Source organism: Gekko japonicus, unplaced genomic scaffold (genome assembly GCF_001447785.1).
Source record: "Gekko japonicus isolate JY-2015 unplaced genomic scaffold, Gekko_japonicus_V1.1 scaffold1291, whole genome shotgun sequence".
Taxonomy (NCBI): domain Eukaryota; kingdom Metazoa; phylum Chordata; class Lepidosauria; order Squamata; family Gekkonidae; genus Gekko; species Gekko japonicus.
In genome coordinates, this window is record NW_015172043.1 from 263,732 (window position 1) to 326,244 (window position 62,513).

The 62,513-nt window shown below is 41.7% G+C and overlaps 1 protein-coding gene across 1 annotated transcript; it reads right to left on the reverse strand.

Moving 5' to 3' along the window:
* Nucleotides 1-2,864: 2,864 nt before the first annotated feature.
* On the reverse strand, nt 2,865-60,229 carry UBN2 (ubinuclein 2). The gene is made up of 17 exons (XM_015420692.1): nt 59,741-60,229; nt 55,078-55,170; nt 45,797-45,898; nt 44,034-44,171; nt 41,599-41,711; nt 40,654-41,143; nt 39,292-39,362; nt 38,453-38,582; nt 35,792-35,910; nt 34,902-35,015; nt 32,813-32,956; nt 21,922-21,972; nt 20,427-20,469; nt 12,364-13,902; nt 6,095-6,341; nt 5,503-5,592; nt 2,865-4,127 (listed from the first exon to the last, which is right to left on the reverse strand). The coding sequence occupies exons 1-17, from the start codon at nt 60,227-60,229 to the stop codon at nt 4,078-4,080; spliced, it is 4,023 nt and encodes a 1,340-aa protein (XP_015276178.1). The 3' UTR covers nt 2,865-4,077.
* Between the last annotated feature and the right edge of the window lie 2,284 nt (nt 60,230-62,513).

Consider the following 62,513-nt stretch of genomic DNA (forward strand, 5'->3'; position numbering starts at 1 on the left):
AAACTAGAATTAAATTTACTCATAAATATAGCCATAAACTCTTTTCATGAATGTAGCAGCAAACATGATAAGATAGTTGGGAGTCCTAAGAGATTAATCCTTCAGAGGATAATGGTTCAACATAACTGATGGTAGCTTGGGAGTTGCAGAATCTCTTTCATGTCAGCTGCTTTGGACCAAATGGGGAGGCCATGTGAAGGTTGGATCACTCAGCTGAGAAGAGGAGCGAGCACACCTTGGTTGCCTCTGCCTCACTCACAGCCTACAAGGAAAGCTACAAGTTTCTTCTGATTTCATGGAAACAGATGTCAAACCCACAGCACCCACACCTGGGACTTATGACTCCGCATCTCCCATCCATCTTCTTGGAGACAAGCTGATATAGAAGGCTGAGCAACAAGGAATGATTCAGGCCACCGACTTATATTTTGCAGGTGAAGGAGGGGAAAGTATAGTTAAGACAAAAATGCCTACATCTATTCTTTATGGTTTGTAAAGATCCCAGATAACTTAGTAACTCTTACTTTGTCCCCTGTATGGTTACACACACATAGAAAGCATAATTTTAAGGATATCTAACTTCAAAACCTGTATTTGAAATTATTGCTTGTCATTGAGACTCAGAGTGAGCTTGGCATTTTGGCTCACTGTCCTCAAAATAAGTTCAGGTCAGCTGTCCACAATGACAGCTTTGACTCTTATTGCTTGTGAATACTCAGGGAGTCTGTACAAAAGAGTAGTTTAAAAGAAATCAGGCTCTTCAAAAAGTAGCCTAAATGAGGCGTTACTCAGCAGGAAGTCCACAAAATTAAAATTTGTAGTGAACTGTTGCTTCCCTCTCACCCACATCAAGCGTCCTGGCTAGCTCTGCCTCTGACGTTTCTGTGCCCCACCCCTTCAAAAAGTTGACACTAGGAATCATAATGGTGCCAGCATTACTCCAGTGTCAAGGTTACTGTTTTACTCACTATGCAGGAAAAGTCGGCACCTATCATTATTTTACCAGTTCTAGACAATGTCCCCAGATACCTCCAACTGGCTGTTGGTAAAAAGGGAGCAAAATGTTCATCATATGACTGGATTATTCCAATGTAGCTACTTTACAAAAAAGACCCAAGTTAATCTTCTATTGTGGTCCAATTCTTCCTTTCATTCATGTACTTAATATCTGCACAATATGCATGAACTACAGTAGACAGCAGAGAGAAGGCAACTTGTGCTATTCTGTTCCAAAGTCTCATTCTTCAGTACTTTAAACAGTGAAATTTTTGCATCAGCACTAACAAAAAAGGCTTAAAGATATGGAAGAGCTGGAAAAAAAAGTTTACCAAAGATAGTATGGAGCTCTCTGGGGAAAGAAGAGATTTTCCCCAATAGTGCTTTTAAGTGGCTTTTATTTACTCTCTCCGTGCTCCAACTTTATTTTTAGAAGTGAAATGTTCAGAAGCAAAAGCTAAGGCTCTGCCAGAAACTGTTTGCCCTCTCCATGACTTCCTCTGTAACAAGGAACAGAAGGAAGAAAAACTGGATATTAACCAGCTAAGACTTAGCTTCTGTAAGGCAAATAGGAACATCAGACACCATTTGCCAGATTCTCACAATATTCCTGGTATAATCAGCTATAACCTCAATTTTTTTAGCCATTTCTTGCAATTACAGTTTGCAAATACACTCCTGAACCTCAGATATATCTATATTTATGATTTTATTGTATTAAAGTAAACATTAGCTGTTCTCTTGTGACAGCCAATAGCTTTTACTGTAAATTAAAAGTATATATTTAAATTTATGGCCATCTTGAAGGTGTTAATACAGCAGCAGCAAAAAAATCTAAGAAATGAAGAATTTGTCAGTTTATGCATGGTAGAAATGTTTGTGGGGAATGGGAACTTCCAGGTAGGCAAACTGAATCAAAGCAGGAAATAAAGCAATTACTGTTTTGCAGAGCCTAAGGCTTTGGATAATGTACCAACTAAAAAGCCAGAATATTTTGAATTGACTAACTATGTAGCTTCTTCTAACCAAACTACACGATGTTTTTCAAAAAGCCCTTAACATACCTTTGAAAAGAGGTAAAAATTCAAGATTTAATAGAGCTTATTTTTCATCCACAGTTCTGTGCAAAATTCTTTATTTAAGGGCTTAACCCAACATTCAGTTACTGCTTTTATATTATATATTATTTAAATATATGTATGCTTTTACATATACAATTACTGAGGCATCTAAGTGTAAAGATAAGTAATCTGCCTTTCCAAGATGAAAGAACACATCTTACAAAAATGAAAACAAATTTGTCCAACAAAGGGAAAGTAAAACGTCATCTTGGTTTTTATAAAAAGCTAAATGCTCCCAGCCATAGATCTCTGACATTTCCACTGTAACTACACAAGTGGCAAGTTGCTTTTTCAGTTTAAAATATGTCTTGCCTTTTCTGTAATTAGTATAGCTACAATGCAAACTTCACGGACACTTTCAGTTGTACATATTCCCTCCTTTAAGTGCATATTCTTATGATGAATCATGAACTTCATGTTCACAAATGGAAGAAAACTGAACGTTTCTAGTTCGAGAAAATCTAGTAAGATTTTATTCTTGGGAGACATCAGATTTAAGTGAGAAAATGCTTCAGATCAGGGATGCTAGTTTCTGGATCAGAAGATCATAAAATATTTCATAGCAAAATGTGTTATGCCTTTCTGATTTTTTTCTCACAGAAAAACATGCCTCAGTTATATTTTGACATCAATCTTTTTCTGTACTGTTTTATGAAGTAAATTCCAAGATGAAATGTCCTAATTAGCTTGCCAAATATCTAACATATTGCTATAAAAACTGAAAGTTAGCCTAGAAGTTCTGTGTTGTTGTGCAGCAAAGAGATCAGGTTTTTACACCTACTAGCTATGCAAATATTAGGAATGCTGAGATATGAACTTTAAGTCTAGGCAGAAGGCACCTCAACCACTCTTTGGAGAAAGCTTTGAACAGTACTGAGAAAAGGAGAAAAGACTGCACAGAAGCAAGCTATATGTATTTCTTGCTAGCTGGGAGGTCAATACAGTGCTTGACTTTTCAGAGCTATCAGGAGAAGGAGATTGCCAGAGACAAAAATATCTTCATGAAAATAAAAACTGAATGTTTCTTGATTTTGTTTAATCTTTTTTTTTTAAACCACAAGGCAACTCTGTAGTAGTACAGCACATCTAAGGGCAGAAAGAAAATCTTCCTTCAGAAGATAGTGAAAATATGATCTGCTCTGATGAAGCCAAATTAGTCCCCATTTTATATATAACTATCTGAAGTTAGAATATCCCATTTAAGCTCCACTCAGATGAAGTATAAACAGGTTACAGAACACACCACCTTTTTCCTTTCTTGTTTTGATTATTAGTGAAGGGGGTGGGGAATAATAAGAATGAACTTTATCCTTGTCTATAACGCTACCTATGGCTACAATCTCCACAGAACAAGAAAACCATAATCTTGAGCTCTTCAAATAGAAACAGGGAACAAGTGGCCTTGGCTTTGTAGGAGAAAGCATTTTCTTCCTTTCAGTTTCTAAACAATCTCTTTTTCTGCTCTGCATTCCATGTTACTCAGAGCTGTATGTAATGTTCCTAACTGGTATGTACTGTAGACATTCCTGTGACCTCCCGTTTGCCAACAGGATGGGATGGCCTCACTTGCACGATGGATGGAGAAGTCTATTTCAGCTTCCTTTCACAGATCCTCTTTTTCAGATATCAGCCTGAAAGAAGATTTTTGTGCTGCTGTAGGTTTGACAACTGAACCTTTCTGGCCAACCCTTTCTGAGCCACTCAGAAAGGATAAAGGCTTTGGGAGTTCTTTAGGAGAGATCAAACTATGAGTAGTTTTTACATGAACACCTTTCCTCCTTTTCCTTCTCTCTGATCAAGTATTTTTTTCTTTTTCTTCTTCCTCTCACCACAGTGCTTGGGATCAGAATATGTAAACATTGACAGAAACAGCAGCTCCGTGTCCACTTAAGCACGTTCCCAACTGGTCAGCCTCCATCAGCAAAGCAGAACCACTCTAACTCCCTGGCTCCTCTGGATCTCACTGGGTTTTCCTTTGTAACTTAGTGTCCCCTTTACTTTGGCCTCCATCTGTAGTTTAAATAGGAAAAAGAAAACACACAAAAAATGGCATTTTAATTATGGTATTACAGTATTTTAACCATACAGGTTATATTCATGAGCTGCACATTGTAGGATACTGAGCGGTATTTCCACCAGGCAGCCTTCAGAACAAAAATTATTTCATACAATGATTTTTTTTTAAACTCATTGCAGCATTTATGGAACCAAAAGCATAAACTAGATTCAAAGTCAAAGTACACTAGAGTTTGGTCAGAATACATAGATGAGATCTCTTACATGTAAGACAGCCCAGATCCTTACTATCAGAAGCTGGAACATGATATAAATGGACATTGGCCCCGGTCACACGGGCAGGAAAATGCGGCGGGGGGGGGGGGAGCGTGGCTGTTTGCCCCAGAGCAAAATAATGTGCGGTTGCACGATCAGACGTCCCGTCGAGGTCCTGTTGAGGTCCCGTGTTTAGGGGGGAGGTGCCGATCACATGACCATCCTGCAGCACGGCAAAGAAGCAGCGCGGCGCGATCACACCAGCAATCGCTAGGCGCCGCTTCCATGGCAAACGGGATAGATTTTTTAAAAAACTGACGTTTGTACATACGCATGAGTGAGCAATCGTATCTGCACATCCGAAGGCGGGTGGTGGGCTTACCGGAGAGGGCGACAGACGCTTCCGGACCCCAACAGAGCTCCGAGGCATAGCCAATGGAGAGGGAGGTGGGCCCCCTCGTCAAAGCCGCTCTAACCGCCTGTGCGACAGTGGCCATAGTGACCCTCCAGAGGCGGCAAGCCTGGCTGCAGTGGGAGGGGGCCTCTTTGTGCACATGCGCCGTTGGGCGCTTGTGCGCATTCTGTAGAGACTGGGGGGGGGGGGGCCTGTGCCCGCGATGGGGTGTTGCTGGAGCGGGGGGGGGGGGGGACCTGTTCGCGACGGGACATGGGCGGGCGCCGTATGCCACGGGATTCCACCGGAAACGCGATTAGGCGCCCGCCCTTGCCCCACGGTTTTCGGAAACTAGTACCTCGGAGGTACTAGTTTTTTACCCCTCATCTTTGGCGGGAAGCCTCGGGTTCGGCACAGGAGCGCTACGCTTCCCAGATGTGGTGGTGTGATCGTGCCCGGAAAATCCGCCTATCTTCCATCTCTGTAGCGTGGCTAATGTTCTGTGTGACCGCAGCCATTGTTTTGTTTCCCTGTTTCTGACCTTTAGTTCTTTCTAGGAAAGGCCCAAGACTGCAGATGATAAAATAACACAGCTCAACAAAAGTCTGAGAAATCACTTTTTCTCTTCTGTCTTCAAGTGTGAACAACATGCAATTCAACTCTCACCTGAACTGGTCTTTCAATTTAAAAAAACCAAGACTGACAAAATCATTTCCATACCTGTATATGTTTGTTGCAAGTGAGCAGGCAGAGGTGTGTGAGACAGTGTGGCTGCATGCTGAGCTCCTGGCTGTAAACCCTTCAGTAAATCTGAAGTAGCGCAGACAGAAGGGAAAAATCAACAAGATGCAAGTACCAATGGAAACAACTATAGCAGCTTCACTCATTTTTGTTCAATACAAAAGGCGCCCGATTAGCAATCTGTAGAGTATGGCTACCAATTCATTTATTCTTAAAACTATACTAACAAAACACAATCCATTCAACATTACCTGTAGTATTAAAAATAAAGTTTTCTGAATAAGTTTTCTGAGATGAGTACCAGATATTTATCCAGCCTTTGTTAATGAACAGTGTTTCATATCAAAATTAGCATAGCACTAAATTACCATCCAAAAAAGGAAAGTATGCCTATATATGTACAAAACATCTATTCACAAATGTGTCTTGAGGAAGTTTGGTAGTTATGAAAAAATCATTATTCATGAATTTTGAAGTATTATATCTATATTTACTTGTCATTTTTCTTCAAAATATTCATTAAAGGGAAGTTTTGTATTACGGTAGCAACAAAAAAACTAGCCTCACTTACTTTGAGTCAGGCTGTGATGGAAAGTTGCTGAGGTAGATCCCGAGGTGGTTGTCACTCCAGCTGTGTCTGTTCCGAAGCCAAGTAGTTCCAATGGGAACTGAAAGGGCATGGTCACAGGAACAAGGCTACCCAGCATCCCAAAAGGCGTCAATGGAGCCGATGTCACATTCTGATTGGTTACAGACAGGGGTGATGCCATGAGAGTCAAAGGTGAAGCATTTGCCAGCAATGATGCACCTGTTGTTGACTGTATAGAGACAGGTATTATTTATAAATTTGTTATTATAGCCTGAAGGACATCAAAAGTAAGTGCAACCATGAGCAAATGCATACCTGCACACTAAACAATGCGCAGGGAGCTCCTGCATTTATTACTTATCGTAAGATCTCTTATGTTCTATTTCCTAATAAAGGACTCACAACAGCTAGTGTGTGGGCTGCAGAAACTTTATGGATTATTAGTCAACATTTCAAGTGTTAATCCACATGTCAATTATCAGCAATGTCAAGCCATATGTTTTCAGTCATGCAAACAGGCTTTTTTATACTGGCTCTTTGTTGACCACTTGTTCTAGATTTTGATGTAATTTGGCTATTAAATTATAAAAAAAGGATATTGATCCCTGGGCTACAAATTTCACTGGATTTCAATGCGAGTTAAAATACACCTACATTCTCCTGGATGCATCCATGGTCCATGCCTGTTCAAAAAGCCAACTGATAACACAAGCTCAGTCCATTATTATTGTCTGCTATGAAATCCTAACATCTTACCATTATTATATTTAGGAATCAGCAAAATAATAGTTTCACAGTTTATCAAGAGGGGAGGAAAGATGTGTGGCAGAATGACTCGAGAATAATCAATAGTGAACTAAATGGAGATGTACCGCTTTAGAGCTTCCAATAAATCAGCAAAATTAGCATGGTGTCAGGAAAAACTAGTACTGGTTTAAGTGAAAATAATACTGTTACTACAACTGTACTAATGTCTGTTCATAAAGCCACAATTCCATCATACTGTTTTAAGTGGACCAAGGAAAACTGTTTTAAGTGGACCACTCAGAGGCATCATAAGAACATAAGAAGAGCACTGCTGAATCAGACCAATGGTCCATCTAGTCCAGCGTTCTGTCTCACACAGTGGCCAACCAATTCCTGTGAATGGCAAACAACAGGGCACAGAAGCTGAGGTCTCTATGTCAACTCTCTCCACGCCATGCATACTTTTATAAACTTCTATCATGTTCCCCCTTAGTCATCTCTTTTCTAAATGGAAAACTCCCAGACTCTTCAGCCTTTCCTCATAGGGAAGGTGCTTCAACCCCATAATCATCTTGGGCGCCCTCCTCTGTACTTTTTCCAGCTCTGCAATGTCTTTTTTGAGATCCAGTGACCAGAACTGTACACAGTATTCCAAATGAGGCCACACCATAGATCTAATACAGGGCATATAGATATATATTTATATAGCCCCACTAAACAGCTAGAATTTCTGGCCAGCCATAATGTGGAGTAGTCGTCAAGTTAGCTCTAGCCCAGTCATATAACATCTTAAGATCATAGAGATGGTGTGAAGCCACTGAAGAGAAAGTGAAAGCACAAAGGGATTTGATAAAAACTAGATATACATGTTCCCAAGTATCTAAGAGCACGGGAAATATGGAATTTTTTACCGAATTGATTTTTTCAAGCCTTCTCTGGTAACAGCAAAGCCCATGGGGCAGGGCATACCTGACAGAAATAATTGGTACAATTCTGACTGTAAGGCACTTAAAAGATCAATCAGTAGCCTATATAGAAAGTTTAAAAATTTGAGTAGAACAGAGGTACCTCCAAGTATTCTGAAACTGAAAAAAAAATATATAAAAACTATTGAAATTCAAAATGGAGATCCGGGCCCTGCGGGACCTTGCACAGTTCCGCAGGGCCTGTAAGACGGAGCTCTCCCGCCAGGCGTATGAGTAGGAGCCGCCACTACCACCACTACTGTTCCATCATAACCCGGCCCTGGAAGAAGGAACATCAGCGTTTTCCGGAACAGATGACGCTGAGTGGGTAGAGCAGTTGTAATAGAGCAGTTGTAATACGCCATCTTGTGGAATATCATGTTAGAACATCTAGAGCACTTTTGTTAATAATAATGTTATTGTACTGTAGTCATTTTAAATGGTTTTAAATATGTTTTATATTGGCTTATGCCTCCTGTAAGCCTCCCTGAGCTCGCGTAGCGGGGGGGGGGGCGAGGTATAAATTGAACTTATAAATAAAAAAATAAAAAGGTCTGAGGCCCAGAAAAGAGACAGGGAAAGCTTACACTGGGCTAGAAAAATAAAGAATGAGAAAAATTTTTGGACCTTAATTGCAAAAGGATTAAACACATGGTATCCAGCACCCTGCCTTATCCTGGCAGCTGTTTGGGAAGCCTTCTTTAGTTCTATTTTTGCAAAAAGAAACAGAGATATAGCAGAAGGTAGGCTGATGCTGTGACCAGGCACAAAGGAATGGCCCCCAGTAATGGCCAGTGAGGTTAAGACTTTGATTAAACAACAAAAAAAGGAAAAGCACCTGGCCCTGACTTAATACCAGCAGAATTATTTAAAATTGACCCAGACTAGTGAGCACAGATTTTGGCTGCAGTTTTTACTGACATACACAAGACGCTAAGTATGCCCGAAGTCTGGTGTAGTGCATTAATTGTTCCAATCTATAAAAAGGGGGGTCCGATGGACCTGATGAATTACCACCTACTAAGCTTGCTGTCCACCATAGGAAAACTCTATGCTGCAATGCTTTTTGAAAAGTTGAAATCATGGGTTGAAGGAAATATCCTTCTGGCAAACGAACAGGCTGGCTTTATGAAAGTAGCAAGTACCATCAACCATTGTCATACTCTCCAGTACTTGGTAGATATATTAATTCTGGATAAGGCATGGTGACAACTGCCTTCATAGATCTTAAATCAGCGTTTGATACAATCTCTAGACCATGATTATGGGGAAAGCTGAAGAAATAGGGCATTGAACCATGTCTCCTTTACCTAATTCAATAGCTTTACAACTATCCCGCGGGGAGTCAGGACAGCTATTGAGAGTGTTTACCCTACATAAAGGAGTTAAGTAGGGATGTATACTTGTGCCCCTGTTGTTCAATTTATATATCAATGACCTTAGATTCTGTCTCCTGAGGGATGCATGTCATCTTCCACACCTATCTAAAGTTCCAATCTTTCTGTATGCTGATAATGCAGCTATAATGTCTAGATAAACTGTGGGCCTCCGAAAGTGGTAAAAAAATCCAAGTATTACTGTAACTGTGACGACTTGTCTATCAATGTGGCAAAATCCAAGGTCTCAGTATTTAGCAAAGGGAAAAAGGGGAAAAATTTCAAATGAAATATAGCAAGCCAATCTATGGAACAGGTTAATTATTTTAAATACCTGGGAATCCATTTTGAAGCATCTCTCACATGGAAAATACATCTGGATCTGGCGAGGAACACTGCCTTGAGAGTAGGGAGGACAATTGTAAAATACTTCTACATAGTGGGAGGTGAATTTGTCCCCCTCAGCCTTAAGGTATATAATGCTAAGGTTTCAAACCAATTCTTACATGGTGTGGAAATTTGGATTCAGGCCACTTCTGAAAAAATGGACTACATCCAGGACAATTTCTTCCGACGCTTATTGACTACTCCCAGATGTATCTCGGGAACAGTGCTGAGACCCCATTAGCCTATATGTGAAGATGGGATTTTTTGACTTACCCTTACCAACACTGAACTTCATTTGTCACATTGTCGCCCACTCAGCCAGTTTGCTGAGGTCATCTTGGAGCGCTTCACACTCAGTCTTAGTTTTCACCATCCTTAATAATTTGGTGTCATCTGCAAACCTGGCCACTACACTACTCACCACTAGTTCCAGATCATTTATGAATAAATTAAATTGCTGTTGTTGTTCAGTCGCACAGTCGAGTCCGACTCTTCGCAACACCATGGACCACACCACGCCAGGCCCTCCTGTCCTCCATCATGCTACGGAGTTTGCTTAATTTCATGTTCAACATTAAATAGTACCAGCCCCAATACCAATCCTTGTAGGACCCCACTGCTTACTTCCCTACATTTGAGAACTGTCCATTTATTGCTACTTTGCTTCCTGTCATTTAATCAGTTTTTAATCCATAAGAGAACCCGGCCTCTTGCCTCATGACTGCAAATTTACTCAGGATTCTTTGGTGAGGTACCTTGTTCAAAAGCCTTTTGAAAGTCCAGGTATATAATATCTACTGGGTCACCGTTGTCTACAAACGTGTTCACTTTCTCAAAGAACTCCAAAAGGCTGGTGAGGCAGGACTTCCCTTTGTAGAAGCCACGCTGATTTTCCCTCAGCAGGCTTTGTCCCTCTATGTGCCTAACAATTCTATCTTTGATTACAGTTTTTATTAATTCGCCTGAGACGGACGTTAGGCTGACTGGCCTGTAATTTCCTGGTTCCTCTCTGGATTCCTTTTTAAAAATTGGTCTAACCTTTGCTACTCTCTAGGCTTCTGCTATAGCAGATGAATTTAGTTAGTAGGCCAACTATCTCACATCTGAGATTCTTAAGAACTCTCAGGTGTATGCCATCAGGACCTGGAGATTATCAGTTTTTAATTTTCCCAATAGGTCTCGAACTTCATCTCTGGTCATTTCAGTGTGGCTCAGTTCTTCTGACTCCCTTCCTGAAAATATGTACCCATGCCACAGCCCCACACTTTCCACAGTGAACATAGAAGCAAAAGTCATTGAACTTCTCTGCCAGCTCCCCATTTTTCTTAAGCAATCCCTTTATTCCTTTGTCATCCAAAGGCCCCACTGCTTCTCCGGCTGGTTTCTGTTCCAGATATATTTAAAACAAATGTTTATTGTTTGTCTTGATGCTTTTAGCAACCTACTCCTCAAAATCTCTTTTTGCATGGCTAATTATTGACTTGCATTTCTTTTGCCAGAGCCTGTGGTCCCTCCTGTTCATTGGGGCAGACCTTCCACTCTTTACTGTTTATAGCTTCTTTGACTCATGTTCTTAACCACACAGGCCTTCTTTTAGACTCGGCAGTGCTTTTCCTAACCTGTGGAAGCCATTCTATTTGGGCTTCAATTAGTGTGGTTTTAAATAGCTTCCAAGCATCCTCGAAGGATCTGACTCTCTTGTATTCCCCTTCAGCTTCCTTTTTACTATTACCCTCATTTTTGTAAAGTTCCCTCTTTCGAAATCAAATGTTACCATTTTGGTCTTTAACTTTCTATTGACCTGAATGCTGAACTTAATAGGCTGTTCCCAATTGGTGTTAACAACCTATACATCTCTCACCAGGTCTTGAGACCCACTCAGAACCAAGTCAAGATCACTACCCTTCTGGTTGGCTCTGTGACGAACTGTTCCAGTAACTCTCATTTATGATGTCTAGGAATCTCATTTCTACAGCAAGACTTCAGCATGTTTACCCAGTCAATGTGAGGGTGGTTGTAGCCTCCCAGTATCTTAACATTATCTGTTTTAGTCACCTCCCTTATTTCCTTCTCCATCTCAAGTTCAGCCTCAAGGGTTTGTTTGTTCAGGTAGGCGATAGTAACACCTCCACTTTTAAGTAACCCTTAGGGTGCAGTATTTCCACCCATATTGCTTCTGTTGAGGAGTCAATTCCCCTGATATTTTCTAGTTTATTTGATGCCATGTCTTCTTTGGTGAACAATGCAACACCTCCCCGAACCCGTCCCTCCCTGTCCTGCCTATAGACCAGGAATGACTGTGTCCCATAGATTTTTCCCTTTCACCATGTTTCTGAGATACCGAATATATCTAAATTGCCATTAAACACCAAGCACTCCAGCTCCATCATCTTGGCTTGGAGACTTCTAGCAATGGCATACAGACACCTATAATGTGTTTCCTCTCTAGAAACCCTTGCCTCTCTTGTCCCCTTATTTGCCACATATCAGTCTCAGTTGCCAACCTGCCCTCACTCCCAAGTTCTGTTATGCTCCTATCAACATTACCTTGAGTGTTTACACAATCATCCCTTTGGACTGCCTTGTCCCAAACTAGAAGGTCCTCAGCTTCTCTCGGCTTTCTCCACAGGATTAGTCTCCTTTCATGTTACAATTAGCAAACATATTTTCTATTCCCTCTAGCAGTTGGGCAGGCAATTACATATGTACTTTGGTTTAACAAAATCATTTAAGTAAGATATAATTAGGCCTATCACATTTCACATTCAACACATACCTGCACACTGGCTGGTATAACTGTAGACCCTGAGGCAGAAGACGGTCTATGTGGAGCTGACAATTGTTTAGTAGCACCCTGTGTTCCACTTCCTGCTGCCCCAGAGAGATTAGTCCTATTAACTCCACTTGTATTAAGGTTGCTGCCCCTGTTGACAGGTACATTCATTCCAACTCCACTCAAACTGTTTTTGCCAACAGTTCCAGTGGCAGAAGAGCCGGACAATTTTGAAGGGGCCTGAGGGTTCTTTGCTGGTTGAAGGCCTGAGGTGCGATTAGTGGGCAGTAAATTAAGCGTAGGAGACTGCCTGCTGACATTTACTCCACTGGGCTGTTTATGAAGGGAATTGCTGCTGGAGTGACTACTCTGGGATACTAGTGCACTTGAACTGGAAGAACTGGGAGATGACGTGGGCTTGGGTGTTGGAGTGGACTTGGATGACGACAATTTAGGTGATGTAGTAGGCTTGGGTGTTACAGAAGGCTTGGATACTGTGGGCTTGGGAGAAGAAGCAGGTTTGGGGGAGGGAGCCATGGAGAAAGGAGGCTTGAAACCCTGGGCAGAAACCTGCGATACCATGGCCTTGGCTAAATAGTTACTAGAGGTAGAGGTGCTGGACGCTGTCCGAGACACAAGTGGGTGAGCCATTTGAGAACTACTTCCAGAGGTGGTGTTAGGCAAAGGAAGGCGATATACTACTTGCTTATCTGAAGTCTTAGTAACTGGGGATGAACATGACAGTCTGGGATTGCTACTTAATTTCACAACAGGGTTGGTCTGAGATTTGCTAATAGTTGCTTGTAGAGGAGACACGTATTTTTGTTGTGCAGCTGACTGCTGGTGAACCTTGGTTATTTGTAAAGTTGAGGAGCCACAACTTTGGCCTTCTGAAGAGGTTATAAGGACAGCTGAATCCTTTGGCCTCTGCGAAGCAGGGGTAGTTGTGGCTTGGATCTTACAGGAGGAAGAAATATGGGCCTGTGAAGAAGCAGCAGCTTGAATCTGGCTTGACCTCTGTAATCCTTGTTGTAGAAGTTTGGCTGGCAAAGGTTCCAAGGAAACCTTGGGGTTCTGAATTGAAGATCCAGCAATAAGGCCTGAAGATATACCAGTCTGAAGCAAATCTTGGGATTTCTTTGGTACCGGTGCTGTGTGCCCAGCTATAAGACTTGAGGAGTGTGGTGCCTGAACAGCCTCTACCTTTTTTGAGGATGACAGAGGTAACTTGCTCATTATACTTGCTAATTTTTCTTCTCTCAACCCAGGCCGAGGTCTTGAAGTTGGTGTTTCTACAGAGGTTCCAACAGGAGAATTTTTAGCTCCGTTGTTAATAACAGCCAGAGCATCTGAAATAGAATCTAGTGAAGGTGGAATGAAAGAGAGGTCGTCATCCAATGAATCATCCAGGCAGATTGTCTCTGGAGTTGGGTTACAGCTAGAACTAGCCAGGGCACTGACAGGTGTGGTGGTACTCGAAGCAGGAACACAAGATGAAGTAAAAGGGATAGACGTTTTCTGCTCCTTCTTTGGACTAGAGTCCTAATGGGGGGAAAGAAACAAAGTTAAAATGTTTTTTCCTAGAGCCGAAAAATTCAAGCAGTTGTCTTATTCTGGAAGTCTATAGTCAGGCATAGATCTATCAGTGTCATTTTATTTATGATGCTACCTAAATATTGATATTGTAGATATAGTGTTCACTTGCATATTAAACAAGCTCTTAACTGCTGGTAACACGTTGTTTGCAAAATAAAATAATTATTAAATGTATTTTTAAAACTGCAAGATACTCATACTTAAAAAAAGGGAACATCTATTTCTTATATGTATCAGATGGCAGACTAGTGTCTGCTACAATCATGACATAAGTGGTGTTGGGAATGCAAAGCACCATCAGGGTTATGGTTGGGGACACTGAGCCCTCCCCCAGGAAACAGCTGTCAATGCTTCAGTCCATCTCCCCTCCCCAGTAATCTTGTTTCTCCCCAGAAGAGGTCAAAGTGAGCCTAGTGCTCAGGGAAAAGGGGTTGAGAAAAGCTGACAAATGCAGTGAGAATTCAGCACTCCACGCCCATTTGCCTCCTTATAATGTCACTGGGACAAACCAATGCTTCAATTATCTCCTGCTATCTATCACCTATAGCATTGGCCCAGAAAAAACAACAAATCCAAGTTATGTCAGTTAGAGAAAACAGTTCATGACCCATCCCTAGAATGTTCAGGGCATAACATGTTTCATTCTCAAATGCCACAATGTGAAAGTTTTGCCTTGTTCAAGGACTATTTTTCGTACGTAAAAGGTAAAGTGATGGGGCCATGGCTTGGTTGCAGACCACCTGCTCTGCATGAAGGTGGCCCCAGGTTCAGTCCCCAGTATCTGTAGTTTTAGAAGGATCGGGTAGCAGATGATATGAAGGACCTCAAACGGAGACCCTAGAGAACTACTGCTGGTCAGAGCAGACACTAACAATGGTCTGATTCAGTGTAAGGCTGCTTCATGTGTTCAAATCAACATTCTTTACTGCATCAGCTTTTGATGATAAGCACTAAACACTAACAGAAGATCCAGACAGGTGTGTTGGTACATAGAAGTTTCCCAAAATTAAAACCATGCAATTGCACTTATTAAGACTAACCAAAAAGATATCTAAATGTATGCCAAAATTTTAGGTTCTCCAGAACTCTTCATTAGGTTATATGTCAATACACCCTTCCAAAAAAAGGGAGGAGGAGAAGAAGGAAAGAAGGTCTTTTCTCTGCATCTTGTATATAATGCCCTGCAGTTTTAACAGGCCCTGGGCAGAGATAGTATCAGAATGCATCTGTGACATTCTGGGAAGAAGGTAGGGCAATGGGAGCCTCCAACTGTAAACATAAAAACAAATAACTTTCTCTCCTCCCTTGTTTTTTCTAACATTCAGTCCAGTGATGTGTCTTGGAGAACTCAACACCCTGTGTTGGATCATCTTAACAAACATTATTAAATATTTTAATTTAGGATTAATCATCAACAGTATCCTTAAACGACATTACTATGGGATCTGCTTCATCTGTCAATATTGCAGTCTCTGGGCTGGAATGTGATAGTGTTATACCAAATGTTGCCATTTTAAAATCAATAAGAAACAGTGGAGTTTCCCAGGAACATGCTCTCAAGTGCCCAGTTACAATTACATTCAGTATTCCACAGATCCCACAACAACGCACCGGTGCTGGTCTTGACCTTCAAAGCCCTTACATGGTTTGGGACCAACATATCTGAAGGACCACTGTAACGATTCCTTGTTTCTCTCTGTGTGTGTCTCTTTAAAAGTTCGGTTGCATGGCTGTGATAGATAGAGTGGTTGAGAGAGGCAAGTATGGTATGATTGGTGGTTGACAAAGAGGGGGAGGGGTTTTGGAAGTTAATCTGAATGGATGAGTATGTATGTCAGTCAGGAGTTACAGTTAGATGTTGACAGTTCAGTTAGTTAGTTATGGGTGGAAGCAGTTAGAAGGACAGCTGAAGTTGTTCAATGAAAAAGGGAAAAAGTGTTACAAAGTTACATGCAAAGATCCCTGTCAGTGAGAGAGAAGATTGTGTGGGATACCAAAGAAATTGTTCAGTATTTACACATTACTAGTTACATTGTACTACCCTCTTATTCATGCTTTATTTTAATAAATCCTCTTTCATTCAAGTATACCAGCTCTGAAAGAAATACTTCCCAGGACCACATAGTTCCTCGTAAGCCTTGAACTCGGTCTACCTAACCAGTAAGAGTAAAAGTAAAAGCATAAAGGTTTGGAAATCCTTAAAATTTCCTGGTGGCAGCAGATTCTACCCTGTTAAACAAATAAAGAGAACTTTTAAAAGAGAAACCAGTCCTCCCCAATAAGGAGGACGTCACAAGAGGTGCTTGGCAGTGGGATACAAACATCCTGAGGAAGAGGGCATATTAAAAGAGCATATATTGAGTGGGGAAAAAATTCTGGGAGAAAGGAAAACTCAGCAATGGCAGTCTGAGAAGACAGATGAACAAATATAAGGTCAACGGTTGTGTAGGTCTGACCCGCAATCAACAGTCATACGACTTATAAGAATTGCTGTACATGTATTGTGCTCTGAAGCATTACAATATGATATACAACTTAATAGACAGCTGAGGTGATATAGTGCTGTTGAGCTCTAAGACATATAACAGTTCTGTAAAATACAGTACAATTATAGAAAGAAATACAAAAAGGCAGAAAAATGGCTGAGTTTTTAGGATTAAAGAAAGAGACACAATCTCTTACAAACCCGCCCAACCATTATGGCCATCTTCAGAGGCCCTGCTCTGAGTGCCCCCACGTTCTGAGATTAGGCAGGTGGCAACCTGGGAGTGGACTCCGGAACTCTCTCCCCAGGGAGATTCGTCTGCCCCCGTCTGTTGTTGTCTTCTGCTAGCAGGTGAAAACTTTTTTGTTTCATTTGGCAATCCCTCAATGATCCCTTATTAATGTTTTTATGTTTTGTATGTATTTTAACTCTGTTTTTTGTGTATTTTAACTCTGTTTTTTAATTGTTTTAATGATATCTGCTTGGGAGGGGGTTGATTTTAATGGTTTTAAAATGTAATTTGATCATGTTTTAAAAAGTTTTAAATTGTTAGCCAGTTTGGTGGCCCTTGTGAGGGCAGAAAGGCAGGATACAAATTCTGTAAATAAAATAAATAAATAAATATGTAAGCTCCTGAAATGTATTATGAATGTCCAAACTATTAGCTGTAGAGTAATCTCCACTGCAGGAAGTATTTTATGAAGGCATTACTGCACAGCAATTTTCCATTTTCTGCTAGAAAGTCTTGAGAGACCATGAGCAAGCCACTACCAGTCTAATCTACCTTTCAAAATTGTTTGAACGATAACATTAGAACTGAACTTCCTGTTCTTCAAAGATACACACAGTCTCTCTCTCTCTCTCTCTCTCTCTCTCTCTCTATATATAAAAATAATTAATTTAAAATAATTTAACTTTAGAAGGGGTAACGTCTCTCAAATGAGGGTGATTGTGAACAAGAAACTGAAAGGAAAGGTAAGAAGGGTCAAATTCCTTTGGGAATCTTGGAGACTATTTAAAACTACAATCCTGGAAGCTCAAATAAGGAAAGGTATAAATGGGTATATACAAAAGGAAGAAATTGCAAAGAAATGTCTGGTTTCAACAGAAGACACACAAAAAATCAAGAAGAAGGTCAATAAAATGGAAAAACATCAAGAAGCACAAGATAAAACGTTATTAATGTTACAGATGGAAAAATCAAATTTAACTCTCCGATTTCAAGGCATAAAAGAAGTTGAAAAAGAAGATCTCAGAAGTATTTTGACGAATGCTTTGGCACCACTGACTGGCAATGAAGCGGATAAACTGAGTGAAGAGATGGATTTGGCGTATAGAGCCTATTCCAACTTTACAAAGAAAAATAATTTGCCGGCGGAAGTGGTAGTCAAATTTACTAGGCAACGGACCAGAGATCAAATTTTAAGAGCGGCATCATCAATGCCTTTGAAGATTGGAGAGCAGACAATTAGGATCTTAAAAGATGTACCATTTGAAATTTGTATGAAGCGGAAGGCTTATAAAGGACTGACCACATTCTTGCAAAATCATCAAATTAACTATAGATGGTTGATTCCAGAAGGACTTATTTTCAAATTTAAGGATAAAAGAGAGAAGATTGACTCCATCTTCAAAGCTCAAGACTTTTTGAAGAGACACGCCAGCTTGGAGGAAGAAGCAGAACTCGCTAAGTGGGAGGTATTTGGCAGCGACAGGGACAGCGGCTCGGAGAGGGGGGACAAGGAACCAGAAGAAGAAGAAGCAGCGAAGGGCTCATCTTACAATTTGAGAGATGTAAAAGGGAGACAACCCAAAACATGAAGATTGGTTCGGAAAACGCACCAGAGGACAATATTAACAATTAACCAAAAGGACATTACTAATAAATCTAACATTTTTATTTTTTACAGGTCAAGATGAAGGACAATCGGTCAAACACAGAAGAAGCCAAAGAATTTACATATACTAACAAAAGATGAATATACCAATATGAGCATCACTCTATTCTTAATCCCACTATATACCCTCCCTTTTTTCTGAAAATTAAAAGCAATAAAATTCTCTCCTTTTTAGGAGAGTTCAATAAAAAAAAAAGCATAACCCAAGATAAAAAACATATACTTAGAGATAGTTTATTTAAAATTTGGGAAATGCTAAGAATAACAATCAGCCTCTCAATCCCACCAGTAATGTTATCAATAGATGATTATTACAGTAATCACACAAGGTAAAATAATGATTGCATAACCTATGGCGATATGATAAATTTACAAGGAGAGATTAAGACATGGCAAGAGATCAAAGAAGATGGGAAAGAGATACAATGGTGGATATGTTTTCAAATTACTTCTAGATTAAAAAACTACATCTATATAAAAAGAGGTATTCTAAAAGAACTGATTGATTTTGAAAAGATTGTCTCACAATCTAAAGAGAACCTACTAGGGCGAATTTATAAATTATTGCTTCAATATGATTCTGAAGATGAACAGGTTAAACCATGCATGATTAAATGAATACAAAATTTTGGTGTGAAAATACAGTTTCAATGCTGGGAAAACCTATGAACTAAGGATATCGGATTCACAGCCAGCCAAGCACTAAGAGAAAACTGGTATAAGACGTTTTACCGGTGGTACATCACTCCAAAAGATATTGAAAAGATGGATAAGAATTATAAATGGTCCTGTTGGAAATGCAAAGAAGCAGAAGGCACCTTTTATCATGTGTGATGGACGTGCATTAAGACGAAGAGATACTGGAAAAATATACATGAGGAAATTCAAAGTATTTTAAAAACTAAATTCCCAATGAAACCAGAGACTATGTTGTTGGGAATTCTGCCAGACCATATAGAAAGAACTTCACAAGACCTACTCAGATACATGCTGCCAGAGTAACATTTACAATTAAATGGAAGACAGAAGAATGTCCCGCAATGGAGATTTGGAAAGAAAAATTAATTGAGTCCACGACAATGGCAAAACTATCTAACTATATAAATAAAAGACCGCTGAAAGAATTTCAGCAGAAATGGCAAGCCTATTACTCATATTATGGAAGTAGTTGAATTTCTTGAAAATGTATGAATTTACCTGAATACTACATAAAAGGTATATCAAGGTTTTAAGGATGGTTTAAACGTAGAGTAGAAAATTGTTAAATTGTTGATGTAATCTCGTTTATTTTTATTAGACTATTGCTGAATATTTGGAAATATTTTGTTTCTTATTCTTATTTCAAAGAGAGAACTTATTCCTGAACACTGTAATAATGTTTTATTTGCTGCTTCTATATTTCAACAATGTATTTTTATTAATACAGTTGATTCTACTTATTGTAGGCAACTATTCATCATATTTGATAACTTTTGATGAATTTACTTTCCCTTACCCTTTCCCTTACCACTTTTAAACGAATAATAAAAAATTTAACTGGGGGGAAAAACAAGCTACAGACAAAAAAACATTATGCACAGGATAGAGAAGGTAGGGAAAGAACTCCTTTCCTCCCTTTCTCACAGTACAAGAACTTGTGGACACTCAATGAAATTATTGAACAGTAGGCTTAGAACAGATAAAAGGAAGTACTTCTTCACCCAAAAAGTAATTAACACATGGAATTCACGGCCACAGAAAGTGGTGGCGGCTACAAGCATAGACAGCTGCAAAATAGGATTGGATGCTCTGTATTCTTGGTGCTTGTGGGGGGGGGCAACAGTGGGAGGGTTTCTGGAGTTCTTGCCCCACTGGTGGACCTCCTGATGGCACCTGGGGTTTGGCCACTGTGTGACATGGAGTGCTGGACTGGAGTGGACCTTCTGATGCACCTGGAGTTTGGCCACTGTGTAATACAGAGTGTTGGACTGGATGGGCCACTGGCCTGATCCAACATGGCTTCTCTTATGTGCTTATGTTCTAACTGTTCTACACAGCTTGAGGCTGACCTTTTATTTCTATATATTTTCCATGATTTCACCACATACCTTCACTTTGGGTTTAGGTGCCAGAATCACCTTCTTCTTTGCCCTAGAGAAAAAAGGAACAAACCTACATTTAGAGGACAAATCAATAATTTTTGTGGGAAAGAGCTCAATTACAACCAAGGCTTTAAATCCAACCAAAAGTGTATTTACCATGAACACAAGGCCAATTGCTCTGCAAATGTAGAGCAAACATAATCAGGAAGAAAGCAGAGCAAAAATAACTTGACTAAAATCCATAGAAATTTCTGCACATACAATGCATACACCCGATTCCCTCCAGCATCTGCTTCTCAGGGGTATTCCCCGCAAACTCAAAGTGTTCTTTAGACTCCCAAGTTTAAAAAATATCATACCACATTCCAAAATGTTTTTTAACTTTTGTGAAGCACTTTGAAAGAAAATTTTAGAAAAATCAGGTGTTTTTATGTGGATTACAAGCATGCTCCACTCTGAACCTTGGCTCTTCTGTTGAAATAGTCCAGTTATACGAATGAACAAGGATGCATTTACTTTACTCTGCCACCTTTTCAAAAATGCTCAAGAACACTCACAAATCAAAAAGCAAAACATGAAGACCACAATACAATTAAAGATAAATTCTAAACTAATAAAAGAAACAATCACACCAACAGCAGCAGCAAAATAGCTATTGAAAATCCAAGCAGATCAAAAGGCACCAATTGAATAAACTGAAAAAGTATTTTAAAGCAAGTCTTTACCCTGAAGCAAAACACTGTTGGCTAAGAATGGCAGGCAGCCCTTGGAAGGTTGTTCCACAATACTGAAGCTGCCACTGAGAATGCCCACATTCCATAGCTATAAGTAAGTTATTTTGCAGGGAAAATATTTGGACTATTCCCTGTGACACAATTGATGTTTCAACTGAATAAAGCAGCGACAGTGGTCAAATACCTGTGATTGTAGGTAAAACTGCATTCTAGAAGTAAATCCATTAACAGTTCCATTATTATGGTTGTAAATATGCTTAACTTTGGAAATGAAATGGCTTAAATGTTACGTAGTGTGCTCCCTGAGATCCTGCTCCAGGAATTCTGTGGATGCCTAAGAACAGTGCTGGGGGGGGGGGGGGGTCTATGTCTTGCTGGAATTCTCCCTTGAGTGAGAATGCCACTGACACATAGAACAAGGCATAGGATCCAGGCCACTGTCAAAATTATTTCACTCAAGGAAATCTAAAGCATGTATTCACATCTGAATGTTACAAAACATACTGGTTCAACACCAACAGAGTAACAAGTCAAGCTGAAGCCACTGAATTTGCAATCTTCTCTCTCTCTCTCTCTCTCTCTCTCTCTCTCTCTCTCTCTCTCTCTCACACACACACACACACACACACACACACACACACACACACACCAGCTGTTGTTAAAAAAACCCCAAACCTCAAGTGATCCTGAGATTTTATGACAGACACAGTTAGAGAAGGGCAGATAAATCAAAATAGTAGGAATACATGTCTTGATGCTATACTCACGGAGCAGATGTAAGATGGTTATGAACACTTCGGCTTTCTTTAAAGAGCATTCTGTAGGAAAGGGAAAAGAAACCATTCAACCCTGTCACCAAATTCCTCCAGAAAAAAAGGTCAGACAGATAATTTGATTTCCATAATGCCAAGTTCCCAAGTCACTGGTTTATTTGCACATCAAGATGGCTAGAAGCTACTGTACTACGTAAGATTACAATCTACACACTCATTTTCAGTACAGGTTAATAGCTACATTAGAAACATTCAAGCAAGAGGCCCACAAGAATCTGTGGTGGGCATTTTCCTCTGTATCTCCCTCACTATTTCCTTTTTCTGGCAGTCTCCTCCACAGCCTCTCCCCTTTTCTTGCTTCCTTCTCTTCTTCCTACCACCAGCCAACCTACTTTTATCTGCTTCTGTCTTCAACTTACTTTCCCTCCCCTGCCCTGGCAGGGTCTACCCAGGAATAGTGTGGCCCAGTTGAGTGGTGGCCACCAACACGAGGCCAAGTGGTCTGGGTGGTGAGTCTCCAGTGGTCACTGGGCCTGTCCCCAGGAGGACGGGGGCAGAGATGAAAGACTGAATGGCTCATAGCATAAAGCTCTTCAGCATGCCAGGACATCAGTTGGATTAATTTGTAAAATGTACAAAACAGAATTGCTCAGGAGGGCATTCTTCTAGAGGAGCAGAGCTGTGATGTAATTTAACAGCATGGGAGGTGATCTCTATTTGCCAGTTTTAGATAGCTTAATAACCGATTCTAGTTCTTTTAGATTAAAGGGTTCTTCAAGCAGTTCTCGATGTTCCTCTTCTAACTTCAGCAGATTAATGGTGCTATTAAAATAATCCTGGATGTTTTGAAGATTAGGACTAGTTGAGGAAGAACAGCTACATTCATCTCAGCTGCAGAACATTTTCTTTCCCGGCATGAAACAGTCACAATAGCACCAAGAAGTCAAGTCAGGCAAGCAAGCAAGAAGCAGGAAAAAAAACCTAAGGCATTTTTTGTCTGTGCTTCCTCATCTGCTCCATTGCTGTCACTTCCTCTTATTACAGAAAAAAGAGTTCCCCACAGCTGAATGTCTGAGATGGTAGACACACGACCTCCTGTTTATGGCAAAATGATGTCAGAAGCTTCATTCCCCAACTCTAGGCAGCAACAGCAAGGATGGATCAGACACCCAGTGATTGCAATCAATATTAGGGTTTGATTCAGTAATATATTACAGTCACACATACAAAAGTACATGTTTTCTTTCTAGTACATGTCTGGTACACAGCCTTAGAATGATACCAAGTTGCAAATCAGTCTACATGCATCTCACATACATATGATTTATGGCCACCCATTCCCAGGAGGAAGCTCTGTTTTGTCAGTCAATATGTCACCATTTGGTGTTGCTAATGGAATGTGATCAAACTTGATAATCTTCTCTGCTAACTGCTATCACAATTGTCTAGCACCAGAAATCAAGGGATCAGCTTGCACTATTTCTGAATCCTTTTCTTGTGCTTATATGGTACACTTATATTTGCCAGTGTTCAAATCCTTTGGTTCTTGCATTAATTCTGTAATTCAAGCTGTGAAGCAAGCAAAACTCATCATTTCACAACTGGCCAGAGTTATCCTGCTAAGTCCTTGGAACATTCTCAGTAACATTTTCTCACTTTGATAGCAATCCTCCAAAAGTTCTGCATGGTTGCTATTCAGATAGCAAAGACGAGAATGGTTCAAAAAGAGCAACTGACAGCTAGATTGCCAGCTGCCTTGATACAGTAGTAGGCTATGTTGGTTCTGTGAGCAAGTGCCTAGAGGAAGTTTTGAGATGGATGAGGGCTAACAAGCTGGAACTTAATCCTGACAAATCAAAGGTGCTATTGGGGTGTGTGTGTGTGTGGGGGGGTCTGACACAGGAACTGGGATGCCTCCTGTTCTGGATGGGGTTGAACTCCTTCTAAAGGAATAGGTTAGTAGCCTGAAGGTGCTGCTGGACCAGGAATCCTGTTAGATAAACAAGTGGCAGTACTGGTGCCTTTCATTTGCTATGGCTGATGAACCAGCTGCAGCAGCTCCTGAGCAGGAAAGATCTTGCCACTGTACTTCATGCCCTAGTAACATCTAGATTAGATTACTGCAATGCACTCTATGCGGAGCTCCCATGAAGACTGTCCAGAAACCGAAGGTGGTACAGAATGTTGAAGCCAGAACGTTGCCTGAAGTGAGCTGTAGGAACCATATAACTTCAGTATTGGCTCACTTCATACTGGATCCCAATTTGCTTCCGGGCCCCACTCAAGGGGCTCGTATTGACCTTTAAAGCCCTATATGGCTTGATGCCAGCATATCTGATTATCTTCTTCCCTGTGAATCTACCCAATCACTCTGGTCATCTGCAGGGGCCCTGCTTTAGGGACCCTGAATTGGGTAGAAAGGAAAGACAGAAATGTTTTAAATAAAATAAATAAAAATCTATAAAGCCCATTGTAAACCGGAACAAAATGAAGTTGTACAAGTGCTCCACTAGTTTGCAGAAGGTTTTGTGAATTGTCTGTGGTTCCTTTTGATTCCCATTATAAAAAAGCAATTTCTTTACTGTTTGTAATGATCTGTAAATTGACATTTTTGTACTCTTCTTCATACTTTTGTTATGTAGCAGTCATCTTATCAGTGGGTCTTCTTAAATATTTAAGGAAAAAGCCTTAATCAAGTAGGCAATCATGATAGTAGGACCCTGAACTGGTTAAATACAGAGAATGGTTTGCTCCAAAATGTCTTGTTCAGCTCTCCTATACTGATAAACAATTTTTCGTCATCCTGTGTAAGCAGCTGATCAGAGTTACCAAGTCATAGTATGTAAGAAGTATCTGCACCATGGAAAATAACCTGCCTCTTTATAAAACGTTTTAGGGAACCATTATTTTAAGGATGTGACATTCTTCCAGGAAAAGAGTGTGCTCACTCTTTCTTCACTTCTTTCTCTGTGCTGGATGATGTTCTTCCACTTTTCATTCCATGTTGAGCAGCTGCCTTCCTCGGCTTGCTGAACAGGCAGGGCCGAAGCTCTGGCCACAGTGGACTAGTGCATGGTGAGAAGCTTGCTCTAAATGGCTATGGGAGCAGTGCAGTGAAGGCATCGGTAGGCACAGCCAAAAAAGCCAAGTCCCAGCTTTCTTTTTTTGGAATACTTCTTGAAGCAGAATTTTCCAAAACTGCTTCTTCCATGTGTGTGGTTAAATTAGTGTTATTAATTCATTAATTAAGTCAACTGGGGCAGGTCACAAACAAGATCCCTCCTTCCTGACCAGTGTTTTAATTGCTTTTAAAAATATCTTTGTATTTAACTGTTTTTAATTTGTTTTAATGTTGTGTGTTTGGGGAGTTGATTTTAATGGTTTTAAAATGTGACTTTATCATGTACGTTTTAAATGGTTAGCCACCTTGGTGGCCCTTGTGGGGGAAGAAAAGCAGAATACAAATTTTGTAAATAAATAAATAAATAAATAAATAAATAAAATTCCTTTAATGGGCTGCCACATGGCTGACCATTTATTGATCAGCTCTAAGTAGAGGCTAGGACATGTTTGAAGAGACAGAGAGGTCTCTCTTGGGCCGTGGTGCTTCTTGACATGCAGCATTTCTCCATCAGAAAATCATGGTAAAGAAATTCATACAAAGCACTAAAATACTGTCTAAAACGAACTGCTATGATAGCCATAGTGTGAAGAGACTCAAGACTGCAAACTTCAGCAATAACAGCATAATGCCAAGAGATTTTTAACGCTATTGAAGAATGGAGTGGGACTTTTCTTTTAAAATGTATGCAGGCATAATGTTAGTATCAAAGTATGCAGCAGTTACTTTTGAAGAAAGTAGAAGTAAACTGTGCTTCAATCTTCCTTTAGAACATTTTATAATTTATTGCAATTGTTACACCTTCTGCCTTCTGAATGGATACAGACTTTTTTTTACAAACCTTTCTATGGTAAGTGCTACTAATTTCAACATTTTCTGAGAATATATGTTTCTGTGTAGAAACATAGTAGCAGAAAACAGTTTATTAAGCACAAAATGCCGACTGTATCTCAGAAGTCAGAAATACACACAATTTGAATGTTAAAAGGTCTGAGAACTGCATCATCAAGGTCAGCACAATTTACACAGGAGTTATATTTAAGATGCTATAAACTGTCCTGCTACTAAAACATACCATAGTGCACATACTTAAAACTAAAACACTGAATGCCTGCAAACACAGCCAATTATGCAGATGGGATTTTTGGTCACAGAACAGAAAGATTAATGTACATTTTGAGACTTTACCACTCCTTAGCAACATGTTGGAAGCTAAGGCAAGCACACAACACACAAACAACATCAGAGAACTTCCTGGAATATTTTGTATTCAAGTGGTTCTTCTGGAACACACATAGAGGTATTCAACAATGTGCGCTGTTTTCATTAGTTAAGATCACTCTGTCTGTGCCGTAATATGGCTCATATAATCCAGAAAATATTTAATTCTCTTGATTTTCTATAGGAAAAGAGAAATATTAAAATTTCTTAGTGTTAAAGATAAGCACCCTGATCTATCAAGATACTCGTGGATAACAGCTTTCTGGTGGTATTGTCTTTGTGGATGCACAACCCATCCCTGTCCATACTGTGAGTTCGTCTGAGTCCCACTAAGTTGGCTGGACACACCTTTTGTTGTGAATGAGGATGCACATCTGGGACCCATAATATGTAGCTGTTGTCTGCGATTACAGCTACATTGGTGCCAGAGTGTTTTTTTTTAAGTTATACAAATATCTTTGCAAATCCCACAACACTGATTGTGTTCCTCAAGGGACGCGTTCTATGTCATCAAATTAGGCTTCAGTACTAACACTGTTATTTATCTAAGGACTGTTTCAGAAGTGGCACAGTCATACTTCCAAAACCAGTCTATAGCTAGCTGTATTAAATGCATAATTAATAGCATTTTTAGTCACTTTTAGGTCTAGAAAATGGCGGCATTTGTCTGATTTGCCCTTTTTAAGAAAATGATGCTTCAAGTTACAAAACTTGGTTTAGGTCATCTGAGGACTCCAGTTCTCTCTCCTCAAACTCTTCACAACCTCTCTTACCTAAGCTGATGTCCTGTGGCTTGTCTTTGTCTCGTCTATCTTAGATAGCAATGCTTCAAGGCAGGAAAGGAGTCTCACTGTTCATAAAGAGCCAGGTATATTTACAGCACTATATACACATTAAGACTTAGTAAGAGTTATGTCATGATGACCAAAATATTCAACAATGTATTTGAACAGTAGCCTGAAAAGCTGATTAACAGCTTTCCTTAATTCTTTGTATTAACAAAGTTTGGGATTTCAGGCTACCAAACTGGCCTTACTGGAAGCTACAATTAACACAGCCACATGGCTTCTTACGCGTGTCAGACTATACACAATTTGATCAGCTTAAGTTTAATGTATACTTATACTGGCCTTTCTAGAACAAGACAAACTAGTAAACAAGGGATGTAAGATTGCATGAAAATATCAATCTGTTAGGGATAATTCTAAGCTAGACCAAAAGAAACCACTGACTGATAATAATGTAACATGTTTAAAGGAGTAGGTCAGTGGGAGGAAAGCGATGGCGAACCTAAACAGCATGATAAAAAGTAGAGACATCTCCCTGCCAACAAAAGTCCGCATGGTCAAAGCAATGGTATTCCCAGTAGTCATGTATGGCTGTGAGAGTTGGACTATAAGGAAGGCCGAGCGCCGAATAATAGAGTCTTTTGAACTATGGTGCTGGAGAAGACTCTTGAGAGTCCCTTGGACTGCAAGAAGATCAAATCAGTCAATCCTAAAAGAAATCAACCCTGACTGTTCCCTGGAAGGCCAGATAATGAAACTGAAGCTCAAATACTTTAGCCACCAAATGAGAAGGGAGCACTCACTGGAGAAGACCCTGATGCTGGGAAAGATTGAAGGTCAAAGAAGACGGGGACGGCAAAGGATGAGATGGTTAGACAGTGTCATAGATGCAACGAGCATGAAATTGAGTGAACTTCAGAGGACAGCAGAAGACAGGAGGGCCTGGCGTGACCTGGTCCATGGGGTCGCGAAGAGTCGGACTCGACTGTGCGACTGAACAACAACAACAGTGCAAGTAAAGCAATCTATCTACAAGTGACTGTTCATTTCAGCTTTATGTGGTATGGTGAAGTGCCTTGACAAACAGTTACCATTATGTTTCAGAAGCTTGGGCAATAGTTCCAGTCCGGCCCCTTGAATCACTTCCTTTTTTGTTTCATCTTAATAATTTTCTACTTAAAGAACCTTTGAACCCTTTTTAGGGGGGAAAGGCTTAGTTTTGCCTTGCCTCTGTCTTTCACCTATACCTTCTAGTCTGACAGTTCTTGGACTACAGTAACTCTCTTGAAACTACCTCTAGGGCTTGAGAGTACTTTGCTGCTGATTCTCAGGTCTCAATGAAAACTTGCATCAGTACTAGCCACTGATGTGGAATGTAGTGGAAACATGAGTTTCTGTTTACATATCAGAGCACCTACCTAGCATGTCTGGTGAAAATTAGCCAGGAAAAGCTGAGTTCACTCAGTAACTCTGTCAGGAAGGACAGGGTGCTAAATAGCACCATATCTATGGCCTTCCAAGTCTCTACTCCAATAATTTTTTAAATCCCTAAACTTTGTGTATTTTGCAATTAGATACAACATTCCTCCTAACTTCACCAGAAAGAAGTTACATAGCCACTTTCCGGTCTGGCTCCCGCGAAAGGCAGACGCATCCTCGGGTCGCTCCCGAGGGCGTCTTGCCCGCCCGCGGTGGAGGAGGGAATCCGCGCAAGCGGAGACCCGAACGAGCCCCTCAGATGAGAGGAGCTCGGATCCGGGGCGCTTTAGGGCGTTCCAGGGGGGAGTCTCTCTTTCGGTCGAGAGATCGGAGATTGAGACTCTCGCCATGCCCTGCCCCTTTGGACCTTGCTGCGTGAGCGACCCCGTTCTACGGGGTTTAGCGGAACCACCGGGCGTCACCGAGTGATGAAGCGAATATCCGAAAAAAATGGAAAAGAAAAGACTGGCGTAACTGTGAGTTGTCAAAATACAGAGAAAATGAACTAAGAACCTTTTCCCCCCCCCCTTCAGCGGAAAATGAGGAGATTAATCCTCTATAAGCGAGAAAGAAAAAAAAGAAAAGAGGGGGGGAATGGACTGAGCGAATAGTGATGTTTTCCTTTGATGTACTTGAAAATAAGCAAGAGGTTTTGTTTCCCTGGAGCGCATTTTAAAAACTTTACTAAAAATAAAAAAACAAGATGTCGGAGCTGGGTAAAGACAAGCGGGGGAGAAGGGAGGGACTTCCGTCTGGGCGTTTGTGTCAACGTGAGTGCCGGCTGTTTAATATTTGGACTGTGTATGGCTATGAATCCAACGGGGATTGTGAAGGAAAAGAAAAGTTTGAATTGTGACAGCGAAAAGTGCCTCATGAGCGCTTATAAAAGTCAACAATTGAAGAGGAGAATCCAGCGAAGAGATTGGGAGCGGATAAAAGCGAAATTGAAATTAATACCATTCTCAAAGCTGGAGATCTCCGGGCATGGCATGAAAGGAAGACGACTTATAGCACAGGAACTGAAAGAGTTAACAGCGACCCGAAGGAGGAGGGGAAGAAGCCGGAGGGAGAGAAAAACAGAGGAAGCCCCTCCCGTCACTGAGAGTGGAAAAGTAACCAGCACGTAAAAGAAGCGGTTCTGAATGTGCCCTGAAGAGACTTTTTAACAGAAATTCAAAGGAACATTACTAATATACTAACATAGAAAGTAACTGGAATGGAAAAAAGATGTTTGACAACACGCAGAAGAAGCCTTTGATGATTGGACATTACTAACAGTTTAATCTAACAGTTAATATATCACTCAGCTTTCTCTTCCTCCCACTATATACCCTCCCTATCTTTCTTTTTAAGCGAAACTCCTCCCCTTTTTAGGGGAGTCAATAAATTCTTTATAAAAAAAAAAGAAGTTACATAGCCACTGAGGTAGTGGCTGTTCTGTACCTTTCAGCACTCTTGAATGCAATTGGCAAATCTTGTTTGCCTGTGATTAAAACACTGAAATCTAAAATGATATAGGTAACTTTCTCCATGTATTACCCAGTGATATACCACTGATGAGGTTTGCAGAGGCTCTGCTGTTTCTGGGATGGTAGTCCCAAAAAATAGTGTTTGGCAGTTCTTCAGACTCCACTGGAGAGCACCACAGTATTCCATTCAATTCTCATTCTGCTCTGCATGTCCTCATAAATATTACAAAAGCCTTTATGGAGATGTGATGTTTACTTATTTCTCCCCTTCAATCAGGGGAGTAAACTGGGGTGGGCAGTGGGGCTCAGGTGGGGCAATGCCCCTCCCCCAGCTGCCAGGCAGTATCATAAAGCTGCTCAGGCTGTCAAGTTCAGTCAGTTCTGTTTGCTTCTGTAGCAACTTAGAAAGTTCATAGGATCTACAGGGCCAGTTTTGTTTGTTTTTTACAGTTAAGAGGGGAAGGGAACCCTTCAGTGGATAACACTGTCTGTAAAGAAACAACAGAGTGCCGGGTGTGGGGGGAATTAACAGAACTGGTGGAATCCATCTAGCAATCAGAAAGCCTCAGTGACTGGACTGAAGAATGTATTTCCTGTAGCCTGCAACATGAACTCTGATGTAAGTAATGGATCAAGAGAATTATGGTTTGCCTTTGCAGATGGGATTATAATAATTGCAGTATTACTCTGTCCTGGTGGGCCCTGCCTTAGACAAAGAAATGGTCCCATCTCCATTTTATCTTTAACTATGGGTGGGAGCAGGAAAAACTGATTCTCCACAGATGGCAAGGTTATTCTACTACATAGGCCCTGCTTTGAATAAAGAAATATTTCCATTTCCATTTTATATTTAGCTTGGTGGGTTTGGAAGGGGTAAAAAAGTCTCCTGTTCAAATATTGGAATCTGATTGGGGGGGGGGGGGAGTGAGCAGAGGCCTGTGGCCCAAATGTGGAAGTTAAGTTGATTTTGGTATCATAGGACCTACTCTGGAGAAAAAGAAATGTAGAAGGGAATATTTCTGTCTTTAGCCCCCCCCCCGCGTTTCTTTGGTCTCGTTGCCGGGGGGGGGGGGGGGAGTATAACACTGGTTCCCCAAATATGGAAAATGAGGTGATTCTGCTAAGGCCTACCTGAGAAGCCAGTATTTACTCTGGATTCTGAGATTCAAGTGGAGATTCATATTCAGTGTCCAATATGTGAGCAGTGTGGTAGTCAGAGTGTTGGTCTAAGACTGGGGAAACCAGAATTCAAATCCCCACCTAGCAATGAAGCTCACTGTGTGACCTTGGGCTAGTTACACACTCTCAGTCTAACCTACTTCATTGGGGAAGTGTGAGCAAAACAGAGAGGGAGAAATATTTCCTTTCATACACAAATGATATATTTATCCTGATTGTCTCACTGAAGGAATTCATGACATTTCTCCTCTCATCTGACAGAGTCCTCTTTCTTGGATTGAGGTTCGAGCTATTACGAGTGAAAAAAACCCTATACTTTTGAAACTGCAAGACTGTTGATGGCAAGTGGTTTCTGGAAATAGAAATAATCTCATATTGAAATAATTTTGTATAGATTAGTAATAGCGGTGCCAGGCCTTTGCTGGCAATTCCCTTTGATGTTTGTCAATGCCTCTGGCACCAGCAGCAGGAGGAGGGGGGGGGGGTGCTAGCAAAACTACAGTTTCTGCAAAATGCAGAACCATCCCCATGTCACTTCTGTTTTAAAGTGGAAGTGATACAGATGCACTGGCTGCAACACTGGTATGCCACGCCCTGCTCCCCAATTGTTCCTGGGGGCTGCAGGCTGAGGCCAGGCAACACTAATTCCTAAATTTGGGCCCGGGCCAGGTTCAGTCCTATTGCCCCCACACACACACATACAAAATTCAGGAGTCTAGGCCCCTGCCTTTAATGCAACATTTTCAACTGTCCCAGGTATTGAAATCATGCTGTTCTCAATAGCTAGTTAGATAATCTGTGAGAGCCAATTGAGACTGAAACCATACAAAACTGTTGTTTTGTAAAGTATTAGTAATCACTAGGTCCATGAGAGAATACATTTTTCATAATTCATGCGGCTGAACCTTTTTGATCACTCAGGTTTGCAGTCTTCAGGTGCTCCTAAATCCATGGGCCATACATGGAATTACAGGCTGCAACAATGACAAGGAGTGCTCTCTCTCAGCTCCATGCGCACATACACTTTCTTTAAGTTTTTACATTAACTTTCCTCAAAAGAGTGGTATACCCGTTTCACTCCCCCACTCCTCCAATCTTGTGAAAGTGATAGGCTGGGGCTGACTCGCTCAGGATCACCCAATAAGCTTCATAGTTCAGTGGGGATCTGAATCCGACTCTCTATTCCCCTCCTGTTTGCTACCTTAATAGGCATTCTATTATACAACTTTGGTTCTTTCTCCCCTATGTCCCACTGATTGATCAACCAAAAAAAAAAAAAAAAAAAAACCCGTTTTGATTATTCCATCTATGTACAATATTTAGAGAAGGACATGAAAAAGGCACTCTCAGTGATAATTATTAAAGCCCTAGAATCCTTCGAACAGTCATTTTTATTTAGGGTGGTTTTCTGTTACACTTTTAAGGGCATAATGCATTATTTGGTTTTACTGGTTATTTCATATATGCTGCTTGGGAACTGAAAATATCCTAGATCTTATGGATGTGGCACAAAAGCTATCCAGTTAATATATTGCGATTTATTTGTTTAAATTTTTAAGGCCTGTTTAATTAAGTCAGTTATACTGAAGTCTAAATAATCAACAACTGAATCTAAGCAGGTACCATACCTAGCTTGCATCCAGCCTTTAGGCCACAGTGGTTTCACCTCTGTCTCCATAAAGGTCTTGAGGTAATCTTCTGCAGACTGGCTTTTGTTTGGCTCCAGGTCATAACATCCCAGTTTTATCTTGACAAGGTTACACAGCAGAGATCTGTTGAAAGAGAACAGACAGGCTTGAGTTCAACAGACCTCACCATTAGTATGTCAAAGTAATCTCTGAGAATCATCTATGCCCCAAAACCCAGCCTGTCTCCTGCACAGAAATCTACATTATTGTATCCTATTGTAAATTATATAATACATTTTAGATTTAAATTTCTCAGAGTTGGAATTTCATTATTTTCACAACTTAGGATCTCTTTCCATATAACCCCAATATATCTAAATTCCAAAGTCTAAAATATACAGATTTTTCCATTGGATTACCTAGCCGTAGAATCTGACTGAAGAACGGAGGGTAAAACATAGATACTTCATAAAGCACTGTGAAATGGCATACGTAAAGGGGTGGGGGACTACCCTGTACTGGGTAGTTCACATTTCCAGGTGCAGATGTAAAAGTCAATAACCTTATTACAGCAGAGGGTACTTTTGAGGGTACCCCCTTAGTGCTTTCTGCACTGATGTTTCACTCATAGAGAAGCCAAATCCACTGGAAGTGCACAATACATTTTTAAAAATGGCAGATTCCCATATTTTGCTAAGCGATAAGCAATTTGCCATTCGCCCACATATTTTTCCCAGTTTTATTCTGCAGTCACTGGGATAGGAAACAGGACAACCTAAAAGATGAAGGATAGCAGCAGGCTGTTAAAATCTAAGGCTGTACTAGACAGCAATATACTTAAGAAGCATAACAGTATGGCACACAAATCATAGAGCCTTCATGTGGTACAAAGAAAACCAGTAAGTTCTAGGATAAGGTGCTGGTATAATTAAAGAAGGAACTATTACTCAGTGGATGCATAAATGGATCACTGCACGGCACTTGGAAAGAATACTGAGTAGCCTAGTAAAACAGAATCCACATTGTTAGTTTACAAGGTAGGATTTATGATACTACTATCTTATTAGCAATGTTAACTTAATACCTAGACTTTCATGCAGTTTTCATCTATTCAAGGGTTTGAGCTTATTTACAAAATCTGTATCCTGCCTTTCTGCCCCATCAGGACCACCAGAACAGCCATCAATTAAAAACAAATCATAAAACCAATACAGCCAAAGCTAAGATACATATATAAAAAAAAACCACAGAAACAAGCAAGTAAAACATAGGGCAGGAAGGAAGGGTCATTGAGGGAAGACAAGAGGAAACAAAAAATATCCACCCACTAGGTAAAGACAGTGATGGAGTGACGCAGACAAATATTTCTGGGGAGTTTCATAATTTTGGTGCCATGTTCAAGAAGGCCCTTTCTCAGGTTGCCACCAGTGTACCCTCTAAGCTGAGTTAGTGTGAGCGAGCTCACAATTTTTTAGCCTCCAGCTCACACATTTTTCTCTTTGCTCAGGAAGGATGGCTCCAGAGCAAACTAATTTATGCAGTAGCCAAATCGCTCGCTCGCTCACAACTTTAATGCCAGTAGCTCACAAAGTAGATATTTTTGCTCACAAGACTCCACAGCTTAGAGAAGGTGGAGGGGGCATCCAAAACAGGGCCTCAGAAGATGATCATAGTGGTCATGTGGCTTTGTATTGGAGCAGGCAATCCTTAAGGTAGGCTAGTCCCAAACCAGCATACATTAAGGTCAGCACCAGCACTTTGAACTGAGCCCTGAAACAAATCGGGAGCCAGTGTAGATGGACCAAGACTGGAGAGATATGGCCCCGGCAATCCACTCCAGTCAACAACTTGACTGTACTAATTGACGTTTCTGAGCAACATATATTCGTGAAAGCAGTATATAATTATGTATACAGAGGTTTAAATCTGACTACAACTCAAATTATTCTGCATGGTCTGAAAAACAGTAAGAATATTTGCAAACATTCCTTTCCCTGGCAGTTGGCATCTGATTGTGCTGTGACAATGTCCCCCACATGCCATTTCAAAAAAAAATTCTAGTGGATAAACAGGCAATATTGTATCACACCTCACTGCATCATCCCAGTGGAATTTCTTTCTTGGTCCCGCAACCCTCTTTCCTGGCTTCTCATCATCTTCCTCTTCTGAGCCATTCTTGTCTCGTTCATCTTCTGCCTGCAATCTGGACCAAAACCAGTAACTGCCTTGTTGGCAAAAGACAGGTGTACTTATTTCCCATCATTAGATTACAGAAGTGAAACGTTCTGAATCAGAGTGAAGGGGAAGAAAAGAAGGTGGACAGAGAAACACTGGGCAGTACGGGTCTAAACAGCAGTGATCTGGGAGAGACAAGGAACTATGCAGAACACTGTAATCCCACCCTGATCATTTGGGAGTAATATTTAAACATTTTCTTGTTTGAGCATTCAGAGGCATGACTCAGAGGCGAAGCATCTGCTTGGCATGCAGAAGGTCCCAGGTTCAATCTCTGGCATCTCCCGTTAAAAGGCTCAATGTAGCAGGTGCTGTGAAAGGCCTCTGCCTCAGAACCTGGAGAGCCACTTCTAGCCTACTTGTATATCAGGCAGCTTCATGTGTTCTTCTTCTTAAAATTTAAAATTGTTTTATAACCTTAATGCCTAGAAACTCGTTTTTTCCCTCCTGTGTGAAACACTGCAATGAGGTAATGACAAGTGATCAAGGACTACAACGTAACCAGTCTGTCCCTTTGTTTCCCACCACTTCTTGAAGGTTTTCAATATGGCTGTTTTTCCTCAGTCCTTACATAATATACTGGGAACAGAACTTCAAATGAAAGTTTCAAAAGAGCAACCACAAAACAATTACAGAAAGCAATAAGTGCACCCTCCCCTGGGCAGTGCTTGCATTTCCATAACCCTGCTTTCTTCTGTGAATCCTGTACATTAGCCAAACATGTCCCACGGCTTAAGTACATACTTGGCATTCTTAGCCTGACTGTGTGCCTGGCAATCCTCCTGATATTTCAATAACTGGTCAGGCATGACACTGCTGACAGCCAATTTCAGTTTTTGCAATGGTTCCTTCAAGCGGTCATCCTGAAAAGACACAAATATTAGAATAGCGATGCAAGACTCTAGCCAACTGATACATTTACCAAATGGTCCCTTCTGTTCTGAACAGCCTCAAATATACCTTTCATCTCCTGAGGCGACGTTTTGGTTATTAATTTTAACTATTTTTTTTGCTCTACTCCCACCTAGAATGAAATTATACACCTATACTGCAACAGAGTAGAATAATTTCATTTTAGACAGGAGCAGAGCAAAAAAAATTATTCTGTTAGCAACAAAGCCCTGTCCTGAATAGCAGGCTAGCCCAGTCTCGTCAGATCTTGGAAGCTAAACAGGGTCAGCCCTGGTTAGTGTTCGGATGGGAGGCCAGCAAGGAACTCCAGGATCCTACGCAGAGGCAGGCAAAGGGCAAACCACTTCTGAATGTCTCTTGCCTTGAAAATCCTATCGGCTGTGACTTGATGGCACTTTCCACCACCACACTGACAATAAAATCATAACAGCAGCAACAATATTATATAGAACTGGAAATCCTTTTATCAAATGGGCATAGTACACTGTTTGTGATATAAAATGGGATTGATACAAGAAAATATGTCTGAACTAATATTTCAAAAATATTTTTTTCATGATCCAGCAAGGGATTATCAGAGGGCATCTGGGACATTCCAAATGTCAGGTATGGAACAGTGTACCTTTTCAACCATTTGTCTTCCATACCTGGTAGTGGAACTCACTGTTAACGCAGTTCTAGTGCCGCCTTTCCTTATCTATATCAAAAGCATTTTAATGTATTAGAAATGAGAGTGCAGATTATCTACTTTAGAGATGTTTGGATTTTAGCTTCTGGGATGCATGTGGCCCTCACCAACCCTCCAGATTAGGAGCAAGCCACTGATCCTGACCTGGCAAGCACCCTACTGTGTCCACGGGATGTACCTCACAGGTAAGAATACTATATCAAATCTTGGCCTCTCACTTTTATACAGAGAGATGTGGGGGAGGCTATGAGAAAGCAGCATGCAGATTTTTGCCTTTGCAGGAAACTTCCCATTGGGAAATGAGGTATCTTCAGCAGCTGGATCCTCCCTGGCCATTATTCGAATGGCGTATCTGAAAGGATCTACCCCCCTCCCTCAAGCAGCTTCATCACAAAGAACATGGCCTACAGGTTCAAGAACTGACCACCTCTGTCCAGGACATTCTACATACCGGTAGAGTGGGGTAAGGGGGGGAGGGGAATCAGGGTCTAATACTCCTTTCCCTTTCCTCTATTACATTCATACCAGTCCCATGTTGTTTCTTTCACTACCATGTTATGTGTATCCTTATGAATATTCATAAGGAAAGTGCAGGAAAGGAAATTCCTTCCCTGACAGTTAACAGTTACAGAGAATTAAAGTGGAGAAATCACTTGAGATAATGGTCTAATAACATCAGGTATTTTTTGGTACCTCTTCTGGATAACCTAGAGGTAACAGGAAAGAACAGTCATATATTCCTTTCTCCTTCATTACTAAAGAAGCTGCAAACAAGAAAAACAGGACAGCAGCAACAGATGACTTTCTGTTTAGGGGCCAAATTTTCAAAACCATGGCATCGCTTTTAACAGGATGAAAAATGCTATTTGATTTAACAAAAAAGTCATAAAAATATAAGCTTGAAAGTAAAGTGGGGGGAAATCGTGTACTCATTCACCAGATATAATGGGTCAATTGAACCCTATTCCTTCTACTTAACATTATCTTTTAACCTATTCAATAAGCACTTGATATTTCATTTTTTTTAATCACAAAATTGTCCCTTAAAGTCCCATCAAGATTTTGAAATAATTACTAAAAAGCCACTGATACTCACACAGGCAACAAACTGAAGCCAGTTTCAAATCTAAACTGTTATGAACCCTATCTAAGGGAACTTTTGCTGTTAAAGGGTTTGAAATTCAGTAGACTACAACTCTTAGGGTTCAGGAGGGGTGTTCCTTAAAACATTTAATCCTGCTTTTCCTTCAGTTTGTAGCCTCTAACACAGTTAAATACAATATGAAAATTGCATATATAAAAACTACAGCGCCCCTTGGATTGACAGTTTCATTGTACAGGGAACCAGGGGTCATCTCGTAGAAAAAGAGGTGCAGGAGCTCATTAGCATAACTTATTAGCATAACTTATTTGCATATGCCACACCTCCTGACATCACCGGAAGTGTGTCAGAAGGCAACACCTACCACTCAGGCTCCACTGGACTGTTTTGGATTGCTAGCTATTGGGGGGGGAGAGAAACGTGCAGATCTGTCCTCACAGAGGAGGGAGAGCTTGTACCTGAAGGCGAGCGGGGGGGGGGGGGGCTCTGCAATTTACCTGGCTGTTTCTTGCTCCTCGTGGCCCGACTGAGGGCTGCTGGGAGCAGAGGGCGGGGCTTGTTGCATGTGCCCGCCCCCTGGGCTCCTTACTGTCGAAGCTCTGCTCTTGTGTGCTCCCGCAGGAAACAACCCCTGCAGGGAACCATGACTGACCCATCTCTTATAGTCTACCCTCACATATAACCGTGCTGCAGATCCTTTTACCTGAACATTGAGGTGCAGCTTCTTCAAACGTTTTATCAACGTGTCCTTATTGCATGGCACAAAAGCCTCGAGGTGAGAGTATACTCCACTGCGTGTGTTAGGACTCAATTCCTGTAACTGCAGCTCAATACTGACAAATGGAAAACAAATTTACAACTAATGAGAAATAGCTGAGGAAGGCAAGGCTTCTATTTGTAAGGCTTCCTAAGGGAAATCCCATTTTATTTAGTTATTTCATTGATTTTTCAAAAATTATGCCCCCACATTTCTGCCCTCATAGAGGCCACCAAAGCAACTAACAAATTAAAAACACACATAATAAAATCACATCTTTAAAAATGCTTTAAAACAAACAAAAGCCACAAGATTAAAACAATAAATACCAGTACTAAAATGCACATATAAAAACAAAAATTAATACATTGGACAGGAAGGGATCAGTAACAAAAAACAAAAAAGTATTCACCCACTGGCAAAAGATAGTAACAAAAGGGGACAGTTGGGTCATCCTGAGAATACAGTTCCACAGTTCTGATGCCATGACCAGACCATACAATTTATAAACAGCAAGTACAGAGCAGAGCACTGGGGTGGGGGTGGGGGGGGGCAGGGCTTTTCTCTCTACAGTGGACAGGAACTGAAAAGCCTTCTTCCACAGAAATGTGCATACATGTCATTCTTTTTCCATTTCAAGGATCTTGAGAAGATACACATAGCTGAAGAACTTTTAACTTTAAAACACCCCACCTACTTGATCCAAAAACTTTGCAGGACATCAGCTCATTTTCATTTCCTGCCCTAAACAGAGCACTCTTATCATAAAAAAGAGAAGCACTTACTCCAGCAGGATATTGTTCATGTCCTGTGTGAAGAATTTCTTTCTGCCTTCTTCATCAAAGAGCTTGGCAGCCTAGAAAGAGCAAAAATAAAAAGACAACTTTGGATACACTTTTATCTCATAATGCCTGTTTTCTCCGTTGAGTTTCCCTTTGCTTGACTTCTAATTGCATAGGCATGGGCACTGTAACATATAAATTACTTGCCTCTTACCAAATGTACTTTTGTGCAGTATACAAGTTTATTGAAACCCAGCCTTTGTTTTATTAGGAAAAGCCTTTCTATGTCTCTCAGTTTCATACAAATGGCAACTTATCCCAAGGAATAAACATAAATGGAACTGAAAATGCCAATTACTTTCTTAAGTCTTCTGATTTTGAAAATGGGGGTCATGTTAAGTAGGTGGGAGATGGAGTTAATAAAGGAGCTTACTGTTCTCCCATCATACCAAGATGCTTCTTGAACTCAACTGCCATACAGATAAAAAGCAAAAGTTACCCTGCTTATCTAAAATATATTTCAGGAGGCAATGACATATGTATATTTTACCACTTTGCAGCAACATCAAGGGATGGCATATGCAAAAGTTCCATAACAAAAAACAAACCAGTGTGGTGGTTGCATTGCCTCAAACACAGTATATTTTTTAAAAATGGCAGTTTATTTATGCAGCTGCACATCATCTAGGATTGACATATCAAACAATACGTGTGAATTTATGTATTGGCACATGGTGCCCCTGTTCGTTAGCCGCCCTGAGCCCATTCGTGGGGAGGGCGGGGTAGAAATTTAAATAAATAAATAAACTAAGAAAAAAGTTCTCTTACATTTAATTAAACTATTGTAGACTTGGAAGCATAAATACCTTTGCAAGGCTCTAGTAACAGACAACTGGAATAACTGGCTGGGAGGGCAGGGTAGAAATTCGATAAATAAATTAATAAATGAACTACTTGTGGGACTTCAGTCATTTTGCAAAGGTAGGACAACAGAATTTCTAGTTGGTAGTACATATATTTCTAATTAAATATTCTCTTTCATAAACTTTAGTAAGCAAACAGATGACTTTCAGGCACAGTGACTCATGCTTTCTCTTAAGTAATAACACAATTATCATCTGAGATGAACTGTAACATTTGCAAGTTTAATACAACCTGTGTTAATTATATAAGGGATAACTAAAAGTGAACTACTTTCAGCTAATATTGTTTGAACATGTTTTATGGAAAGGTGGGATACAAATCTTTTAAATAAATAATGTTTCCCATGTAACCTTTAGTACTACACATGCTGCCCAAGTTAATGTTTGCTTCACATTATAACAATTCTTCTCAAAATTCAGCACTAAGGAAGCCAAAACTTACAACCCTAAGGTCTTCAATGCGCTTGTCCAGATGTGCTGGCAGACCTTCCGGGAGGGCAGGCACCTGTTTCAAAGTCAGGACCTCAGAGGGCTGAGTAGTGCTTCCGTTTTCCCCGGATGGTTCAGATACTGGGCTACCATTGGAAGTGCCATCAAGCAGCCTATCCAAGTCAATGTCTCCCAGCATTTCTAGGGCACTTTCGGCTTCCTGCAGGAGCTCACGCTCATTTGTGCTGCCAAAAATAGAAAGAACTGGGTCTGCAACAATGAGGTTCAAGTCGGAGACATCATTTCCAGCAGTGGCAGGGGCAGCAGGGAGTTTATTAGGTGTAGAGCTGGAAACTACCGTGGTGCAATTCTGGGTCATTTCTTTCTTCTTGAAGGCATCCTTCTCCTTCTGAAACTTTCGAATCATAGCAGCCAATGAGAAAGAATCCTTGTACAGCTTCTTTTTCTTCTTTTCAGATTTGTGTGAATTTAAGGCCATCACTCTGCAAAAAAAGATAAATTCCACAGTAAGGTTGGCAATATACACTTTGTAATCATATTTTCTATAAAGCTTTCCAAGTTCTTTGAAATAATTTGTTTTAGAATGTCTTCAGCAAGGGCTGAAAATTGCAAAGTAATCTTTACACACAGGCTTCCTCAGCATTCTGTGATCATCTAACATACTTAGCACAATCGTGTCTGTATAAACTTAGAAACAGCATGTCTTAGAAGCTCTCTGGCTATTTTACTGACAGGCAGTTTTAAGCAGAGATCCATCAAAGTACGAAATCATGACAAAACCTATGGTTGACCCATGGTTATATGCTACAACTCTGTTTAACACACTCATCAAAAAGTAGCTCACAACTGACAAGTTCTGACATAAATGATTTACCATTAGCTCTGAACTCACCCAAACAGAATAATCTGTCCTAGAAATAAACATAGACAAGCTTACCCAAGCTGCTTAGAAACTTTCATCTTTCGTGGCTTTTTCTCCTTCTCTGCCTCTTCCTCTTTCCGTTTGCGCTTCTTCATTCCACGGTCCTCACCATCTTTCAGTTTAGCTACCTAGAGTGGAGAGTGAACAATGAGTTCACCAATGAAATAATTCTATAATGGAATACTAACATTCAGCTTTTAGGATTAGACCAAGATCCATCTAGTCTGGCATTTTGTTTTCAACAGCCAGATGTGTTTGGAAGCTTACACACCAGATATGATGGTGATAGCTAATCTATGTTTGTTTGCTCACCATCATTGTTCATTTCATAGGTCGCTTAAAAAAAGTTAGACTTAATTAAGCTTAGATGGGTTGCAGAGATTGCATTATAACTAGCATGACAGCATTTGTACTATGACACTATTATCTTCAAGGAACAATGTCAAGTTTGGGTTTTGACTTCTCTTAACAGCTCCAGCCTCGAGCCAGACATCCTGGAATGTGAAGTTAAATGGGCCTTAGAAAGCATTACTAACAACAAAGCTAGTGGAGGTGATGGTATCCCAGCTGAGCTATTCAAAGTCTTAGAAGAGGATGCTGTTAAAGTTCTGCACTCCATTTGCCAGCAAATTTGGAAAACGCAACAGTGGCCACAGGATTGGAAAAGATCAGTATACATTCCAATCCCAAAGAAGGGCAATGCCAAGGAATGTTCAAACTATCGCACAATTGCACTCATATCACACGCTAGCAAGGTCATGCTCAAGATCCTACAAGCTAGGCTTCAACAGTACGTGGATAGAGAACTACCAGAAGTACAAGCTGGGTTCCGAAGAGGTAGAGGAACTAGAGATCAAATTGCCAACATTCACTGGATTATGGAGAAAGCAAGAGAGTACCAGAAAAACATCTACTTCTGCTTCATTGACTATGCTAAAGCCTTTGACTGTGTGGATCACAACAAACTATGGCAGGTCCTTAAAGAGATGGGAGTACCAGACCACCTCACATGTCTCTTGAGAAACCTGTATAAGGGTCAAGAAGCGACAGTTAGAACCAGATATGGAACAACTGATTGGTTTTGCATAGGAAAAGGAGTACGACAAGGATGTATATTGTCACCTTGCTTATTTAATATATATGAAGAGTACATCATGCGAAATGCTGGCCTGGATGAATCACAAGCGGGAATTAAGATTGCTGGGAAAAAGATCAACAACCTCAGATATACAGGCGATACCACTCTAATGGCAGAAAGTGAAGAGGACCTAAAGAGCCTCTTACTCAGGGTAAAAGAGGAGAGCGCAAAAGTGGGCTTGAAGCTCAACATCAAAAAAACTAAGATCGTGGCATCCGGCCCCATCACTCCTTGGCAAATAGAAGAGGAAGTCATGGAAGTAGTGACAGACTTCACGTTCCTGGGATCCCAGATCACCGCAGACTGTGACAGCAGTCATGAAATTAAAAGACGCCTGCTCCTTGGGAGGAAAGCGATGGCGAACCTAAACAGCATGATAAAAAGTAGAGACATCACCCTGCCAACAAAAGTCCGCATGGTCAAAGCAGTGGTATTCCCAGTAGTCATGTACGGCTGAGAGAGTTGGACTATAAGGAAGGCCGAGCGCCGAAGAACAGATTCTTTTGAACTATCGTACTGGAGAAGACTCTTGAGAGTCCCTTGGACTGCAAGAAGATCAAATCAGTCAATCCTAAAAGAAATCAACCCTGACTGTTCCCTGGAAGGCCAGATAATGAAACTGAAGCTCAAATACTTTGGCCACCAAATGATAAGGGAGCACTCACTGGAGAAGACCCTGATGCTGGGAAAGATTGACGGTCAAAGAAGACGGGGACGGCAAAGGATGAGATGGTTAGACAGTGTCATAGACGCAACGAACATGAAATTGAGCCAACTTCAGAGGACGGCGGAAAACAGGAAGGCCTGGCGTGATCTGGTCCATGGGGTCGCAAAGAGTCGGACTCGACTGTGCGACTGAACAACAAAAAAACAGCTCCAGCCTACAAACCTCACAAATTGCCTCTCCCCATTTTACCATCACAGTCAACTGGACTATAGGTCTATGGTAGAGCACATGGAATCCATGCAGACAGTCCCACACTGAATCACTGGAACCCCCAGTTGGAAAGATCTCAAGAAAACAGCAGGGAAACATGTCTGCTGGCAGTCAAGTAAACAGCAGGGCTACATGCAACTCAGTACTAGGCAGCTTCACATATGTTATGATGAAGTAACTTAACTGGACCACCATTGCACCATTCAAATAGTAATGGCATGTGGAGACAGCCAAAATTAAAAGAACATGTGTGTGTTGAATATGTAATCTGATACGAAGACTGGAAGATAGTGATCATTGTGAGGTGCTTTAAGGTTTCAAAGCAAGCACACCAATATATAAAAACCTGGTTCTGAAGAAACTAGGATTGCTCACTTTAGATGGCCTATGCTTTTTGCCTTCAGTAAAGTCTTCCTCCTCAGAGTCAGATGCTTGGCGGAATTGCAAAGTTCCAGTGTTTATGTAAAATCCTCCGTATTTAGTAGTCAAGGATGCTGGAACCAACTCATCATACTGGGAAGAAAATGGAAGAGTCAGGTTAACAGACAGCTACCATGTTACTAACATGAAATGATGATTTGCTATGCTGCAAAATGCAGCACCAAATAGGAGAAAGATTTTTTTTAACATCAAGTCACTGCTGACTTATGGTCACCCTCAGTATTCCCTCTAAGTGTGAGCTAGCTCACAGTTTTTTAGTCTCCGGCTCACGTGTTTTCACCTTCGCTCAGGAAGGAGGGCTCCAGAGCAAACTAATTGATGCAGTAGCCAAATCTCTCGCTCACAACTTTAATGCCAGTTGCTCACAAAGTCGAATTTTTGCTCACAAGACTCCACAGCTTAGAGGGAGCATTGGTCACCCTGTATTTTTTTTCAAGGCAAGAGACATTGAGAGTTGGTTTGCCATTGCCTGCCTCTGCGTCCTGACTCTGGTATCCCTTGGAGCTCTCCCATCCAAATACTTGCCAGGGCCAACCCTGCTTAGCTTCTGAGATCTCATGAGATCAGGCTATCCTGGACTATCCAAGTCAAAGGATGATACATATAGGGTTTCCCTTGCTCGAAAGCCAGTCGAATCCCACTCTAGGGTTGCGGTGCTCATCTCTGTTTCCAAGCCGAAGAGACAGCGCTGTCCAAAGACATTTCCATGGTCACATGGCCGGCATGACTAAACGCCGAGGTGCACGGAACACTGTTACCTTCCCACCAAAGCAGTACCTATTTATCTACTTGCAATTTCTTGTTTTCGAACTGCTAGGTTGGCAGGAGCTGGAACCAGAGACAGGAGCTCACTCCGTCATACGGCACTCGGGTCTCGAACTGCTGAACTACCGACCTTCCAGCCTGCAGTTCAGCGTCTTAACCACTTGAGCCACCGCAGCTCCTCGTGATATATATAGACACAAACAAACAAACAAACAAATACATACATACATACATACATATATAGATTGTGGTGGCGCAAAGGTTAAGAGGCTGAGCTGCAGACCAGAAGGTCTGTAGTTCGGCAGTTCGAGACCCTAGTGCCACATGACAGAGTAAGCTCCCATCTCTGCCTCCACCTCCTGCCAACCTAGAAGTTTGAAAGCAAGAAATTGTAAGTACATAAATAGGCACCACTTTGGTGGGAAGGTAACAGCATTCCACATGCTTCAGCGTTTAGTCATGCTGGCCACATGACCACGAAAACGTCTTTGGACAGCACTGGCTCTTCGGCTTGGAAACGGAGATGAGCACCACCCACTAGAGTCGGATTCTACTGGCTTTCAAGCAAGGGAAACCTTTACACACATATACCGAGAGAGAGATAACCAAATATGCTTATACCACAATACCGGTGGAAATGTTGCCAGAACTGTACAACATATAAAGCAAAGCTTAAAAGCAAACTGAATGAAGATGACAAGGAGTCCTACAGTGCCATCAGTATTAGAGTACCCGCACCAAAATCTACAGAGTGATGGCCTAGCATTGACATAATGTGTATCTTTTAAGATAAACATCTATGATGCTTCATCTCCAAAGTCGAGTAGATCTACAAACAGCTGATACCTAAAAGGAAGACTATGTGGACACCCCAGGAGCTCTTGGAAGGAAGAACAGGATACAGATATAATAAATCAGATTAAGTAACTCACAGCTTCTGAATTATCAATGAAAGGATCGGTTTCATCATAGCCATAGCCTATGTCAATGAGATCCTGAAGGCGGTCCTTCCGATGCTTGTGGGACTTTCCTGCCTGAAACATAAAAGAATAGGCATTCTAGGACAAAAGATTGTTTGAAATATGAGTGAGCGCTTGAGGTAGCTTCAAAGTCTGCATAAAATTGAAGTGTGTTATCAGAATACTGTTTGACTTGTTCAAAAGAGCTAGACGTGTTCAAATCAAAGTCCATAATCATCATACAGTTGTGAAAATTTATACTAGAAGCTCCTTAGGGACACAAGTAAGTAATCCACAGCTTAACCAACCACCACTGGAAATTCTTAGTCTATAAGAAATGTACTCTATAGAATCAATATATCTGATTCTCAACATGGCCATGTCTGTGGATAAATAAATCCAGAGACTGGAATCATGAACAGACAAGACAGATCTTTCTAAAAATGTGGAAAAGCTCCAGGTTTTCAGAAAAATTTGAAATCTAAAGCAAAAGATTAAAAAAAGTTAACCTCCATATAACAGAAGGAGCACCTATAGCTTTAAGAAACAAACATATTCAACGGCTATTGCTAGGCACAACAGTATAGCTGGCCTTCAAGGCTTGGTTTCTGTCAGTAAAAAATAGGGGGAGGGGGCAGGGCCCTTGTCATGGCTGTTTTAACCTCTGAGGGAGGATTCATCAGAGCCAGACTCAACAGCAACCATCAGTGATTTGCTACCACCTGACTTACATGACTCACCAGACCCTGGCTGCTTACTACTGACCTTGGGCCAGTTACATATTTTCAGAATAATCTATTTCATCTGGTTGTTGTGAGGAGAATGATGTAAGCTGCTTTGGATTCCCACTGTGGAGAAAGATGGGGGTATAAATGAAGTAAATAAATTATAAATATAAGTGAAGATGGGGGTCAGATAAAAGGTAGGTTGGTTGGTAGGTGGGAATGACAGAAGGAAGCAGGGAAAGGTGAGGCTATAAGGGTTGCCAGGAGAAGGGAAGGAAGTAATAGTGTGGGGAGGGGTATCTGGGGAAAGTGAGGTGCCCCTCACAAGGTCTTGCCAGTTCCCCACAACACAACTAGGCCCGGCAGTCAAAATTGCATAATTGGGCCATAGTTTTCTCAAGCAGAGGCTGCCGGGGGAGGGAACAAGAGAAAGCTAAAGACAGAGGGGCATATAAAGGTAGGCCGACTGGTGTGTGGGACTTTCAGGGAAGTAAAAGTGGAAATAGTTGAAAAGGGGAAATGAGATGCCCCTGCATGCTTTGCAGGTTCACCAGTTGTACGACAAGTTAAGTGACAAGTGCATAGACAATCTCAGACATGGTGTTGAGGGTCCCAATGTTTGCTGTTCTAGTGGACTTCAATGTTCATAATGAGGCTGCCCTGACAGGAGCAGCTCAGGACTTCCTGGCCGCCATGACAACCACGGGACTGTTCCAGAATGTTTTGGTACCTACACATAAGCATGCCATACACTTGATCTGGTTTTCTCTGGATGTAAGTTACATGGGTCCCGGTCACACGGGCAGGAAACTGCGGGGGGGAAGTGTGGCAGTTTGCCCCGGGGCAAACTAAGGCGCGGTTACCTGATCAGACCTCCCGTGGAGGTACTGTGGAGGTTCCGTGGGAAAGGAGAGGTGCCGATCGCAGGACAATCCCGCGCGCAAAAACGAAGTGCGCGGTGCGGCAAACTGGAAGGTTTTTTTTGTTTACCCCATGACTGCGCATGCTCCGTTGTGTGCTTTTGCGCATCCACAAAGACTTGAAGAAAAAAAAACTTTTTCGCCAGGGAACATGGGCGGGCGCCGGATGCCACCGGAAACGCGATCAGACGCCCGCCCTTGCCCCGCGGTTTCCGGAAACTAGTACCTCGGAGGTACTAGTTTTTTGCCGCGTGGTTTCGGCAGGAAGCCTCGTTTGAGCCACGGGAGTGCTACACTTCCCAGATGTGCCGGTGAGATCGCGCCCGGAAAACCCGCATGTCTTCCGTCTGACTCGCATGGCTAATGTTCCGTGTGACCGCAGCCCATGGTTTGGTAATGGGGAAATTTTCCATTCTGCCCTTGTCATGAAACAATCATTATCTGGTGACATTTAGACTCATGAACACTCAGAATCTCCACAAGGGTGGGGGGACAATTAGGATGGTCTGCCTTGGGAGGTTCATGGATCAAGAGAGGTTTCCTGACGTCTCTTAGGGATTTACTGGTTAGCAAGATTGGTGCTCTTGTTATAGCCCTGGTTGACCTGTGGAATTTGGAGATGACTTGGGCTGTGGACACAATTGCTTCCAAGAGCTCTCTCTTTCTCCTTCCATTGAGTTCAGAATGCCCCTTGGTTTACAGAGTGGCTTTGGATAATGAAACAATTGGGCAGGTGGTTAGAGCGCAAGTTGAGAAAAACTTGAACTGAAGTGCAACTGAATACAGGTGAGAGCAAATTATCATGCTTACTAGGTGGCAGAGATGGCAGAGAAGCAAGTTCACTTTTCTGCCATCATTGTGTTTGCATGATGACATTTGGCAGAGCTTTTCTGAATTGTGATGGGGCTTTTATCTCAAGCCCAAGAGAATGTTGGCCCAGAAAACATACAAACCCACTGTAATTCCTTTGCAATGCATTTTGCAGAGAAAACTGCTTGTATCTGCCACAAAACATCACAGGTGGTTCAATCTCAAGATGATATCAGAGCACCATCTGGTCCTAGCTATATGGCTGACACTCAGTTGGTGAGACCTGATGAAATGGACAAGATGCTTCGAAGTATGTGGTGCACCACATCCAGTCCTGACCCTTGCCCTTTATGGATGATCCGATCATTCCAGGCTGGGTTGAGGGACTGGGTCCGGTCTTGTAGGAGGATGTAGTTCCAACTGCTTTGAAAGAGCTGGTTGTGAGACATCTCCTGAAGAAGGCATCCCTGAACCCAAATGACCTGAACAATTACTGTCCAGTGGCCAATATTCCATTATTGGCGAGATGCTTGAGCTGGTGATGGTTACACAGCTTCACATGGTTTTGAAGGAGACAAATGATGTAAACCTTTTTCAGTTTGGATCCAGGCCTGCCTTTGGGATGGCCATAGTCCCCCTGACAGGGGGAATGCAACCTGTTGATTCTCCTGGACCTCACTACAGCTTTCCATGCCTTCAACCATGGTAACCTTCTGGAGGGGCTGGTTGGGCTGGGAGTAGGCAGCACTATGCTCCAGCGGTTCCACTCTTACTTGACCAACCAATTCCCGAAGGTAGTGCTGGGGAACTACTGCTTGGTCCTGTGACAGTTATGCTATAGGATCCTGCAGGATTCCATCTCATCTCCCATGTTATTTAATGTCTATATTAATTCACAGGGAGAGAGCATCTGGGGATCTGGAGTGAGGTGCCACCAATATGCAGGTGACACCCAGCTCTATTTCTCCTTAACAGCTAAACCAGGTGGGTCTGTGGAAGTCCTAAATAGACACCAGGAGAAGGTACTGGAGTGGATAAGGGACAATAAATTGAGGTTCCGTCCAGACAAGACATAGGTGCTGGTGGTCAATGCAGAAGCTGCTCGGGGACTGCAAAGACAGCCTGTTCTGGAGGGAGTTGTACTACCTGAAGGAGCAGGTTCATAGCTTGGGGGTATTACCAGACCCTGGCCTTTGGTTGGAAGCTCAGGTCTCTTCTGTAGCACAGTAGCTTTTATCAGCTCTGGATGGTTGGCCAGCTGCTGCCATTCCTCAAAAACAGTGATCTGGCCACAGCAATCCATGCTTTGATCACATCCAAGTGATCTACATGAGGCTTCCTATGAAAACTGTTCAGAAACTGCAATTGGTGCAAAATATGGTACCTGAGCTGCTGTCAGGGTTCGGTACATGGATCACATCACCTCTGTACTGAAGGATCTGCACTGCCTGTGCATCCGTTTCCTGTTCCAATTTAAAGTGCTGATTCTACTTTTTAAGGTCCTAAATGGCTTAAAGCCAGGGTACCTGAAGGACTATCTCCTCCTATACTCTCCAGCCCACCAGTTAAGATCTGCTTCTCAAGCCCTGCTCTCCATACCTCTGCTTTCAGAGGTGAGGTGGATGGCAACTGGAGACAGGACATTTTTTGCAGTGGCACCTTGCTTTTGGAATGCTTTCCCCCTTGAGGCTTTCCTGGTGCCTACTTTACTTTCTTCTAGGCACCAGGCACATCTTTTTACACAGGTTTTAATTAGGGGTTTATCTTAGCAGCATTTTAATGGTCTGTATCTGTTTCATGGACAGTTTTTATGCTGCCTATGTCTAACAGCTTCTTCTTTTTTAATACTGTGGTTTTAAATTGCAAACTGCCTCAAGCATGACTCTGAAAAGGCAGCATAGAAATATTCTAAACAAATCAATAAATACATAGACTGACCAATTAGTTTGAGAGGGTAGCCATGCTGGTCTGTAGTAGTTCAATCTGAGTCCAGCCACACCTTGGAGACCAACAAGAGTTTCAGGGAATAAGCTTTTGAGAGCCAAGGAGTTGAGAGCTTTAACCCTCAAAAGCTTATACTGTGCTACTGGACTCAAATCTAACTGACCAATTGGAAAAAAATCTTCCAGTGGTAATGGGATGATTCAGATATTATTCTCTCTTAATGAAGAAACATGTTTAACTACATCTCTGCCTGTTTTGGAGTCTTGAAGAGAACAGGATACCTCCCACCAGCTAGAGCAGAGAGCTGCGATCTTGTCTTGCTCTGTTCTCCTGAACAGAAGCAGCTACCACTGCCATACACCAACACTTCCTCAGCAGCAGCATCTAGCTATTAAGCTCACTCACTGTGGCAACGGCTGCCTCTGCCTAGCAGGTGAGAGTACTTACTGTAAAAAATATGCACTGTCATGACACTTTTTAAAAGCTGTGTCCTGGAGCAAGGATGTCTGCTCCTCCCTCCTTTGGGATTCCAAACCAGATGGTAACACTGAGACCTAAATGGATGAAAATCTCTGCACAAGAGATGGGGCTATGTGTGAATCAGTCCAGTGTACCAGTCTTTTGAGAGAAGGTAATCGTTCTCACATAAAATAGAGCTCTTCGCTCCTATAAACCAAAGGACAAATACAATACACTCAAATGAAACAACAAATTCAAGAAAATGTTTATTGAATAAAATCAGTGAAGGGTTTTTGGGGTATTTCCTGTTTTATATGGAGGGGGGGTTGCTGCAAGGAGGAAAGGAGTAACCACTGGAAGACTCAAAGAGAGGCTGTGTGGCTCATAGCCCACACCATGGCAACCTAGTAGCGGCCTCAGTTCAAATATGCCACCAGTCATTTATGTAAAATAAGCAGATCTGAAGCTGCAACATTGCTATACAAAGTACTAGCACTGGCTGCTTTAATAGCTAGACCTGGCTATATAAGATGGTGAGGGATGGACTATAAATGAGCTGAGAGGAGACAGACTCTTCAAATCAGAGAAAAAGAATATTTCAGGGCCCAAGTTTCAGAAAAGTAGGCATTAAAATAGTCATGCAAGCAAACACATAAAATATTCAGACACGGTGTTTAAAAACCAACTGTAATTACATATATGCTGTGCGCATTGGGAACGCAAAAGATAATTCTGCCAAAAACAGAATCCTGCCAAGTTTGACATAAATGTAAAGTCAGTATGGCTCAAAAAACAAACAAAAAAAGACTGGGCTAAGGTACAAGTGGTATCAGTGCAATAATTCTAAATGTTACTTTTAGTAAAATGCAATTGTTTGGGTGAATATATTCGAATTGTAAATTGCAATTTCATAACTGATACTGTACAATCTAAAAAGACTAATGAAAATGTTTGTTTTAAGCACAAGCCTCTTTCTAAAGAGTTTGCAAATCTCCCTCGGATTTCCTTTACCCAGGCCCGTAGCCATGGTGGGCCATATTGGAGCCATGCCCCCCAACTCTCCCTCCATGCCCCAAAACTTTTCTTTTCTGAAAATAATGGGTTGTTTTTTCAAACTTTAAAATCCATTTAACTCTGAGATCCACTTAAATTGCATTGCAGCGTGCTGTGCCGGCACCCTACCATGCCAAAAAGATCTCCAGTGTTGCTGCTAAGGGCTGGTGGGACTTGGGGGCCCATGGGGTGGCATTTCTGGGCGGAAAACAGTGGTGGCAGAGGACAAGTGGGGAGGCTGGCTCCAGGCACTTGGCTCCTGCTGCTGCCATGGCACAAGCAGCCCAGCCCATGTTCTCGCTCCACCAGGCAGGCAGGCGGGCGGCACGCTCACTCCTTGGCTGGCTCTTGTGCACTCACTCCTCAGCCTATTTTCCTGAGGAATGAATATGCATCAGGTCAGGTGAATGTGCCTTGGGTCAGATGGGGTGGCAAAGAGCCGGCACGGCATTCCCCGGCTGCCCTTTCCACCATCGGTGCTGGCAAGTCTCACATGCAGCACACAGCCCCCACGGCCCACTTCACTTTTTGTATGAGCTGAGACCAGTGTGGCTGCAGTGGCAGCAGCAACACCTCCCCAGAAGGAAGGCGGGCAGGGAGGCTCCAGTGAAGGAAGGGGGAAAACCAGGAAGGTAGAGGATGGCCAGCCAGCCAGGGACCTGTGCCACTCACTTATCAGACAGGCAGCCCCACAAGGGCAAGATGAGTCTCTCTCTCTCGTGCACGGGCCACCACAAACTTTTCCACCAGAGTTTCCTTCCCCTTCAGCACGCTCACTGCTTGGCTGGCTCTTGTGCACTCACTCCTCAGCCTATCTTCCTGAGGAATGAATGTGCATCAGGTCAGGTGAATGTGCCTTGGGTCAGGTGGGGTGGCAAAGAGCCGGCACGGCATTCCCCAGCTGCCCTTTCCACCATCGGTGCTGGCAAGTCTCACATGCAGCACACAGCCCCCACGGCCCACTTCACTTTTTGTATGAGCTGAGACCAGTGTGGCTGCAGTGGCAGCAGCAACACCTCCCCAGAAGGAAGGCGGGCAGGGAGGCTCCAGTGAAGGAAGGGGGAAAGCCAGGAAGGTAGAGGATGGCCAGCCAGCCAGGGACCTGTGCCACTCACTTATCAGATAGGCAGCCCCACAAGGGCAAGATGAGTCTCTCTCTCTCTCGTGCACGGGCCACCACAAACTTTTCCACCAGAGTTTCCTTCCCCTTCAGGTATGCGTGCACCCTTCAAGTATGTGCACTTACTCACCTGAGGCTTTTTATTTTATTTATTTTTATTTTGTGATGTCACTCCCCACCAGTTTCCCCAGTGCCCCCCCCACTAAAAGTTTCCTGGCTACAAGCACTTAAAGTACATATTAATTTATTTCATGTGCTGGTGGTGGTCTCTGACTTCTGACCAGATTTAATATTTATATCGATCTTCAATAGAGATATAAAATTTCTGCAGATTTTAGAAGCATGGGAAAAAAGTTAGATGGGGGCAGAATTCAAACATATGCAATATTTATTTTCTTATCCAGCTTATCTTACATCACCATTAATAACATAAAAGTACATTGTTAATCACATAGCATTTAAAATTGTACTATTTGGTGTTATTTATGGAAACCAAAATTATAAATGCCTTCATTTTCTACAAACAAAAATTGCAAATATACACAGTTCTTAAGAGACAGCTGCTACCTGCTGCCTCCTATGCTACCTTAGCACTTGCATCTTAATTTTTGCAATCTGAGGGATAGGGGGGAAAATAACAATTGAAATCAGAAAACAGATTTTGTAATAAACAAAAAATGTAATACTTGGACAGAAATAGTTACAGTAAGACTACCAGCATATTTGGACATCAATATAATCTTCATAAAACTGAAAATTCTGCTCTTCAATGATGTATTATCGAAAACATTATAGCATATTGACTGTTGCCCAAATTTACATTTAAACTACGTATTCTTGAAAATATGTTGTATACCTCTACAGTGAACATAGGAACAATCATTATCTAACCTGTAACTCATCTTACATAAAAATTTTCATACTACGCATTTTGATTGAGTAAACACTTGTCTAAAACAGCATTGCATTAGAGAAGAAAATATTTCATAAGAGTTTTTCTTCAGTTTCCCAATTTTTGCACTGGAAAAGTTGAAAGAAACCAGATTGGTTTTTTTCCCCTGGCATTCCTATTTGTAACCCTATATCTAATATACAATGGTTGGCAGCCATGCAAATTTGCACAGTGGGGCCAGGCACAGCTATGCATGCCTTCCCTTGTGGATGACCGGAAGTTCCAACTGGCCCAGAATGCGACCACGCAGGTCCTCACCAGAACCCTTCAGACAGCACACATCAAACTGGTGCTGCAGGAACTGCACTGGCTACCAGTGGAGCACCAGGTGAAGTTCAAGGTGCTGGTTTTGACCTTTAAGGCCCTCAGCGGTCAGGAACCCACATACCTTTGGGACCACCTTTCTCAGTATGCCCCCAGCAAAGCATTATGCTCTAGCAGTAAAAACCTCCTGGTGGTCCCTGGCCCAAGAGAGATCCAGCTGCCCTCAACCAGGGCCAGGGTTCTTTCAGCCTTTGCCCCCACCTGGTGGAACTCTCTGCTGGAGAACATCTGCGCCTTGCAGCAACACTGGAGATCTGTACCTTTCCGCAGGGCTTGTAAAGCAGAGATGTTCCACCAGGCTTTTGGTTAAGGACAGTGATGGGACAGCAACTAATCTGGCACTCTCATACCTCCCACCTCCCCTCACCTACCCCTTTAGGAGGCTATGGGGGAAGCTGCAATTTTTCCTGAAATTTTTGACATCCTGGAACAGATTGTCTTTTATCTATTGATTTGTATGGTATTTTATTATGGTTTTAACTTACTCTAAATTATCTATTGTTCTTATCCTGTTGTAAACCACCCAGAGTACTACTACTACTACGCTTGAGTTCCAGAAACCCCTCAGAATGCATTTTTAAATAATTAAGTTTGACATACAAATTTTAAAAAAATCAATAACTGTGAGGTCTGTGGTTCCACCTCCTGCAGCAGCCATTTTCTGGTTTGCTTTGCAGCAGCCATTTTGTAATTGTGTCCACCACCTTGTCTCAGAATTCTAAAGGTGCCCACAGGCTCAAAAAGGTTGGGGAGCCCTGCTCTGCAATCTGATCTCCATACATGAAGGAGCATGACTGCAGTCAAAATCCTCATAATAATAATTAGTGTGTATATTACCATCTATTGGTATGCATCAACATTAAATAAATTTAAAGAGGATTTGAGTCACAGTGAGAAGAATTCAGTTAACACCTGAACACTAAAACTGTTAACAGATGTTTACTTACATATTTTGCTTCAAACTTCTTAGCCAGCATTTCCACTTCATGTCGCTCACGCTCTTCATCGTTAAATGGATCTTCAATGACAGCGGACTTTTTCTGAGGGAGAGGTGAAAGATCAGTCATTGTTTACAGAAAAACTTGCATAATAGAAATAAGGAGTTACAGCATCACTACACTACATTGCTTTGATTGTATGAACACAGCTTTGGCTAGTAAGCTAAATGAGACAATAGCATATCTGACTTTTCAAATACACGCCTATTAATCCTACTGAAATTTATTTCAAAAACCATTAGAATTTGTATTTAGGTAAATGTGAATAAGATCAATGGGCTAGCAAACGAAAGTGCCCTCCATAAGTCTACGCAGAGTATTTGGAAGCAAGACACACAATGAAGGCAAAGTTACACATTTTATAACCTGTGTTATGGAAGTGAATAAGTTATGTTAATGAAATATCAGTTCCAAGAAAACAACTATCTAAGCTCAAAGCTTCTCCAATTGTTCATCAAGCTTCTTCATCAATTTTACATTAGTCTCCCTACACCTCAAACAAGTACCCATTTAACCAGTCCATCATTATATCCAGTAGTGAACTGGCTGACCCCAAACAAAACCTGCAAAATGCACCACCCAGAGACAAGATAGGGGTACGTAGAAAATTAATGATTTATAACTTAATCAAACTTTTTTAAAAAAAGTCCTTAACATTATGACAAAGGTCTCCCTTGCCACTGGGGGGGGGGGGGCAAAATCAAATGGTTAAACAGCTGCCAGCCATTTAATCCTTTGGTTTTCCTCCACTCTGCTTTGAAGGGAGGGAGAAAAACTGAAGCGTTAAATGGCCGCCAGCCATTTAAACCTAACAGCTGAGCAGTGGAACCCGAATTTCCCAAAGAGCCAAAACAAACCGGCCAAGGGTCTGGTAAATGTTATGGAAATGCACCTTCCCTGAACATCTGTTCCTGAGCTCCAAACTGAGCTCCAAACTGGCCTGAATTTTGGCTTGTGAGCTGGTTCATGCCCATCCCTACCTTTCCCCCCTCCAAACATGAAGGAGTTACAATATAAAAGACTGCATATATCATGGTATAAAGAAAGAACTTTCAAGTTGTAGCCAACTTTACCCCATGGGAAAAAAATTGTAAACATTTGAACTGAAGAATTACATTTTATAGTAGGTTAGCGATGGAGTTCACTACTTTCCATAAAGCCTATCATGAAACTTCAAGGAAAAGTTTATTTTAGAGACAATGAAGGAACGTCTCATTCTTAAATTATCAGCAATTCTCAAGTTTTGCAGCCCTTCAAAAATCAATAAAACAACTAAAAAAGATGACTATTTATTAGTTTAAAGTGACCTTTTCCCATAGGTGAAAGAAGACAAGAGCCAAAGAGCAAAAGCAGATGTGCTCTAAAATATATTGTGAATATGGTATACATTTTCTATTATTCATAAGGATTAAAAATCCTTTCTACCACCATCTTCATGAACAGCTATATGGTTTGAGAGGAGAAGGAACAAGCAGGATCTATAGAGTCCATCGTTCTACAGGCACTATGTACCAGCTTCTAGCCAGGATTATCTCAGCTCCATCTCTACTGTGGGAGTAGCCCAGCCCATTTCCCTTTTGTGAGCAGGCACTCTGGAAACATCTTCCTACAAGTGGACCTCAGGTGTACCACCAAGTTTCTAGGCCATTTGTGAAAGCTCCTTAGGCATAATTAGGGATTTGGGGGTTTGCTAATTGTTTAAAGACTACCTTTTAATTTTTTTAAGGAAAAAGGAAACAATATTAGAAAACTGAATCTGTGGAGTCAAATTAAAAATAAAAGTAACAAGAATTCAAGTGCAAATATCTAAATGTGTTTTTACATTATAGATGCAGCTGTAACATTGGGGAATGGGGATAGTGGTACAGATAAGCTGGTAGTGATATAGTCTTTTTTATGCAAGTCTCCCAAACAGAAACAGAGACACTTGCTGGGTTGGCACTGGACTTTTCATAAACTTGACTGTGAGATGTAAGCACTGGCACAATGAGATGTCCCACAACAGAAAGAATCCATTAGGGAAATGACCAAATAAGCAACCAGAAATGCAAGGGTTCTGGTAACTAACAATGAATTTATAACTGTGCATCTGCTGTGTAAGGGGAAAAACTAATTCAGAATTATAAAGTATACATGGGGGCTTCTTGTATGGTATTTCTAAATATTGCATCTATTTGTCTTGCTTTTTTGGCAGAGAGAGAGGATGTGAGCCCAGACTCACTCACCATAGAACTGTTATGGAAGCTTTGTGCAGGCTCACATACTTTAACCAACCAGCCAACAAAAAAAAATATATCCCAAACTCCATCCACCATGAAAATGTGCCTTGTTTACTGTACAATGTGCTCTTCAACCATGGAACCCATAGTCAGCCAAGTTTCTCAGGAAGCAATTCCATAAGATCAAGGATAATGGAATTCTCCCCTCCCAAGTTACAGCCCTGTTGTAGTTGTAATACCAGTCATGGTGAAAATCAAACATCATGTAGGATATTACACACAGATTTGCAATTATTTTCCAGCCTTTATCTCCCCCGCCCCAGAACAGAATGATGCCTGCACAGAAATCAGCTCTATAAAATTCACAACATCCTAAACCCTTCAGAATTTAAGGATTTATTTATAATCTCTCTTGATAACATTTGTATCCTTTATTTTACCGACAGTTCACAATTATTCAGCACTGTGCTATGCACATATGGCCACTGATCTAACATGCGGCCTCTATCAAATAATGTATGGGCATATCTGCATGCATACATTATGTTCTCTATTTTACACTGTACCTTTAAAGCACTTTGCAATATTAATAAAGCACACACCTCTTTGATAAAGCACTCAAATTAAAAGATGCAAGAAGCTGCTTGGGTGCTTTAATTAACAAGCACATTTCTGACTATTACATGTTACTGCTCACATGGACATTTCTGTGAGTGAATGAAGTGGCCCAGAATGAAGTTGCAATTAGCTCTTAGATTCTTATCATGATAAAGTGATGATGGACTGGATACAGCTCAGGATGGACTGGATAGAAAAGAGCTGCACAAACACAAATGTTTATGGATCAAGCAATAATGTCATTACTACAGTTTAACACATTAGCATACCATAAAAGTCATAAGATGCAATAGTTAAAATATTCACTGGAAATTACACAGAGAACAAAATACAAGTCAGATATTTCAATAACTTCAATATGCATTTGTTTCCAAGAGTGTACAACATCTTCACCAGATTGATTATTAGCAGTATATTTACTGGAGTCTCTCTCTTTAGCAGGTAATAATGCTAGCATTTCTTTTTATGGACCAAGCAGCACATGGGAGGATTTCGCATAACCATTTTGATGTATTCCAAATAGAGTAAGTAGCTCCATGGAGCTCATGCTGGCTATTCAAATCAAGTGGTACTACCTACGGCCAAGGCTCCCTCTAAGTTGTGGAGTCTTGTGAGCAAAAATTCTACTTTGTGAGCTCCTGGCATTAAAGTTGTGAGCAAGCGATTTGGCTGCTACATGAATTAGTTTGCTCTGGAGCCCTCCTTCCTGAGCTAAGACAAAAAGGTGTGAGCTGGAGACTACAAAACTGTGAGCTAGCTCACACTAACTCAGCTTAGAGGGAACACTGCCTACGGCTGGCTGTGATTTTTTTCAACTGGTATCTTCTGCAACTATTCCACAATCCACTCTGAACTACTTTCCTGTACTTTAAAAGAAAGCAATTCAAAGTAATAGTCGGCTAACCGTGGAACTACTTAAACTTTTGGCATTAAGAAAATAATTACATCAACTGAACACAGAATTTGAGGTTTAAAGCAACAGGTCATTTAAATAATACACTGATGTCACAAATATATTTTAAGTATTATAACAGAGTAGATAGCCTTGATAGACTTTGACTTCCAATATGACAGATGCTTACAACTAACTTTGGCAAACTGGCCATTTGAAAAATCTTGGCTCTTATGAGGGTATATACATAAGGAAGTCACCCCTTGTTCCTGGCTTGGTCTGAACACAGTCCGAATTGTGGGAACCAGCTTACAAAAAGATCTATGGATGCATGCAGTTCTCCTTCCCCTCACTACTCCTTCTCAGCATGAGCACTGCAGGCCATGATCCCATGAAGTGACACATGTGTAGGGTGGGAATCCATGTAAGCAGTTTACAAGTACCATTTGGTTCCCAGGGTACACTGAACATTTGCTTGAGATACAACTCATCATGGGGCATACTTACAAGAAGTATTTCTAAAGATACTGACTGAAGATGAGAATACCTCTTCTCATGGGCAGGCCTTGAAAAAATTACCTTGTATTTCACGCAAGCATATTAGGTTGGCAAAAGATAAAATTAGTTTACTTGCTTGTGACAGAGTTCTTTCAGACACTACCCAAGCAGAGGAACTAGTTCTCTACAGATCACTACCATGGGTCATTCCTTAACAGCGATTGTGCTTTATCTCCTACTAAGCTTCTCCCAACATCGGGACAGCCACCTCCATACTAGTCCTCTCTCACACATAGCTCCCAACCTAAAGAAAAGCAGTTAAGCCTGATGGGAGTGACAAAAAAGAAGAAGCAAAGCGGGGGGGGGGGGCGGGGGGGATCCATACCCGGGGCTCGCCACACAACAGCAATTCGGGATAGCTGAATTCCACGCAGCTCTCTTCAGTGGGATCCTTCAGCACCAACTCCAGGCGGACCGTCTGACGCGGCGGCGGCGGCGGCGGCGACTCCTGCCGGTTGCTTTCGCGCTGCAATTGCTGGTGTGGCGGCGGCGGAGGTGGCGGCGGCGGCTCTGGCCTTGGGGGCTCGCGCTGAGGTGGCAGCAGTGGCTTCGGCTCGGGCCGGCTGATCTCGCGCGGCAGCAGGGGTAACGACTGAGGCTCCGTCCGAGGACAGGACTCGAACGGCTGCAGCGGCGGCGGGTCCGTCCGACAGCTATCGCTGTGTTGCTGCTCTGGCAGCTTCAGGGCCTCCCGCACCAATGGCTGCTCTACCTCGCGAACCCCTCCAGGCTCTCGCTCAAGTACCGGGGTCTCGCCTTCCCGTCGCCTCACGGGTGACAGACTAATGAACGGCACCCGGCGCGGCTCCGCCATCGTCCACCCCCCCCACCCCCCGTCCCACCCGTTCGGTGCCCCTCCCTCGCCACCCACAGCTCCTGCTCCTCCTCCGGTTCCCTCCCCTTCACCCGGTCAGAACAGCTCCCCCGCCCCACTAGCTTCTCCTCGCTGTTAACACCGCCACCATCTTGGAGCCCCCCCACGTAAATAGAAGCAGGCCACTAGGGCACGCATGCGTACGAGCCGGCCCTCTACGGACGCTCTGCTGTACGTCACTGTTGTTATTGCACATATTCTCACAACGTCACCACGGTCCTCGCGATCGCACGCTGAAGACGATAGAGCCCCGCCCACAGTTGCCTTGGAAATATGCACGCTGACCTACCATAATGTTGTTAAAGGGACGAGAGGGAAAGGGCTCCGGGCAGAACTGCGGGTAGAGGGCTTCGGGGAACCCGCCGGTTTGGGAGATGCGACCCTCAGAATTGGTAGCAGCCACCGGGTGGCATAGTAGACTCCTAATTTGAAGTTGTGGCTGGTATTAAGTATGAGTTATCACAGTTAAGGTGCAAAAGATGTAAAGTAGCTTAAATGTCAATAACAATAGGAAAATATATCAAATTTAGAGTCCAGTGGCACCTTTAAGACCACCAAAGCTTATTCGTGTGCACGCACTTTTTTTTTTGCATGCACACGAAAGCTCATACCTTGAATAAACTTTTGATGCTCTTAAAGGTGCCGCTGGACTCTAAATTTCTTCTACTGCTTCAGACCAACACGGCTGACCACCTGGAAATAGAAAAGTATAAACAAGTCATTTGGTAAAATGATGGTCAGGTAAATAAAAATTTAAAGGTGACAAAACATTTACAGACGAATTTATTCTGATGCTTCAGTTTAAATAGTATGTTCTATTTTGCAGCCCTCCCGTTGTTATACAATGAGCAGTCTCCCAATTACAGCTACCAAATGTTTTTCAATCTGATAGTGTCAGAGGCGCCAATGGTAAGAGTTTGAGGATTAAAGGTTCATACAGCTTCTTATTCGACAAAAGCAGAACAGAAATAGTTTCTCACTTTATTCACATATGTCTAATTTGTATATTAAATACTTTTGTTACTCCAAATAACACTGAAGCTCCATGAAAATTCAGAATAGCTATCTAATTGTATTTAAACTGGATTACAGATGGCTTTCTTTTTGGGAAAGTTGGCACAGATGTCAGCAAATTAAGTTTTGGCTCTATTGAGAAATAACATATTTCATTGTGGTAGGTTTAATTTAGCATCAGTTCTATAACTTCTCATCAGCCATAAAGAGAGGGGGAAGCAGGGATGCTTGCTGCTTATCAGTAATGATGTCTCAAAGAGTATCCTATGTCTTCTACAGTGTCACAGTTATTTACTTCAGTTTACAGAACTGGTCATTGTTCCATGATTCTGCATTATAACTGCAATAAAAGCATTAATTTAAAAAGACATTGGGATTCCAACAAAAATGAGCAAGTACTACTTGTTTTACTGGGTAAAATTAAACATTGTCTGGAAAGGCCTTGAGGACCCAAACTTGTTTTGGATACTGTCAAATACTTTAGCAGGAATTCTCCTTTTTATGCAAAATAGCCTAATTGTCAAATCATTGGCAGTTAATCATTAAATTTAAAATGTGGATCAAAAGACTTAGGAAAATTGAAGGGTTTTTTTGTATTTGCTGTTCAGTAAAGGAGGTTGGTGCCCTTCTGTTCCTTGTACAGGCATTGCAGATCTTAATGGGAAGCCATTTAGAAATTGTGAGAATAAGAACACCAGCTCTTTAGAAATGTACTTTTCATGTTGGTTTCTAATGGCAAAGATTAACTTATACAACTAGCTGGCCAGTGTACTCTTCCTTTAACCATAGTCAATTGCATACTTAAACACAGATCCTATTCAATCACACTAAAGGCATAACTAGATATGATGATTTGTATTGCAGTAAAGAGAAAGGGCTGTGATCTAGAAGTCCCTGCTCAACTGTTGCCTCTGCTACAAACTTGCTAGCTAGCTTTAATCAAGATATTGATGCAGGCTGCAGTTACACTGAAGGCTTGGTGTGATCTGGCGGCGCCTCTATTTGTGGCGGTTTAAATCATCATGGTAAGGGGTGACCAGACAGCACACCCTGAAGTGGCTCCTCTGCACACTGGTTCTGCATTGAAGCATCCACATTACCAGCACCTCGACCATGTAGCACAGCCCTTGCTGGCTATTGGGGTCACTCATGCTCATATGCACTTATGTGCACATCTCTACTGGGCGAACCCCCCCCCCCCCCCCCCCGG

Bases quoted from the DNA above. Each gene is read 5' to 3' on its own strand.
- UBN2 (XM_015420692.1), bottom strand. From the start codon at position 60,229: ATGGCGGAGCCGCGCCGGGTGCCGTTCATTAGTCTGTCACCCGTGAGG. The intron at 35,911-38,452 runs GTAAAAGGATCT...GTGTCTTTTCAG, and splicing joins AGCTGCACCTCAATGTTCAG to GATGACCGCTTGAAGGAACC. The intron at 32,957-34,901 runs GTGTGATACAAT...CTCTTTCAACAG, and splicing joins CACTGGGATGATGCAGTGAG to ATCTCTGCTGTGTAACCTTG.